Raw genomic sequence first — 72,089 nt, forward strand, 5'->3', positions numbered from 1 at the left:
CTTGGCATGCTCCCCACCAGTCTTTCACATTGCTGTTGGGTGACTTTATGCCACCTCCTGGCACAAAAATTCAAGCAGCTCGACGTTGTTTGATGGCTTGTGACCATCCATCTTCCTCTTGATCACATTCTAGAGGTTTTCAATGGGGTTCAGGTCTGGAGATTGGGCTGGCCATGACAGGGTCTTGATCTGATGGTCCTCCATCCACACCTTGATTGACCTGGCTGTGTGGCATGGAGCATTGTCCTGCTGGTAAAACCAATCCTCAGATTTGGGGAACATTGTCAGAGCAGAAGGAAGCAAGTGTTCTTCCAGGACAACCTTGTACGTGGCTTGATTCATGAGTCCTTCACAAATACAAATCTGCCCGATTCCAGCCTTGCTGAAGCATCCTCAGATCACCACCGATCCTCCACCAAATTTCACAGTGGGTGTGAGACACTGGTTTGTAGGCCTCTCCAGGTCTCCATCTAACCATTAGACGACCAGGTGTTGGGCAAAGCTGAAAATTGGACTCATCAGAGAAGATGACCTTACTCCAGTCCTCTACGGTCCAATCCTTATGGTCTTTTGCAAACCTCAGCCTGGCTCTTCTTTGCTTCTCATTGATGAAGGGCTTTTTTCTAGCTTTCCACGACTTCAGCCCTGCCCCACGGAGCCTGTTTCGAACCGTCCTCACCGTGCACTTCACCCCAGCAGCCGTTCGCCATTCTTTTTGTAGGTCACTTGATGTCATCGTACGGTTGTTGTGACATTCAAATGAGTTGGCGGTCATCCCGGTCAGTGGAATGTCGTTTTCACCCTCTGCCAGTCTGTAGCTTTGTTGTCCACAATGTCTGCTGCTTGACCTTGTTCCTATGAACCGCCATCTTTGAAATTTTAAGGATGGAAGCAACGTGACACTCACTGTATCCCTCTGCCAGTAAAGCCAGAATTGAACCCTTCTTTTCCTCACTCAAAACTTTTCTTTTCAACTCTTTTGGCATGGTCAATAGTTATTTTTTTGATTCCAATTACTTTTGAGGTACTACTAGCACTGTTTTTGTCATCCAGCTGGTCTAATTGCAAGAGGATAGTGATGACCACAGCAGTGGTTTTTATTCTTTTCCTTGTTAAATAATATTCGGTTCAGGTGATCACCTAATCAGTACCTCACTAAGTAGAATGAGGTGTGCCTGTGTTGGAATTCAACAGACACTGGAATGGAATGGCTGCCATACATGAAGAGATGCAGATTTAAATTGCTCTGGAGTGGTCTCTTATTTTTTTCCAGAGGTGTATATATAAATAAATTAATTACACATACATGCACACAAATATAAAACCTCCGTTTTTGATCTCTTTCAGCTGGCATAAAAAGGAAAAGCCTCCTTTTTATATCGTATTTTTTACCATGACCTTCTGCTCGTCATACAGCAATTTGAGAAGTGTCTGACTGTGTTCCTAAAGCACCAGACAGAATGAATTGAAAACTGCTGATTGCACTGCAGCATGGACATGGAGATTTTAGATCACAAAAAAATAAAATAAAATAAATCAAGTCCTTGGGGTTCAGGGTGGACAATTTCTCCATGTAAATGTATCAGACAGCACCACCTAGTGGAAGCCAGAAAGCCATCGGTGTCGAAGTAGAGAATCAATCCATTGGACAATTGGGGGGGGAGGAATTTTAACATGTTTTTTTCCCTCCCACCCCATCTGCTCCCCCCCCCCCCCATTGACAAAAAGGCAATGAGACAATATGCAACAGAATGGCTGAAGGGGAAAGAGGAGGGAAGGAAACTGCAACCTGCATGTCAGAGTGTTGCATGAGGAAGACTTTATGGGAGGTAAAGATAGGAAATTGTGCACCAACTCCTTGAAGTTCTGGATGTTACAATGGGATAGAGTAGCCTTCAGAAGGTGGTTCCAGACAAGTTAAGTGAGGAACAAGAGTTGATGTAGTTTGAAAGTTTAACTCGGAGGGGTTTGTTAGAAAAACAACATACATCCTGGAGTTCAGGAGGTTTGGAGTGCTGAGACAGAAGAGAGCGAAACCAGTGGAGAGAAGGTAAAACCAGAGCATGGACCTGCCTGTAATATGAAAGCAACAGATCATTGTAGTTTGGCTCCATCATGGGAGTTTCCAATTCCATAAAATCCAGGAGACGGATACAATGAGACGAGGGCTTCAGCATTGTCGTCAGGTTTGCATTTATAGAAAACTAAATCACACTCTTGAAGCTTCATCTTGTACCATGTTCTACATCGAGCAGCAATTCTGCCGAAACGCTTTCTTGGCGAGGGAATCCAGGGCGGGTCGCCACTCCAACAGGAAACTGGAAACTGACAGGCGATAGCTCACCTCTTCTTCACAAAGGACGCCATGGTATCTCAACTGATGCCAGCAGAGGGGACACCCGGTTTAATGTCCATACATTGAATCATCCCATCTGTGAAACACCAGGATGAGAGCTTATTAGCTGGGTCAGCATGCACAGCTTTGAGGTGAGCGTGCGTACGTCTTGGTTGTTGTTGTGCCAGCTCGAGCAGCCTCAGCACAATTACTTTTGGAAGCTGCTAAAGCATTTCAAACGTACAAAAGCTGAAATTAAGCTTCACAAACATCATTCCCTTCCAGTCATGAAAACATTCTGCTTCCCAATAACTTGCAGTCAGCCATTTGCAAGGCAGTCAGCACTGCATTTCACAAAGGTCAATAATCCAATGTAGTAAGAGCTAGGGAACAGGTTCTAGGATGTGAAGTGGATGGGAGTTGCAAGAACAGTGTGGCATGGAATCATGCCGATTGGTCAGGTTTGCAACTTCGAACTCGCCACTTGAAAATTACAAAACATTGCCTTTGTTCAAAGAGTCCAAATTAGTATTCCATACAATTTTATTCCATCAAACATTGGCAGGTCAGACATCTGCTGTTATAAAGCTCAGGTGTGCAGCATTATGAGAATAGGCTATGATCAATAAGTGTAGAACTCCAGCACATTCGTTTTCGAACAGTTGACATTTCACGCATCGTCGCCAAACAAGAAAAGTCTTATAATTTAGCGGAAGGAATCTAAATTTACTTCCAACTTGTATTCCGTTCAGCCCAGTCAACAGAAACTTTGTCAAGTGCTCGTCCAACCGGACATCACGACATTGCAGACGGTGGTGCCAACTGTCACCGAAATGTTATCGTTCTCAGGCCCTCCCATCCTATCACATGCCAAGCCATCCCATCAGCCATTCTAAATCAGATGTATCCACAAGTACTTCAAATAAATTGATAATATTGGGAGGAGGAGAGGAGGAGAAATTTTTTTTCCTCTGCCTTTTATTTCAGCTTGCACAGACGTTACACATTAGCAAAAAAAACAACAACAACAACAAAAAAAAACAGTAACGACTTCATAAACTTCGTTGCAGTTACAACTTCCCATCACATCAGAATGGCCATTTAGCTTTCATTCGACTGGCTGGAAAAGAAAGCCAAAAACCATACACCTTTCACCTGGGGGAGGGGGGGGGGCAACGCTTTCCTGCTCTGCTGCAAAAGGTAGCGATTTCACAATTGAAGGACATGATCCGTGCAGCAACCTCAGCTGTGTTCAAAGTAAAAACGGTCAAAGGTTATTGATGAAAATGCATGCACATTATGGCAATTTAAAATAAGAGGGAAACAAACCACGATACTGCCTCAAAACACAAAAACCATGCATTGTGATCAATGTAAACAGGCCTGGCAAACTAAAGTGCATAATCATTGCAAGACGGTACATGTTTTGCTTCTCTACAATGAGCAGGCCTCGAAAGCAGCGAGAAAGTGCCCTCACTGAAAACAAAGGAAATCACTTGTTCATATTCGGCTCATTTTACAATTACAAGGTGTCGTTTGTAGTTTTAATTTAATTTTGTATTCCCCAACGCTACACCCACACACGCAGCACACGCACACAAGGGAGAAGTTCTCAGGATGTTCGGCACTGCACCCCAGGGTGATTGTGTTCGTCGTCGTCGTCGTCATCATAGGCCTCTCCGTTGTAATTCTGGGTCCGGGAAGGCTCCAAGTCAACAAGGGACACCTCCTCCACATCGTCACAAATAGCAGGCTCTGGAGCACTCGGCAGAAGGGCCCGAAGTTCATTTATTTTATTCTCTGGGAGCCACCTCGGCTCTGGGAACACCACCTGGTTGGAAAGGGTCGAGACATGACTGTGCAACGGTACATCCTCTTTTTCTCACAAATTCAATCTTTTCAACGAAGCGCCGTCGAAGGATCAAATAGACTTCGAGCCAAACACTGGTAACAGAGGCCAAGAGGAAAATAAATCTGCACAAGAAAATCTAAACAGGTTAAGACCTCCATTTAAATATCTACCTTTTCTTATATTACAGATATGCTTAAAAATAGTTGTAGATACTTGCAAATAGCTCTACGATAGAATATTTGACGAAAGCCTAACAATTTTTTTTTTTAATGCGATGGTTAGTTTTGATTTTCTTGTTATTCTTTTGCTAGTCAACAAGGAAGCCATTGGAGTTCAACGCAGGAAAAGAAGAGGTGAAACAGGTTCCCGAGATTGGGCCACACATCCGCATCAAATGAAGAGAATGATGCTAAAGTGGAATGATGCCATGTTGGTTGTTTTGCAAGACGCCATGGTCGGCGGTTTACTCATTACCAAGATGTTGAATATTTCACTGGTTACCAAAAACATCGAGAAACAGGGTTTTGTCATCGCTCAATTTTGCCAATTTGGACCGCTTGGCCTTCCAACATGTTTATGCATCATAATAGCGTACCTGCACTGAAGATGTGCACCTGATATTAGATTCGTGTCCTTGACCTAATTAACAAAAAACACCTTTTTGGTCATAACTGGAATAATTTTCCTCTGATTTTCACAACGTTGAGTTAGGGACACGTTTTCATAATTTACAATCTATCCCAAAACAATGAAGATCAAGGTCATATGGTGGTCTGAAAAACATACGGACATTATTGCATGGTGGGCCCCCTTACCTTTTGTGATCACAGATACGTGGTTTCCTTTGAAACCGTGACGTGAATCCATCTCGACGATATTGGAAATCTTCCACCACCCCCCCACTTCCGTGTTACACGACAGTCACGTAAAAAAAAAAAAAAAAAAAAAAAAAAGATTTGAAGTACTTACGTAATCAACACCCCCAGCCTGGTGTTGGCTGAACGGTGAAGGTGGCTGGGTTAAAGGGGAACCCAAATGCATTTTTTTTTTCCTGAAAAAAATAACAACAGGTAGGTTGACCCAGCCTGTCATCCTTCCGATGTCTAGAACGAGTACCAGCTTTCTGGGGTGATAAGCCATTTGAGTATCCTGCGTCGGCGTGGCGAGCCGTCCAGGACTGTACTCCTTAGCCAAATGAAACTGCCTCGGCAGCCCAAAGCACCTCATCGCACGAAAGGAATGGTTGTTATTATGATTATCATTAACACCCCGGGTGTTAAAAAAAAATTCCGTCTTTTGAACGGCCCCGAACCAGTAAACTGAGTACAAAGACATGTGATAAAAGGCCCACTGGCCACTTCAAGAAAAAATATACAATCAGAGATGGGGAATCCCCCGCCATTGAATGAAAAAGGTCATACATATTCCAGATAATGAGGGAGGTGAATTGGAAACAAGACACCATTTGGTCATCATCTCAAAAAAGTTCCCCAGGGGTGAGGAACGTAGTAACCAAAAATAATTGAAATCAAGATAAGCAGTTTTCAATTTATTACAAAAAACATTTTTTTCACCAGTTGGCCATCTTGGATCCGGCCACACCCAAAATCAAGAGGGTTCTTCCGTTTCAGGTGGTACATGTGTGACCCGAATTTCAAATCTATATGGCGAACAGTTTATGAGTTATCGCACTCACAGCTATAAATGTTGACGCCCGGACGGACGGACAGCCGGACGACCTGGGTGACAACAATATCCCCCTTCCACCACGCGGCGGGGGATAAACCCCCCCCCCCAAAAAAAAAAACACTTCAAACATCCAGAAAATAGACGATGTACGGAATGAAATGTTTCGTGCTTCATTGTTTGTTTTTAACAAATTATTTGTAATATTTGCCCATTTCTTTTTCACAGCATGGGAAATTCTGGGGGTCCTATTGATCATCCCCACACCAACCCCCCCCCCTCCCCAGCCAAAAAAGTGTGGAGGGAAGGATTTACGCCCTTAATATCCTCTCCATCCCATCGGAATTTACACTCGTACGATTTGAAGCATCAGACTTGGTAGATTTTAGAATGATCATAAACTCCCTAGTGTTCTTTGTTTGTACATTTCATACATTATTACTCACAAGGGTTCGTGCCGTTTTCACAAGGAATAAACTCGGTGTCTTGTTTTATAACCAGCAAATACCACCCGTCGCTTCACTGATGGGAATACCGATAGGGAAAGAGCGAGAGGTGGGAGGAGAGTGCTGATATGCCACTGACGCAGTGTCTCGATTACCAGTACACTGGTACTCATTTCACCGACCTTGGAAGGATGACAGGCCGAGTCAACCCCCTGGTGTTAATTCAGCGGCCAACGGGACTTGAACTTTGGACCCTAGGATCCCAAGCCACCACCCTAACTGCAAAGCCAACACTAGCTAATATTAGAACAGATTAGAATAGCACTGGGCAACACTGGGAACCCCTGCAAATTGTTTGATAAAACCAAGTACAAAGATGATCGTCACTCCACTCATCCTTGGGGTGGGAGTAGGAATCTGGTCAGGATGCTGGTGATGTAACTCACATACTCTTAGCAATAGACAGTGGAATCTTTATTGTCCAACATCGACCAGTAGTGGTAGAAGGGCCCTGTGGCTTAACACCCATCTCAAGGACATCATACACAATGTCTTGCCCTGCCTGCAAAACCTCAGGTCAAGATTCAAACCCAATCTCGTGTGCATACCTCTCAGCTATCCAGCCAAAACCCAGGCACTTCAGTCTCGCTCCCAAATGACGACCAAAGAGGCTACAAGTCCCCATAGCGGTTCCAAGCCTCACTCTCAACAGCACGGTCGTTTTCAGAGGCAGATTGGGGGTGGGGGGAGGACAGAAGGGCACTCTTCGACATCACAACATTGCCAGATATGTCTCCACCAACATTATTGCATCATTATACAAACTTATATGAAGTTTGATTTAAATCACAAAACGCAGATTCAAAATATTAAATAATTCTGGCGACCAGACCATGCATCCAATCAGGTTGAAATTTAAAACATGTATTCCCCCTCAATACCGGATGATAATTGTCAAGTTTCGCATCAATTGATGAAGCAGTTAAATAGAAAATGTATGTTTTTAAAAAAAAAAAGATTTTCATTCAATCCAATATGGCTACCAGACCATGGGATCTATTAATTATTCGTGAATACCCTGGTATCCACAAGGCTTGGGGAACATTTGTTTGAAGTTTCCCCTTGATCTGTCCAGCCATTCTGAAGAAGATGATTTTTTTTATAGGTTTTAGGGTAAATCCAATATGGCTGTCAAACCATGTGACCGATGATGTCACATGTGAGAAGTTTGTTCCTCATGGATTGGCGGTCATACATGTAAAGTTTTGGCTCGATCTGTTCAGCAGTTTCAGAGATGATTTTTGAACTTTTTTTATTATTATTATTTTTAAAGCAATCGGGCTGCCGAACCAAGTGACCGATGAAATCATCAATTCTTTTTCGGTGGATCAATTTATCCCTAGATGCCCCTCATTCTCATATTGTTCGGATTTAGCGTTCTATGTATGCAATTATGACGTCATAATGAAGGCACCTATGACACCATTTTTTAAAAAAAAATAAAAAAAACGTTCCCGATGAGTACTTGTCATGTGTCAAGTTTAATTTTTTTCCATGATGCGGTTTCAGAGATACAGGTCCAAAGTATTTCTTTTTTCCAACATAGCTGCCACACCACGTGACCTATATATCATATTCATCATTAAAACATTCTACACGAGTTGTCGCTCATGTGGTGAAAATTTCTTCTCATTTCGACAAGCGATTGAAGAAAAAACATACAAGCTGACTAACATATCTTACAAAAACTTCGTTTTGGCAAGATAAAAAACACTCATGTTCTGTGTGGACAAACAAACGTACCCAAACGCAATACCCTCTCCTCTGGCGAGGGTAATTCGCATGGACGGACGGACAACCCAAAAACATAATACCTCCGGTGACTTCGTCAATGGAGGCATAAAAACGTGGAGAAAGCTCAAATAACAAAATATCTGTGATCACAAAGGATAAGCGACCCTCCCCCCAGTGCCAGCGATCCAATGATGGTACGTTATTTTTAGACCGCCATATGACCTTGACCTTCAACATTTAGGGATAGTGTGTAAATAAACAAATTGTGTTCCCATGTACAATATATCCATAAAACTCAACCATGGAAATTGGAGGAAAATTATTCAAGTTATGATCAAAAAGGCGCAACAATGAAAGTGAGGTCACAATCCCCCAAAAATAAGTCAAGAACACAAATCAAACCAGTTGTACAGCTTCAGTGCAGTTACACCATTATGATGCAAGAACACCTGGGAAGGACAAGCGGTCTGAGATTCCACATTGGCAAAATTGAGCAATGACAAAAAACAACACTCCTTTTTATTTTATTTTATCAGAAAGCATCGACTTGAAACTGAAATCCACCCCGGGGTTGGGGAGAGGGGGAGGGTGAATAAAATGTAACTTTATGCCGAGCCATTTGATTGTTCACAAACAAAAGGTTGCCAATTCTCACACTCAAGCCGATCAATAATAATATTATTCGACAAGTTCGACAAAAACAAAAACACTCATACCTTGAAGTGGATGATCATCAAACCTTTTTCAAATGGGTTGCGGTAGAGGGGCATACCCTCATTCAACACACATTTTGTATCACCGTATTTGATCACATCTCCTAAAAGAACATGAAATGCAAAATACCATATTGTCATTGTTTAAATAAATAAATAAATAAATTCCAGATAAGCACCAATTTTAACATGGTCCATTTTATGAGACAAAAGCAGAAATCTACCAGCAGATCCAAATTCAGTTCACAGCTCACCCACAATCACCATCCTCTGGCAATGTTTCCAACCATATTTGCTGGTTAAGATTTTCCACATTTTTTTTTTTTTAAACATGATGGAGGCTCATGGAAGAGCGAGAGCAGAATGGAAGGGAACAACATGGAAAGGGGGGGGGGAGACACCAACAGCAGAGTCTAGGTAAGACTGAGAGTGAGATCAAGGGGAGAGAGAGAGGACACATCAGGGTGGTGAACAAGCAGCACACAAGCCGAATGGGACAGTGAAGATGAATGGGACAGTGAAGATTAAACAGAAAAGAAACAAACTAAAAAAAGACAAAATGACACAGCCATCGTTTTAGTAATTTTGCTGTAGGAGTTAAAGGGCGAGCCCATATTTATTAACAACTGAAATGGCTGACAGTCTACCAGTCGGCCGTCTTTGACCACATTGTAAAATAAAGTGAGGGGTACGTGTATGCCATCATGTACTGTACTTGTGCCAAGTTTGAATAAAATCGGACCGTGCATGTCTGGGAAATGGTTGGGGACACATTTTATAACAAAATAGACGCCAGTCGGCCATCTTGGATCTGATCTCAACAAAAAAATGACGTGCATATGTAAACCATCATTCATTATGTGCGTGTCAAGTTCGAACAACATTGGTAAATGCATGTCTGAGAAATGGAGGACGTGTTCAACATCGGGTTTTTTTTTACAACTAAAATTATACGTCGTGGGGGGGGACCCAATGATCGAGACGGCCTTCCTTTCCACGACATCAAGAAGGGCAGGGTGTGAGGCAGGTGTGCAAACCTAAAGGGGAGAGCAGTACTTCAGAAAGCTGTGAATGAAGGCCTTGGTAGGTTGAATGAAAACTTCAGAAAGGCCAAGGAAAGACCTTGCACGACAAAGGATGCCCAGTCAGTGGCTGGCTTTGGAGGCAACCCAATAAATATTGTCTGCCCAAGGAATATGATGGTTGATGGTGAGGCCCAAACATTTGAGTGACTCAAACTCTTCAAGTGGTTTGTTCAGAAAGTAGATGGGAGAATGAAGGTGAGATTTGTCAGGGATGAAAGGCATATTCCAAGTTTTGGACCAGCTGATTATATCATAGTCTGCCTCAAGAGAGAAGAGGCGACTGCCCGTCTGTCTGACAGATGAGAAATGATACGGCAGATACGGTAGCATAATCAGTTAAGAAAAATGCAGGATTTTCCAGGGAATCGGAAAAACCATTGTTGAAGATATGGAACAAGACCAGGCCCAATGTAGGGCACTCAGGCCTCGAAAGGGAGAAGAGGTGAGAGTATCCTGTTTGGAGCTACACGCTGACGACAGGAGTGGAGGAAGTGGTCTTGAATGCCACAAGCAGAAAGTTTGGAGATCAAGGAAGGGTGCCAGAATGTATCAAATGCTTAAGATAAGTCCAGAGAGACAGTCCTGACATTATATCCGACGGTGAGGGCCTCCATCCATTGTTGAGAGAGTAGAGGCAGGATGTCAAATGTCAAATGATGGGGTCCAACAGCAAACTCATGAACTAAGGTCAGGTTGTTGGAGAAAAAGAAAGGATTGGATGTCATCTCTCATGATATTTTTCCACATTACAATGTGGATCATTGTTGCCAATGGAATTCATCCGTTTCATGTACCCTTCTGGGAGCCATTGCAACAATATACAGTACGAGCAGGGTGTGCTTACAAATTGTGAAAGCATACAAACCATGTTTCCCCAATGTCTTGGGTCACTCACCTGCATGTTTCTCATTTTTTTCCCCCCATATATTTATATTTTCATTTATGGATGTAATCTGACAATTCTGTGATTTTTTTCCCGGTGTACTACTGATGAAGCCGGTGAAACGTTGCCCCGAGACTGGGTCTGCTCTCGCTTTTTTGCTCAAATTAGCCGAGTAGATCTCATTTTTATTTTTGGTTGGAAGTGCCTTCTTCTTTAAAAACGTTTCATGCAAAACGCCCCAATCCTGCACGCACGCACGCACAGTGTCCACAGGGTTAGCCCCGACCTGGACGGAGAGCCCCGACCTCCCTTGGAGGCTTCGAGCCAAGATTCTCAGGAGATTGTGGCGCGTGCGGGAACGGGAGGGTGGCGAGGACGGAGGCACACGGAAGCACAGCACAAGGGTATATTACTCGAAAACACAAGCAACTTAAATATATACGGGGTTTGATGAAAACAAATCAAATATTTACAATGGTAAAAATTCAAAGTGTAATCATTAAAAACGGAACATGCGGTAAACTAAATCTAATTCTGAGGTGCCTCCACACAGACAAGGGGACATATAATAAAATAAAAATCCCTCCTTTATCCAGACACTTTGCTGTGTGCCCAGGGATGAGATTCTGAAACTTGAAAGTCACCAAACCGCGTCGTCACTGCATGGGAAAATGATTCGAAAATGGCGCCGAGCCACTCTCTGGGCAGGAAACGCACAGGAGGCAATTGGGGTGGCGAAACTCAGCGTGCGCGCGCACGCAAACACACACGCACGCACACCCAAAAGTATGTGGGCACCCCTTCTAATTAGTGGATTCGGCTATTTCAGCCAAACTCATTGCTGACAGGTGCATAAAATCAAGCACACAGCCAAACAATCTCCATAGACACACATTGGCGGGAGAATGGGCCAGACTGAAGAGCTCAGTGACTTTCAACGTGGCACCGTCATAGGATGCCACCTCACCAACAAATCAGTTCATCAAATTTCTGCCCTGCTGGAGCTGCCCCGGTCAACTGCAAGTGCTGTTATTGTGAAGTGGAAACGTCTAGGAGAAACAACAGCTCAGCCATGACGTGGTAGGCCATACAAGCTCACAGAACAGAACTGCCGAGTGCTGAAATGTGTTGTGTGGAAAAATCGTCTGCCATCGGTTGCAACACTCACTACCGAGTTCCAAACTGACTCTGGAAGCAACGAAAGCACAAAAACTGTTCGTCAAGAGCTTCATGAAATGGGATTTCATGGCCGAGCAGCCGCACACAAGCCTAAGATCACCATGTGCAATGCCAAGCGTCGGCTGGAGTGGTGTAAACCTCACCACCATTGGACTCTGGAGCAATGGAAACACGTCCTCTGGAGTGACAAAACACGCTTCGCCATCTGGCAGTCCGATGGATGAATCTGGGTTTGGCGGATGCCAGGAGAACGCGACCTGCCCGAATGCATAGTGTGAATTGTAAAGTTTGGTGGAGGAGGAATAATGGTCCGGGCTCGGCCTCTTAGTTCAAGTGAAGGGAAATCTTAGTGATACAGCATACAATGACATTCTAGAATCTGGATGATTCTGTGCTTCCAACTTTGTGGCAACAGTTTGGGGAAGGCCCTTTCCTGTTTCAGAATAACAATGCCCCCATTCACAATGTGAGGTCCATAAAGGAATTGTTTGGCGAGATCTGTTTGGAAGAACTTGATTGGCCTGTACAGAGCCCTGACCTCAACCCCAAACACCTTTGGGATTAATTGGAATGCCGACTGCGAGCCAGATATTATCGTCAACATCAACGCCCGACCTCACTCATGCTCTTGTGGCTGAATGGAAGCAAATCCCCACAGCAATGTTCCAACATCTCGTAGAAATCCTTCCCAGAAGAGTGGGGGCTGTTACAGCAGTAAAGGGGGGACCAACTCCATATTAATACCCATGATTTTGGAATGAGATGTTGGACGAGCAGGTGACCACAGACTTTTGGCCATGAATATATTACACGAATAAAAGGCAGTGTGTGTGTGTGTGTGTGTGTGTGTGTGTGTGTGTGTGTGTGTGTGTGTGTGTGTGTGTGTGTGTGTGTGTGTACGTGTGTGTGTGTCCTCAATAACTCCAAAACCATGAAACCTAGCAGCCTGAATCTTTACATGCATACTAAGAAAACTCCAAGGAAGTGAAAGAGTGAAGATTGGGTGTCTGGGTTAATTAAAACACCCCTTTTGAAGATAATTAACAGCATTATTTAATCATATCATTTATCAGGCGATCCTCAGCTGCCTCACTCACTGGGGTCTTAAGGCGTTTCCTGGGTAACTTCGCTGGGGTCTGAAGCCATCATGATTTTTGGCCTGCTCAATCATGCCTTGACATGTAACAGGGCCACAACGATTTCTTAACGATAAGGTTTTTGTTTTTTTTTCCACTTTCCTCACTCATATGATCGAATGCCTGTTAATCATAGCTTTGAATCGCTGGATATATTGCAATGTTTATAAATGGCTGGAGACGCCAGTATTCGTGGCTATGAAAAAGCGAGAGAATCTCTTAAACCAAGGATTATAACAAAATGTAATCTCCAGATTTGAAAATATCAGCAGTTAAGACTAAAAAAAAAAAAAAAAAAGTGTTGATTTGTCCAATTTGGATATTGCACGGATGTTTCCGGGTGCATAGTTGTATCGACGGTAATTGGTAATCGCTTGCCAAGCCAGGTGCTCCGTTGGAGCGCTCAAGTGCTAAAGCCACTTTCCAAGCTGTGCAGTACAGCTCGTGTCCTGATTGGGATGTGCAGTCGACAGTTACTTCAAGGTAGAGGTACGTTTACAGCACACATGGACGTGGTACATACAGTATGGGTAGATTTGGATCTGTACGGACTCTCCGCGGGTGTGTGGACATGCCATGCCCGTTACAGGTTGTGGTGGCAAAGTTTCATCCCGTATCTTATGGAGGTTCTGTGACGTTTTCTGCTCTCAAAGTTTTGTGCCGATGGCTCTCTTCACGATCGCCACTGAGCCTCGGACAGCTTCCAACTGTAGTTTGTTTGTCATAATATTCCCAGGGATGGTTTTTAGTAGGTCTGGGGAACTTGTAAAGTTCTTGTACACTTGTAAAGTAGGTCCGGGGAACTTATGGGATGACGCGTCGTCCATCCACAAATACTTGAAACTTCTCAAAAAACAAAAAAAAGAAACGGGGTCTAAAGACGTCTGCAGAGGGAGTTTACCGGGGGGGGTGGATTCCCTCCCCAAAGATGTATGTGCTTTCTTCTCCTACGATAAACACAATTCCGTTGAAACTTCACGACAACCTTAATCACCCATGACATGCCAAAGTTTGTTCACTTCGTGAGAAAAATCTGGCTTGCGGGGGCTTTAATGGGGGTTACCCCCAAAAATATGTATTTGCTTTCTTCTCCAAAGCTACACAAACAATTCCGATTAAACTTCACCACCATCTTCACCTCCCATGATGTACTAAAGTTTGTTCACGACATTACACAAAAAAAAAAAATGTAGTCGAAGTGGTTCTATTGGGGAGAGGGGGAGGGGGGGAGGGGGTTGCCCACCAAAATATGTATTTGCTTTCTTTTCTGAAGCCACACACACAATTTCGATGAAACTTGACCGCAACCTTTATCACCTGTGATGTACCAAAACACCTGTGATTGTTTTTTTATGGCATGAACAAACCTAACAAAATCCATCGGTATTTCCATTCTTCTCCATTATACATTTGTGGGTCATCCATGCCTTCCAGTGGTTGCCTGGTTATCTTATCCAGCCACTACCAGATGAGCACCAAGGGGTATTGCCCCTGTGTTTAATATCTCTGCGAGATTCTTCGTCATCATTCGTGTAGGTCCAGCTCTCACTGTTACAACTTTGGCATTCTTCAGCTTCCAGGATCTTCTCACTTCATTCTGAAGGTCTTGGTGTTTGGTCATTTTGTTGATTTCTGCATCGTTTAGTCCAAAATAACTGGTATTAACATCTTGATCAGCAATTCCTTCTTCTCTCGTTTTGTACCGAAGTATGATATCTGGTCAGAACACTTTGTTTTCGATGTTCATGCTTGATGGGATCATTACGTCATACGTGAGCGTTGGTACTTCTTTGTTTTCAGTGATTACTTTTGGTTTATGTTCCCACAAATTTTCTGGAACTGGGATATCAATGTTTTTGCAGATGTGCCAGCGGATTACTTTACAAACTGTTGTGTTGTTGTGTGTACAGCTGTTCTGACATGAGTTTGTTTTTGTGTGTGTGTTCTGTCATTAAGCATAACATATCATTCTCTTTACTAATCCCACCTCCACCCCTCACCTTTCTCTCTTTCTTTTTTCATACTTGTCTCTGTCTGTCACCCTCCTCGCATCCCTCCTTCCCACGGAAAAGCAACGTTTGGTGAGGTATAGCTCTCCCCACCTCACGCCACCCCCCACCCTTTCCTCACTCCCCCTTTCATCTCCTCTCTTCCTCTCTCTCCCTCCCCCTCCTTTTTTAACCACCCTCCTTAATACCCCCCTCTCCTCTCTTCCTATTTCTCCCTCCCCAATACCCCTCCCCCCCCAGGTCAGCAAAGTGACAGGTTGTTTGATATGTACATATATTTATATATTATTATTTTTATGATTGACTCCTCCCACACTCCTCGAGCCAAAGTAGTTGCAGAAAGCAACCCAAGAAGACTTACACAAGGTAAGTGTTCATGCCATTTCGAAAACTTCCCAGAGTTCTTCAACAACTATAAAGACGTTCACACACAGTATAGACGAGAATCCCAATGCTATACACCCCCTCAGCTTCCAGACCAGTTTCAGTTTCATCGCTTATTGCCAAATCATCATGAGGTGAGAGCTGTGGGTGGGTCTTTCTATATTTATACATTGACTGCTTTTGGCGTTTGCATGTTGTGCATGCTTGACAGCCTCATTGGTATGCATTGCTGTCTACGCTATCACTCATGATTTGCCAATAAGCGATGAAACTGGTCTGGTGCAGCTTTATGCAGCTTCTTCGGCTGGAAGAGCATGGGAGGAGTCGATTTTTATACATGTCGTATATATATATATATATATATATATATATATACATACATATACATATACATATACATATATATATATATATATATATATATATATATACATATATATATATATATATATATATATATATACATACATATACATATACATATACATATACACACACATACATAGTGTATGCAGAACTAACCAGGGGAAGATGTCAGAAGAATGGTCCGATCGTCTAACGTTTTGATGGGACGTTGAAAACCACACAGGGCCTCTGTCAGGCTGATGTCCATTTCCATGAGCAGATCTTGGCCCCTCCTGTGAAAAATAAATAAATAAATAAATTTAAACTGGTATTGCAATGCAACATTCTCACCACAGTTATACTTTCATCTCAACTCTTTCCTTGACAAAACATCTTTCTTCCTCTTTCCTTTACAAGGGGTGAGGCTGCATGGTACCAGGCTTCTGTCATGCCGCCTCGTCCCTCTGTCCTCAGCCAACAAACTTGACTCTCCAACCACTCACACCTTAACACCTCTCACACAATCTTCCCATCTCAACCGTTGTCCATTTCTTTTCCTCCTTCCTTGCTCCCTCAACCCATCCACTTTCTTTGCCATTCTCTCTTGCTCAATCTGCACTCAATGCGCTGCCCACATTTTACCAATCTCCCCATAAAGCTCATCTGCACACCAATCTCGTACTTCCGTCCACACACTTCAATCCTGCAATCCTCCTTATCCAGTTCTCAAAGATCTGCAGCCTCTGTTGTTGTTTTTTTGTAAATGCCAGTTTGCAGACCGTAAAGGTAGGCCGGCGTTACACAAGACACCAGAACTTTCCCTTTCAATTTCCTTGATATTTTTCAGTCATCAATCCTTCTAACCTCATCCAAAATGTGCACCCACCTGAATCCTCCTCGGCACCTCTGCCTCCGAGCATCCCTGGTCCCTTCCCCAAGATACTCTGACATATCCTCCCATTCAACATCTTCCCCAGATGTTTACCCTCCTGCTTACAAGCTCCATCAACATGATAAACACGAGTGAGCTGAGAGAGCCGAGAGAGCTTCTCTGCCTCCAACCGATGTTTACACTGAACTCCTCTGACATGTTTGAACCAAACAACACTCTTCCCTTCGTTTCCTCACACATACCTTCCACCAACCTAGCTTCTGCTTCCAGCACTCTCACCCACCTCAGTGTCACCATCACCAGCTCTCTTGGGACAGAGTCATCGGCCTTCTCAAGACCCACAAATCCTAATGCCATTTCATCTTGCATATCAAATCACTTCTGCACCACCTTTCACAGCATGAGCATCACATCCGTTGCCCCCATACCTTTTCTAACCACCCGTTCTTCACCTATCTCCCTCTCCACGCTCTTCACCCCTTTCTGGCTGTTTGTTTGTCTGATTGTTTGTGTCCAGGATATCTCAAAAAGTTGTGGACGGATCCGGATAAAATTTTGTGGACAGGCTGGGTGTCTGACAAGGACGAACTGATTAGATTTTGGTGAAGATCTGGATCCGGATCTGACTACTAGAATTTTTTTTAAGTGATTCTTCACCATTGAGAGATAGCGCCAAAACCGATATGTAGCACGATATCTCAAAAACTTGGACGGATTCGGATGAAACTTGGTGGACATGTTCGGTGTGTGGAAAGGACAAATTGACTCAATTTTGGTGAAAATCCGGATCCGGATCCGAGAATAATTTAATTTTTAAAGCGATTCTTCACCATTGAGAGATACAAGCAATATAGTACTGTGTAGCATGATATTTCAAAAAATGTAATGGGCTGCCCGATAAGTTCTCGTGGATCAGGCACTGTGGTGGCGGAGGTATGCGCACTACCGAGTGCCATTCGAGGAGATTTGTATTTTCATAGCAAGAGAGTGATTTTGTTGTGCATGACAATTTCTGCCACCACCAAGTTTTGCCTCAACAAGCGCATCAGCATTTTCCTTAAACGAGAAGCAACAGCTCCCACCAACAGGAGCAGCCAGGGGGGTTGTGTTATTATCCTTATTCAAATGTGTAATTCTAAACACCTCACTGCACTGGAAAATGTGGGGACAGGACGACTGTACTGTAAAGGGGAGGGACTGGTGATACCCTCTCCCACCTGGAGCGGTGTTACACGATACACATTTACATCGAGAATTTGCATCTTCTCAGATCCTTGATCCAAGGTGCATCATTGAGGAAGTACAAGGTGTTTCAAAAATGTTGATAGAACTTTGACTTCCTTGAATTTCTTTGTTTTTTGACCGATACAGTTTTCCTTTTCAGGGTTTGGTGGTGTTATCGTGGTATTTTTTTTTTTCCCCTGGGATTTCTAGTTCTATAGTTCAACTATGCTATTGACAGTGAAGCAGAACACAAAAGTGGTGGCTCTGAGGTATGAGACTAAATCATGTGTAAACACCTGCTGGAGGTTCTACCGGGAATACGACCTCAGAACACGTGGACCCACAAATTGTGCCATTCAACGTATTGTGAAACATTTTGAACACAAAGGTACAGTGCACAACCAGAGCAAGGATAACAGTGGCAGGCGAGCATCAGTAACCAAGAGCCAAGCCAACAGATGCCGTGTGGGATTCTTCGGTGGACAGTCTCAAGAAGTGCCACCGTAGGCGTTTCTGAGAACTAGGCATCAAACCAACATCAGTCAGGTGTCCTCACTATCGAACTGAAGCTTCTTCCATACATCATCTCGATTAAGCATAAACTGAGTCAAGATGACATGAGGAGACTTGATATGTGCAATTGGTTCAATGACAGGATGGAGCGGTACCCAAACTGGATCAACCTGATCTGGTTCAGTGATGAAGCCCATTTCCACTTGAACGGTGCAATCAACAACCACCACATTTTCTGGCAGGTGTCTACATATGATTTAGTCTCACACCACAGAGCCACCACTTTTGTCTTCTGCTTCACTGTCAATGGCAAAGTTGAGCTTCGGAGATAGAAATCCCAGGGAACAAATACCACGAAACCCTGAAAAGGAAAGCACGGTACAGGTCAAAAACAAAGAAATGGCAGGATATCAAAGTTGTATCGATCTTTTTGAAACACCCTGAAAATAACCACCAAGAAGAGGCTGTTATCTTCATGGACTTCAAGAAAGCCTTCGACTCCAATGACAGGACTAAACTTTTCCAAATGCTAAACGCATATGGCATCCCTGAGTCGATTGTGAGGGTCATACAAATTATGTATGAAGATACCTCTGCAGTGGTAGTAACTCCTGAAGGAGAGACTGCCACTTTTAAAATTGTCAATGGAGTTCTTCAAGGTGACCTGCTCACCATTGCCTTGGACTATGCCAAAAGAACTGTGATGGTTGAACTCTCTCCCGGCGTTGTCGCCGCAGACATCCAGCCCAGCACATTTGACCTTGACTTTGCTGATAACATAGCACTCTTTCAGACAAGTAAAGTGAAGCTGAACTTCTACTTCACAAGGTTGAAACTGTTGCCAGGTCTATTGGGCTTGTACTCAACGCTGAAAAGATGAAGCAAATGCACATTAATCCTTCTGCTGAGTGTTTTCTACTTACTGTTGCCTGAAGTCCGAGTGTGTGTGAATGACTTCAAACGACTCAGATCTTATAATCAACACACAGAGCGACTTAGAATGCAGAAAAGCTCAGCCTTTGGCGGCAGTTCACGTCCTACATAAAGTTTGGAGATCTTTTGTTCGCAGACAGAGTAAGCCGATATGAGGGTCTTCAAAACGAGTCGAGTCGATCCTTCTCTCCGGGTGCGAATCCTGGACCTTGACCCAAACATTGGAGAAATCACTGGATGGTACTTCCACCCGATTGCTTCAAAAAGTTCTCAACGTTTCTTCGCAAGACCATATCACCAATCGGGATCTGTATGGTTCTCTGCCCTACACCTTCGCTCTTGAGAAGGGGATGCCGCCTTTGCCTTGCTGATCATGAGATGCGACATGAAGAACTTGCAAGTAAAGTTCTACTCTGGAGGCCCAAGGAAACCCAGAGAAGGGGTTGTCCACTCACAATACTTCGATATACGAGAGGGCACCAGCCTTAAGGCCCAGTCACACCTTGACGTTTTAGCCAGCTTATGCCGATTTTTGAAAAATTTGTCTAAAACGCTGGCACACGTCGAATACATTATGGGTAAGTTTTGGAAACATTGAGAGCACGCTGAAAAACACTGCCATACATCGTAGTACGCTGGCTTTCATCGTTGTACTTTGCGGTTGTCATCAAATTTTAGCATGCTTGAAATTTTACGACTTATGCCAGCGTATGACTCACACGTTCCGCTACGCTGGCCATAAGTTGTAGGCACGTTATGCGATCGTTGACACACGTTACTTGAAAGTTAATCATAAGTCGAAACACGTCGAGGTAATGTTTAGCGTACCTGAAACTTATTTCTAACCTCTGAGTAACGTGTTGTAGGCACATTATGCGATCGTTGACACACGTCCACACACGTTACTCATAAGTCGAAACACGTCAAGGTAATGGTTGGAGTCAGTGTTCCAGACTCCCTGTTTTTTTTTTTTTTTCTTCGGTATGACTGTGATGTTGACACTTCGATTTCTAGTGCGGTTATGATTTAAATCGTTGAGCGGCAGCCTATTAATTATATTATATTATAACCGCACTAGAAATCGAAGTGTCAACATCACCGTCATGCCGAAGATAAAAAATAAAAAAACCAAGGAGTCTGGAACACTGACGCTAACCATTACCTCGACGTGTTTCGACTTACGAGTAACTTACAAGTAACTTTTGTTGACGCAACGATCGCATATCGTTAGTACAACTTATTCCCATTGCATGAGGAACGTGTGAGGCATACGGCAAGTACGTTGTAAAATTTTAACACGTTTAAAATTTCAAGACGTACTCCACTTACTACGACGTATGATAGCGTACTTTAGCGTTCTATTCACGTATACCAAACTTACCCATACCGTATTCGACGTGCGCCAGCGTTTGACGCATTTTTCAGAGGTCGGCATACGCTGGCAAGATCGCCAAGGTGTGACTGCGATGTTGACGCTTCCATTTCTCTGGCGGTTATTATTTGAACCATTGTGCGGCAGCCTTTTAATAGGCTACGTCACGTGATCGTCGGCGATACGTGCAGCACGCTATGCATAAGTTAGACTATCGTTGGGCATAGGTTGTGAACGCCGACAACAGGCTAAGCATTCGTTGGTATAAGTTATCTATAAGACAACGAAACGTTCTGTGTCCGTTACCAATATGTTATGCATACGACCAACTCGTTATGAATACGTCCGAATCTTTAAAAATAATCAAAAGTTCAGCGTAAGCCAGCGTTTTACATTCATTTGGATACGTTGCCATTGCTGGCTAAAACGTCAAGGTGTGACGGGTCCTTTAGTGGCAGCGATTTAGTCAATGGTATGTCTCATTGAGAATCATGGAGGGTTAAAAAAAAACAAAAAAAAAAACAATCTCATCATGTCACTACGATAAGTGGATGCCAAAAATCAAACAAATTATACTTATAATTATGCATGGCCGCTCTTCTCATTGTATCCCCAGCAAGGGACTCAAGGGCAAAGCACGTGAAATAAACCAAGACACAAGTTGTACGTTTATCCCCACGGATAAGTGGAAAGGGGGAACAATGTAATGGGGAGGGAGAAAGAGAAACCTTGACAGTTTTCAGTGCGCACCAACACCTGCATAATGTGTTGAACCATCAACAGGAGGAGGAGGATGATGTGATTGGGACAATACTCTGTGCAGAGCGTTGGTGCTGCCTAAGCAGTCTCCTTGGCTGTTGGGCACAATCCTGGACGGGTCGCCACTCCGACACAGGATACCAGCATGCTGGCACTCATTTGGCCGACCTCGGAAGGATGACAGGGCAAGTTAACCCCACCTGGTATTAATTCAACAGCTGAGCGGGATTTGAACTCAGGACCCGAGGATCCAAAGCCCACCACGCTAACCATTACACCAACACCAGGCATATCAACAAGAACAAACCCATAAGTACACAAGTTGTACTTATTGCCATCGAAAATAAATTATAAATCTGAAAATCACATCCACGTGACAATGTGGAAGAAAAGTTTGACAAAATTATCTTACATATTTGAACTCGAAGAAAAATTTTATTTTATGAGGAATGGAATTCAGAAAAGCACAATTCCCCCCCCCCCTCCTCTTCCCCTTTCTCCCCCCACTTACATTTGACATTACCAAGTGCATTACCCTCCTGGAATATTTAACACCAACTGCAACAGCATGCGTATGTGGAAAACAAAGCCTAATTTAATCTGACCTGTGAAACAGCTGGTGCTTCTTCGTATCCAAAACAACGATGACATCACCTGGTTCCAGATCAGGTTCTTGGTCTCCTTCTCCAGAAAAGGTAATCTTTTGTCCATCTTGCATGCCTGACAAAAATATATAAAAAAACCAAAACAAACTCATCATTACAAGAATGCAAGATTGTAAATAAAAAAATTTAGACATATAAACAGGGAAAACATTTGCATATTCCATGAAAAAAAAAATTGAAATTGGAAAGTTTCACCAACAATGGGAGATACACCCATCCTTAAGGGTAATAAATTTTGGGTTAATAATAATCATAACGATAAAACAAAAATCTTTCTTTATGTTTCTCATACAATCCAAACTCCTTTATTAGTCAAAACAATTGAGAGAAGTAAATAAATCTAATATTCTACCAGACCACAACATTTGCGGTCCCGCGATGAACGGGTGATAAAGTGACGCGATTCCACTTTCACGCTTCGCGTGCTTGCAGTTACATTTCATTTTTTTTTTTTAACACTTCAGGACTGGTTTCCTAAATCCACCTGGGAAACTGGAAATCAGCCAACATCACATCATCACATAAGAAAGGCACAAAAACGGATCCCCTTAACTACAGCCCAATTAGCTTACTGTACTTCCAATCAGCAAGGTCATGGAATCACAGTTGACATAAAATCATTCCTCTTCTCCAACAACCTCATCTCAGATCATCAATTCAGATTCAGACCTGGTCACTCTAGCTTATGCCTGGTGTTGGCTTAATGGTTAGGGTAGTGGGCTTGGAATCCTCGAGTCCTGAATTCAAATCCTGCTCAGCCATTGAATTAATACCAGGTGGGGTGGACTCAGCCTGTCATCCTTCTGAGGTCGGCTATGTGAGTACCAGCTTGCTGGTATGATTGAACCATCCGATTTGGCTGATCTTGGTATCAAAATGCTCGTAAAAGCGAGATCTTTCGAATCACGTAAAGTAAAATCACTCCGAAACAGTAATTCAAAAAGTGATAGTTTGGGGTGCCCTTTGACCTTGAGCCCCCGCTCCCCAGCCAAACCGATGGTCCCGATTTTTTCGTGTGAGAATACCCCTTCATATACTCCAACACCTCAGCATAAATGAAAATGGGATCTCAATGGGTTCAAGTGTGATGATGGTTTTATTGTTTGGGGACTCGGGTGCTGGACACACAATACATAGGACAATATTTAAACACAACATTTCCAATACACTATATCAGTATATTGTACATAAATTTTCCACATGCACCTGCAGGAACTGGAAGCGATACGAGTACGAGTAAGAGTTTTTCCTACCATGTTGTTGCGAATTCGTGCCCGCCGCCGTGCGATCAGCCGCTCGACTCGAATGGTGGCCTCCTTGCCCACCGGAACGGATAATTCTGTTGTGACCCTCTCGGAACAACGCCGGGAGCTAGTCACGGGTGGGGGTTTAACCCCACCACGACCGTGCCAATTGCCCACCCGTGCAGGATAGGGTTGCTCGCCAAATTCGATCTACCTAAGTACCTGCGCGGATGGTCGATCGGGCGATCGTACCACGCCACAGGCCGACTCCGGACACGAACCACTTAAGCGGTCCGTTCCGTGCTACAGTGATAACCGAGCGGTGTTATCGTCGACCTCGACGGTTCCGATTAATTACCGGGCATATTAAGCCCACTACGAACCCTTTACGTGAAGCAGGATGGAGGGTCAATAAAGAAAAGACGAAGCGAAACGGGAAAACAGTTCACACAAAGCACATTTATTACGCGACACACGGAAAGCACACATATACAGCCAAACAGTCAAAATGCACATACAGCAATTAAAACAAAAGCAACAACGACGCAGAGTTACTACCGACTACGCGCACACACGGCAACACTTATACAGTTCTACTTTACAGATGGCGCCACCCACAGACATTTACACAGAACCCAAAAGAGATAGAAGTGGTCACTTCCCCGTGCGCGCACCGAGTCCTTCTCCGTGCCCTCAGCTCCCCGCTCCTCCGGCGTGGTCGGCGAGCTCGTGCTTCGCGCCGGCACGTGTGGCCGTTCGACGCCACGGACAGGTTTTGGGGAATGAATGGATTTTTCAGCACGCTCTCGGTGCGGACGGGGGGGGGGGGGAAGAAATCGTCGACACTCGGGGTCGAGAGAGAGAGGAAATGGCGGATGCTCCGTCCCACCAACAGGGTCTCCGGACCACACCGACTAGGGCGAACCCTCGGACAAGAACCCTCTAACAGGAGCGCGCGCTCTCGCGCTCTTTTCACACCGTCGTTTGTCCAAAATGTCCAAGGCTCATCAGGATCAAGGGCTCCGCAGGGATCAACAGGCCGGCAGGAACAGGCTTGCAGGATCAAAAGGCTCGGCAGGAACAACAACAACCACCCCTCTTCGCAGATCCACCCTTTTATAGCGCGGGGCTCCGCCCCGTTCTTTGCTCCACCCCCCTTCGAGGCGCTTCGAGAAAGGCCTCGAAGAGGGGGTTCTTCCTCCCTGGCCACGTCACACCGCGCATCCACCAATCGGGCGCCAGCTGCCCCACCCTGCTTCTGTCACACTCCTCGGAGAAACAGGTGGGAAAAATCCACGCGCCATCGTTGTGCCTTCTTCTTTCCCTCCTTGCGTTCGACGGTTTCCAACGCGGAAACCGTCGTTGTGTGGACCGTGGAGGATGGCGTTCGTTAGCGGGGGTAGTGGCGAAGATGGTGGTGGTTGTTGTGAGGGCAATTGTAGCGCGGTTGGCGTTGTGGCGTAGTTGGTGGCGGTTGTTGTTTGCCGTTTAAAATAACAATAGAAAAAGAAAAACGGCTATCTCAAAGGATCGCAGCCCGAATGAATCACATAAATTCCCTCGAGACAACGGATTTGGGTTAACTACACATGTACTTAAGAGATATCTCACCTACGGGATCTGAATGGTGGTTTGCGAATTTCCACAGCCGTAACAATATTATAGTCAACATTTTTTGCCAACCAATGTTTTATTTGACAGCTGTGTTTCTTTTTTACCAATTGTGTAGGTTCTACCTGGAGCAGTTTTTGGTTCGACGGAAAGAAGTATATCAGAAATGTCTAGCCTCTTGGGTCCCCTAACCCAACTTCATTTCATTCAAACCATTTTCAGCAAAGGCGAAAAGATCTTTTGGAGAAATAATTTGACTGTCGTAAGGTCTACGCAGGCTCTCACGTGTTGCTTCTCGTTTGACTGTACATCCCACGCCATCTGAAGGGCCCTTGCCATGACTTGTGGCAAAAAATGCCATTCTGCGTCAATACCATACTCTGATTTGTGACGACATAGGTTTATGAAGGCTTTGAAATTCTTATATTGGCCAGCGCAACCGTCTGAGGAATAGTAAAGTTTCTTTACATTTTCCAAAGCTAGATCTCAAGTGTTCAATGAGCATTCTTTGGAAGAGGTGGACTGAGACAACGTCGTGAGTATTGCATTCTGATATAATCGTGAACAAATCGTGGTTTAATTTGCCATCGTCCGATTTGAAATAGTAAACCCAGGGGTGAATTGTCCCTTCAGAGCAGTTCCAATGGAATCCTTGGGCTGCATCCTGTACGACAAACGAATAGTTCTTGAGAAGTCTCCAATAATGACAAATTCTCCTTCACCGATTTCGTCTTGCTTATTTTTCAGAAACTGAGATTGGGCCTTAGCAATGAAGTCGTGTCTCACTAATTTCACCACGCGTTCACAGAATTGATTAATGAATTCTTCCAAAGGCAGGACCATGGAGCTCAGTTCAGATCTGTCTGTGGATGTCCACCATTTAAACTGAATTTCATAAGCACTCAGTATCTCGGTTTTGAAGTCTTCAATTGATGGGCAATTTTCACAAGTTCTGAAATAACATGCCGGTTGAGCTGGGTTACAGACTATGTGTGCTATCACATGATGATAGCTCGGAAGTTCCGCTATCTGTGGCATTTTGGAACCAAACATCATGAGTTTCACATTTTGATGTATCGTACATACACATACACTGTGTGTACCGCCTGAACCGGCCAGGACACACTCCGAGGGACGGAGCATGGCGAACTTCGCGAATCCAACTTTCAAGCTAGGGTTCTTCGCTTTGAATTTCTGAAACAGTTCCTTGAGATTGTTTAGTACCAGGTGCTTTTGAATTTTGTCTTTTCCATGTTCATTCCTGACCACCACACAGTCCTTTTTTCCTGGCATTATTCGGCTGACTTCATCACTTTGGTAAAATTCGGTTACCGCAGATTTCACTTCGTCAGGCAATATTTTACCATGTTTGGGATTTGGAGACAATCGCATACCATTTTCTTTCTCTAAATTTTTGGCTTGCACAGCTATTCTTTGGGAGCAACTGAATTCACTCATCATCCATGTGATGCTCATATTCCGAGCAAATATTGTCAGAATACGTATTTGCCCTGAACGGCTCGAAACAACGTATTTTTCTTTCAGGCTTTTAATCACCTCTGGCATGCAGTTTTCATCACATTTTGACGCTGTATTTTGTGTTTTCTCCGCAGTGCTTGGTCCAGCAACTAGTTCTAATTTCTTTCACACAGAATCTTCCACTTTACTTCGCTTTTCAGGAACGTACCCTGGGTTCCTTTCCGCCTTTCGTTTGTCGAATGGGCTTTCACCTATCATCGATAACGACTGGTTTAATAGGTCAACTTCTGCTTCTCGCTCAAAAACCTCTTTGTCCTCATCTGTCGAAATAGATTCTGCAATGCCTTCGATAGTACCTTCTGATGATTTCGAACTGGTCGAAGATGATTCTTCAATACGCTCTGGTGACAACTGAGAATGTTTTCTTTCTGCATGACGTACAAAGTCTGTCATCTTTTTTCACCTTTGAAGAAAATTTCATCAACATATCATTTGACACATTGCGAAGATCTTTTCGTTGTTTCGTTTTATGGCAGCTGAACGGATCGCAACAGTATTTTCGGAACTCCTTTCAATCTTCAGTCGCCATGCTTACTGCAAAATATGCAAAAACTGAGATTAGCCCATTTATAACTTAATTCGATGATGGTTGGACAAAAAAATGTACACTTAAAAATCAAGACACAACAGGCAGAATAATTTTTCGCAAATGATGCAATATATACTTCTTCTGCCTCTTTCGGCTTGCTCCCGTTAGGGGTCGCCACAGCGGACCAACCGTCTCCATTTCGCTCTATCCTCCACATCTTCCATTGACACTCCAACCACCCGCATGTCCGCCCTCACCGCATCCATGAACCTCTTCTTTGGCCTTCCTCTTCTCCTCCTGCCTGGCGGCTCCATCTTCAACATCCTTCTCCCGATATACTCCGTTTCCCTCCTGTGCACATGTCCAAACCATCTCAATCTCGCCTCTCTCACTTTGTCTCCAAACCGTCCTACCTGCGCTGTCCCTCTAATATACTCATTTCTTATCCGATCCATTCTCGTCACTCCCAACGAGAATCGCAGCATCTTTAACTCTGCCACCTCCAGCTCTGCTTCCTGTCTTTTTGTTAGCGCCACCGCCTCCAAACCATACAACATAGCTGGTCTCACTACCATCTTGTATACTTTCCCCTTCACTCTTGCAGCTACCCTTCTGTCACAAATCACTCCTGCAACTCTTCTCCACCCACTCCATCCTGCCTGCACTCTCTTTTTCACTTCTCTCCCACACTCTCCGTTACTTTGAACAGTTGATCCCAAGTATTTAAACCAATCCACCTTCCCCACCTCAACTCCTTGCAACCGCACCATACCACCACCCTCCCTCCTATTTACGCACATGTACTCCGTCTTACTCCGACTGACTAACATTCCCCTTCTCTCCAGTGCGTACCTCCACCTCTCAAGGCTCGATTCAGCCTGCTCCCTACTCTCCCTACAGATCATGATGTCATCCGCGAACATCATAGTCCATGGAGACTCCAGTCTGATCTCGTCCGTCAACCTGTCCATCACCATTGCAAACAGGAAAGGGCTCAGAGTCGATCCTTGGTGCAATCCCACTTTAACCTTAAACCGGTCTGTCATTCCTACCGCACACCTCACCGCTGTCACACTGTCCTCATACATATCCTGCACGATCCTCACATACTTCTCCACCACTCCCGACTTCCTCATACAATACCACAACTCCTCTCTTGGCACCCTATCATAAGCTTTCTCTAAATCCACAAACACACAATGTAACTCTTTCTGGCCTTCCCTATACTTCTCCATCAACATTCTCAAAGCAAACATCGCATCAGTGGTGCTCTTTCCTGGCATAAACCCATATTGCTGCTCACAGATCGTCACCTCTCCTCTCAACCTAGCTTCCACTACTCTTTCCCACAACTTCATGGTGTGGCTTAACAACTTTATCCCTCTGTAATTTCCACAGCTCTGCACATCACCCTTATTCTTGAAAATCGGAACCAGTACACTTAATCTCCACTCCTCCAGCATCCTCTCACTTTCCAAGACTTTATTAAACAATCTGGTTAACAACCCCACTGCCATCTCTCCTAAGCACTTCCATGCCTCCACTGGTATACCATCTGGGCCAACCGCCTTTCCACTTTTCATCTTCTTCATAGCAGTCCTCACTTCATCCTTACTGATCCACCCCACTTCCAGATTCACTATCTCCACCTCTTCCAACCTTCTCTCTCTCATTTTCTTCATTCATCAGCTCCTCAAAGTACTCCATCCACCTTCTCAACACACTCTCCTCGCTCGTCAGCACATTCCCATTTGCGTCCTTTATCACCCTAACCTGCAGCACATCCTTCCCAGCTCGGTCCCTCTGTCTTGCCAATCGGTATAAATCCTTTTCCCCTTCTTTTGTATCCAACTTCTCATACAGCTCGTCATATGCCTTTTCCTTGGCCTTTGCCACCTCTCTTTTTGCTTTTCGACGCCACTCCTTGTACTCCTGCCAACTTTCTTCATCTCTCTGACTATCCCACTTCTTTTTTGCCAACCCCTTCTTCCTTATACTTTCCTGTACTTCCTCATTCCACCACCAAGTATCCTTATCTTCCTTCCTCTGTCCAGATGTCACACCAAGTACCTTCCTAGCTATCTTCCTCACAACTTCTGCTGTCGTTGCCCAATCATCCCACCCATTTTTACCACCATCCAACGCCTGTCTTACCTCCTCCCTAAATTTCACGCAACGGTCTTCCTCCTTCAGCTTCCACCATCTGGTCCTTGGTTCAGCCCTCACTCTCTTCCTCAACCTCACCTCTAAAGTCATCCTACAGACCACCAATCGATGCTGTCGAGCTACACTCTCCCCTGCCACAACCTTACAGTCACTAATCTCTTTCAAGTTGCATCTCCTACTTAAGATGTAAACCACCTGTGTGCACTTTCCTCCACTCTTGTATGTCACCCTGTGTTCCTCCTTCTTCTTGAAATATGTCTTTACCACTGCCATTTCCATTCTTTTTGCAAACTCTACCACCATTTGCCCTTCCACATTTCTCTTGTTGAGACCGTACCTCCCCATCACCTCCTCATCCTCTTTATTCCCTTCCCCAACATGTCCATTGAAATCTGCTCCAATCACCACTCTTTCATCCTTGGATACACTCTCCACCACTTCATCTAACTCACTCCAGAAATCTTCTTTAAATTCCATCTCACACCCCATATGTGGGGCATATGCACTGATGACATTCATCATCACCCCTTCAATTTCCAACTTCACACTCATCACTCGGTCAGACACCCTCCTCACCTCCAATACCCTCTTGACATGATCTTCCTTCAGGATTATCCCGACACCATTTCTCCTCCCATCCACACCATGGTAGAACAGTTTGAAACCACCTCCAATGCTCCTCGCCTTACTCCCCATCCACTTGGTCTCTTGTACACACAGTATGTCCACCTTTCTTCTCTCCATCATATCAGCCAACTCTCGCCCTTTGCCAGTCATCGTCCCAACATTCAGAGTTCCAACTCTCACCTCCACACTTCTACCCTTCCCCCTCTCCCACTGCCTCCGGACTCGCCTTCCCCGTCTCCTCCTCCTTCGCCCAGCAGTAGCACAATTTCCACTGGTACCCTGCTGACCACCGGTACCGGTGGTGGTCGTTGGTAACCCGGGCCTCGACCGATCCGGTATGGAAATTCGTTTTGTTGTCCGCATAATGATTTGGCATAGGTTTTTACGCCGGATGCCCTTCCTGACGCAACCCTGGTCGCCTCTTACGACACACAGGGATATGGTTCACCTATTTTAACCGGGGCATACACTTATTATTCCAGGCTGACGTTATTGACCGGCTAATTCTGCTGCTCCTGATGAATGATGCAATATATACAATAGTCCAGAGATGATGATTGTCAATTTCAGACATAAAGTCGCCTGACAGCAGGTGACGTCATTGGAACAATGACGGCAAATGTTGCCCAATGTCGAATTAAGAATTAGTGATATGTGGACCCCGAACAATAAAACCATCATCACACTTGAACCCATTGAGATCCCATTTTCATTTATGCTGAGGTGTTGGAGTAGATGAAGGGGTATTCTCACACAAAAAATTGGGACCATCGGTTTGGCTGGGGAGCGGGGGCCCAAGGTCAAAGGGCGCCCCAAACTATAACTTTTTGAATTCGTTTTGGAGCGATTTTACTTTACGCGATTTGAAAGATCTCGCTTTTACGAGCATTTTGATACCAAGATCATCCAAATCAGACCACTACAACCTGTGATATGGCCACTGGAAGATTGTGGGTCAACCAGGGGCGCCCAAATTGGGGGGGGGGCTAAAATGGGCCCCGATGGGCCCCCATGTCTGAAAATTGACACAATGTTTTACCATGGATACAAACACTTGCACAAAAAAAAAAAAGAGTGAAATCTGAGACTGTCAAAATTTCGCTGAAAAATGTGTACACTTGACATGGAACGCCCCAACATCGTTTCAACTTCAGCACAGCATGTAACTGAATCTAGAATTATGGGTAAATTAATCCTCAACTCAAAGCATTTCTATTTTGTAATTAAATAAAACATTCCATGTGTAAGCATCTTTTTTTAATTTGCTGCAATTAGCTCGAATGCTGAAAGTGAAAAAGAAGCAAAAGATGTTTCGAAAATGGAAGAGTGCAACTGAGAAGAAAAGTTTACACGTCAACATTAATAAAATGGAGGTTATTGTGAGTGGCAAAGGAGGGGAAAGGATATAAAGTGGACGATGGCCTCGTTCAATACACGGAAACGGAGTTGGACAGAATTCAGTTCAATGGAGGCGGAAGTGGTGTGGAATCACTGGAAATCATTGGTTTAAAAAAATAAAAAAATAAAATAAAAAGAAGCTGGGACTTTCATTTCAAGAAAAAAAAAAAAAGATGGAGAATAAAAACAAATGTTCCCGAGGTCAGAATTTAATTTAGAGAAGGTTAAAAGTTCATGTTACCTTGGAGACATGAGAGAGAGACATCAGGAGCAGCAGAATTAGCCGGTCAATAACGTCAGCCTGGAATAAGTAGTATCATGAAGAACAGAAACATTCCCTCGTGTGTAAAAGTTAGGGTCTCTCAAACCTATAATCAGACCCGTGTTGATGTATGGAAGCGGAATGTGAACAGTGCAGATCGAATATGTAAAGAGAAGGGAAAGGACGGTGATGAGAATGAAACGATGAATGAATGAAGAGTCTAAATGAAAATTCCGAGCTCAGAAATCAGGAAGACAATAAACGTCAACACTAATGAAGAAGAACTTTGGAAGAGAAGAATTGATCGCTTTGGTTATGTGCAACGTGAAGGTTAGAAGATGAAACTGAAGAAAACAATAAAGCTCGTAGTAGAAGGATGAAAGCTGAAAGGACATCCTAAAATACGGATTTAAAATGTCAAGATAAATATGGAATGTTTGAGTTTGCAACAAAACTAATACAATGGATAGACCTGGATGGAAGAATGCAATTATTGAATCAACCCCTGAAAAAGGGGGAATTGGTCCAAAGACATTTGTTATTCCACATGAAAGCACCACAGTGAGCTTGGGCGACCATATGTAACCATCGAAAACACCGATACAACATGAACACAAGTTGAAAACATTTTCCATGATCACATCATCAGCAAACAAAACTAAGACTAGAAGGGCACTCTGTCGAGCGCATACCTCCGCCACATAATGCCTGATCCACGAGAACATATCGGGTCCAATACATTTTGGTAATATCATGCAATAGAGCGCACTATCGTTTTTGGTCACATCTCTCAATGGTGAAGAATCGCTTTAAAAATAAAATAATTATCGTATCCAGATCCGGGTTCGGATCTTCACCAAAACCGAATCATTTCTTCCTTGTCACACACCCAACGTGTCCAAGTTTCGTTCGAATCCGTCCACAACTTTTGGAGATATCTTGCTATACATCATTTTTGGGCCCATCTCTGAATGGTGAAGAATCACTTGAAGAATTCTCGTATCTGGATTCGAATCTTTACCAAAATCTAATCAGTTCATCCTTGTCACACTCCCAACTTGTCCACCAAATCAGTCCACAAACCTTTTGAGATATCCTGGTCACAGACAGACAGGGAGTCAAAACATAACCTCCTTCACCTTCGGTGGTGGAGGTAACAAGGTAGTTTTACTTGATGGGGGAGGGGGTGGGCGAAAGGAACGCCTGAGGTCTGGGTTCGAATCTTGATTCAGCTATAAACCGCTGATGACACAGCTTTAGACTGTCAGCTACAAACTGTTTCACAGGCTGGGCGATTCATCAATGTGTGTTGCGACCCTCGGATGGACGTTAAACAGGGCGTCTGCCGGCATTAGTTGGTGGACGTTAAAGATCCCACGGTGTCCTTCGTAAAGAGTAGGTGAGCTATCACCGGCACCATCAACGAATTACAAATTACTGCCCTAACCAATTACTGTGGACAGGGAAATAAAATATAACAAGCTCAAATGAGCTAAGATCCTCGTCCTCTTAATGATGTCATAAAAACGAATATGACGTCATTGTGATGTATCAGGTTTGCAATAAATTATCTGTGCTAATGCCCGGCTTGATTCCCGCAAACAAAATTCAAACAGCTTCCCTAGTTTCTGAGATAATGGTATAGGCGATTTCCATTAGCGGCGATATTATGGCGTCAACTTTTTTCTCGGAAGAATTTCCAAAATCGGAGATGGTTACTGCCTGCGCGTGGGATTTCTGCATATACATGGCAAGTTTCACGAAGATCCGATGAAAACTCTGGGTTGTGAAACAAAAAATAGGAATGATGTCATAAAAATTGATACGACGTCATAGTGATGTATCATATGTGCGGTAATTCATTTCTGCTCATGCCCTGTTTGATTCCCGCAAACATAATTCAAAAAGCTTGCCTATACTAGTTTCGGAGATAATTTTTTAGGCGATTTCCATTAGCGGAGATATTTTGACGTCATAACTTTTTTTCTAAGAGGAATTTTCAAAATCGGAGATGGTTACTGTCTGTGCAGGGAATTTTTACATATATATGCCAAGTTTCAAGAAGTTTCGATGAAAACTGTAGGCTGTGAAACAAAAAAGTCCACAAGAACAACAACGTGAGTAAGACATAGAGATCCTCCACGAGGATCTAAAAACTTTAAAATTATTGAAAACCAAATGGCATCATGCCAACGACATGTTGCACACATTCTGATGCTTAAAGGACCACAAACTGTTGCACAACACAAACCTTTGTCCACATGAACCTCAAGGATCTTCTTCTGTTTCAATATCTTCTGGCCTTGACACTGACGACAGCGGTCCTTCGCACGGATGTGCTCACCAGAACCCTGACACTCTGAGCACTCCTGTTGGATCTGCTGCACAAACCCTGGGGCTATCTGTCGTACACGAAACTGCACGCCACAACCACGGCACTCGGAGCAGCGCTCAACGGCACCTTTTTTACCACCACGACCTGAAAAAATAAAAATACAGCAAACAGGAATTAAAATTGCCAAGATCCTGCGAGAGTTGCACAAAATAATGTGCAGAAATAATAATAATAATAATAAAAATAAAAGATCACTCAACACAAGGGAAGGCTGAAATCATATTGAATTTTAAAAAGTGCTGAAATGTTGGAGGATTACAAAAAATAATAATAATACATACATTTTTGGAGAACCTCTGCAGAGAATTCCCAAAGTTAAATATATATATGTAAATAATATATCTTTTTTTTTTATATAATGATTATTATTACATGTTTCCTCAGAGCACCAACACGAGTGCACCAAATACCTGGAGGGGTAACAGCAGAAAATCTTCGCAGACAATAATGTCCCATCTATTGTTTTGTTCAACAGATGAAACCAGAGATTGAAACAAAACAGAAGGATATTTAATAAGCAATTTATTAATCCCGACTGTCCACATATCAAATAACATCCCATCACAATGATTTTAAAAGAAACGCTCAATGATTTTTAAACTCCCCAAAGTTACACGCACGAAAGGTTTCAATGCAGCTTTGAATGAACTCACAACTTTCAAGTCGGCAGCTTAACTCATGTACCCAGTTCTAAATAAACCCCAGCAGGATACGAATTTATGTTGAAGTCGAAGTCTGACGTGGTCACGTTTGAAGCAGGCTTGCCCTGTTGCGTGCGCCCAGCTTGAAGTCCGACCGGCCAGTCACATTGTAAGTCGCCAGAGGGTGACGTTCGTATCACCAAAGCGAGCGGATGAATGCGACTCCACGACTCGCCTTTAAGGACCACACAGCAGACCGACGGTGCTGTGGAGTGAGGAAGGAGAACTCGGGCCCTTTGCCTTTTTCGATTTGACCATAAAATAAGTCTGCTTGGATATCGCCTCCAAGACATCAGCAGGACTGTCGGTTTGTCGAGAACCCAACTGGCCAGCAAATAAGATGGACCAGCATCCGCAGAGATGCAAGCTGGTTCTTTCGTCAAGGCTTCGGAGTGGCTGAACCAGTTGTGATTAGCATGCAACACTCAACACCTTCTTTGCCGTTTGAGCGCCGTTTTCAAAATGAACTCGACTGCAAGACGTGCCGCAGATGCTCACATCGTATTCTCCTCCTGATTTTTGACACTGTTGTCTATTTTATGGTGTGGGACAAGGTCATTCACAGGCCTGGCGTCGTGGTGTCTGCATGCACCGTCTCTGTGGATGTGCTTGTACGTGGCCTGGATCAGCATGTCCCATAATAATCCTTTCCCCCAGTCCGTTTTTCTTTCATGTGGGAGTATAGTAGTCACGTTATTAAGACACCTGAGTGAGACACTGCGTTGCTCAAAGTAATTTGTCAAGCCACTTGGACATTAGCCCCCACCGATTTTCCATATCAGCAACCCTGACATTCCTTTAACTCTGCCAAAATAAGTGATAACAACAAATATCTTTGAGGGTTTTGGAGAGAGCATGCCAGCGTGCAGGAGATGGTCTCTCAGACCGGCCACTTGACCTCCGAACCTAAAGTCGACAACTCGAGGATAATTCCGCGGCCCGTGTTGCTAATCAACCGTAGATGCCGGTTGGGGCAACCAAGTCTAACAGGGTCCTGACAACCAATGTCACGTTACTTACTGAGGACCACGTTCTCCACGCCCCCTCAATTACTTATTACGTATAGCCGAGAGAAACCGTGGGGTACAAAGTCCCATCTATTTAATACGTACACACTATGCCAAATAAATGAAGGAAATGGACAGCCAGCTAGGTTTGAAAAGTTTACCAAAATAAAGGGCACACATTTCCAGGTCACTTATGTACAAAAGCAAATAATAATCACAAGCATGTATTTACAAAGCAATCAAAGACACAGAAGGAAAGTAATTAGCCCTTTGCACGCATGCACCTTCCACAAGGTTACTTGTTGACAAAACATCAGATCGGCCCGCCATCACTCATCTGGGAAAGTAAATAAAGAATGAGAAGATAGAGGAACAACGCAGCGAGATTTCGACTTCCGACTCTCAACACACTCAGACAGGCGGGCCTGCGTCGGTCGCAATGGAAGGGTAGGGGATATAGGGTGCGTCGGAAATGCGGAGCACAGGTTGTTGGAACCGCAGAGTTCAAAAGGTGAGAAAAATTGGTCATAACCTCAAGGTAAGAAAAGAAGAAAATTGGTCATGTTTTAGAAATTGCCTTAACAGATAAATCCAAATAATTTACAGCCAACAATCCATTTCATAAATGTCAACTTGGTGAATGAAAAATGAATAATAAAAAATAAAAAAGTTAGCTTTTGCTCTACCCCGGGTGGCGGTTTACTCCGACTTTGAGACCAGTTTTTGAGGTCTAGCCACGACACTAAACAGGCTGACCGAGGATGCACCTGATAAAGGATATAATCAAATAATGCCGTTAATTATCTTCAAAAGGGGTGTTTTAATTAACCCAAACACCCAATTTTCACTCTTGCAATTCCTTGGAGTTCCCTGAGCATTCATGCAAAGTTTCAGGCTGATAGGTTTCATGGTTTTGGAGTTATGGAGGAGACCCACACACCACAGGTTATGTATTTATTACACATACACACGTGTATTTATCGATCGTCCTGTCCTTCCTTATCCCCCACACTATTTTTATTACTAAGCCTTTATTTGCCAGCAAAAGTTTTCCCACACATGAGCACCCACCAGTCGGGGGATTGTAAATCGGTAAAAAAGAACGGAGTAAATGCTTCCATAGTTTCAGTCATTCAAATCCAGGAACGCACCGGTTATGGTTACGCATTTTGAAATCATCACCATTTAATTTAAAATGCTGAAAATGTTTAAAAAAAAGACTATTTGAATCACAGATTTCATGCAAGCAATGGCAGGTTAAAAGTGCTCGGTGAGCCGAATCGAGTCAGTGCAAACACAAACACACAAAAAGGCCTCATTTAGCATTCTTACATCATTTTGGAAGTCCCAGATTGACAATAAAAATAAGCAATTTCTAATTTAGAATGAATCACAATGTCAAAATGTTATTTTTACAAAAATGGCCAAATAAACATTTTGTAAGTTTTCATTTTCCTTGGACATACGTTGTAACATCTCCTTCACCCAATTTGAACTCAACTGCGCTATCGCGACATCAACGGCTGCATTTTTAACGTCCTTTGATAATTTCACATCAAATACCAATAAATGCAAAAAATTGAAAAACTAAAACCATTACCTGCACATTTATCACACACAACATTCTTTTGCAAAGAAAGCTTTCGCGTCGAACCGTTGTACAAATCTTCGAGCGTCACCGACAACTGGTGGACAACATTCTTCCCTGGAAAGAAAAAGAACAGCACACAAAACACAAAACAAAAAATTATGTTAACAAAGGTGCAGCAGTGCCGTGTGCGCGATTTATCGGACAGCACAAGCAAGAAGTATTCAGCATTCATTGCAGTCTCTACAAAACCATCAACTTGTGTTTATCTTTAATAACCTTCATGTTATTCAAGTTAATGATTCATGTTATACAATTGAGGAAAAAAACAAACAAACAAACAACTCGGGGTTTTCAAAAGATACGTCCTTCACCGAATGGAGTTTTCGTCTATCTGTGAGCAGGACGTCTCAAAAACGTGTGGATGGATTCAATGTGTGGACAAGGAATAATTGATGAGATTTTGGTGAAGATCCAGATCCGAAAATATTTTACTTTATAAAATTGATTCTTCACCATTGAGACAAAGGCCCAAAGGAAATAATTTCTTATAAACACAAAAAGCCTTTCGATAGCAGCGTACGGTGATGGATATCAAGAGCTTGTGAAGGAAATCAGTAAGTTCATGACAAACGACACTCAGTGGAGAGCATACAATCACCAGGCTGAACAATTTATGTTTTGTATCCCACAGATGGACCGGATCTGCATCTACATTCGTGCTCGTCACACACCAAAATCGAATCCGCCTGTTCATGTCACCGAACCAGCTCATCCACCAAGTTTCGTCACAACTCGTCCACAACTTTTTGAAATATCGTGCTCACAGACGAGCAAGAAGACAGACGAGAAAACATGACCTCCATCAACCTTTGATGGCAGAGGTAAAAAAAAAGGGGTACACAACAACTTGACGAGAATTTTTAAAGCAGCATGATACTACGAGTCGGATTATACCCCTGGTGCTACAAGAAAAACCGTGCACTGCATACCCTTCCTCTCCCGCTGCATGCCGGCACCCCCTCCAAAGAACATGTTGAAGATGTCCATGGGGGAGCTGAAGTTCCCTGCCCCCTGTCCCCCTTCTTTGAGGGCTTGCTCTCCCCCACGATCATACAGCTCCCGTTTTTTCTCATTTGAGAGGACTTCGTATACCTGGGAGATCTGCTTGAACTGCAGACACAGGAGAGAAATTCGCACAACATTCATTCGATTTTAATCCATCTTTAATTAGCGCAATCAGTACGAGCCGTTAACGATCACCTGATTAAACTGGCACACAATATGGAAGCCCATACTTTTATCGGGTTTACGCTCGTGTGTCAGTTTCAGATAGATTCATAATCATCGGACCAGAATGGAAGTGCTCAACATGGATGGACATTGGAGCAGGTCTCAATATAAAGGGTCAATATAAAAGGGGGGGGGGGTACAATCCCCAATTCCAAGGAAGCACAACATTTAACAACATAATATTTGAAAGTTAAAACAATTATTAAAATATCATGTTTGTAACCGATACCTTTTTTGCACAAACATTTGATTATTGAAGGGAGAAATGAATGCACACCTTGTTTCCCTCTTTGGGGTTTTTGTCTGGGTGGTACTTCAACGCAAGTTTGCGGTAAGCTTTCTTAAGTTCGTCAGGTGAAGCATTTGGCTTCACACCAAGGGTGTCGTAGTAAGCAGTTTCCTTCACCATGATGCCTGCTTGACAGAAAGAAACAAAATGGGGTGAAAATGAATACAAACGAGGAAACCATTTGTGAAGCCTTACAAGGGTGCACAATGAAGGGCAGCCATTGCCAGAAGGTGCAGGTGCGGGGGGAGTGGACGATGGGATGGGATGATCGATGAGGGAAGGCAGCAGAAGGCGTACGATGGGATGGAAAGGGGTACGGGGTAGGGAGCTTTCTTAAGGGGTATGGGGAGAATCAGTGACAGGGATAGACTTGAAAATGTTGGGGAATGGTCTGCGGTTGAGTGGACTTGCCAATGGGATGGAGTGGTTGAAAGGAGAGTAGAATTGCAAGTGGGTGGTGGGTGAGGGTGGGGTCGATGGGGGTGGCAGTGTGGTTGATGGGGGAAGGCACATGAAGAGATGAACTATGGGAGGGGATAGAGCATGCAAGGTGTGGTCAGAGTGCGGGGGAGGAAGGCCATGGATAACGGGGAACAGTTTAAGGGAGAGGGAGGGGAACGTCCGAGGCTTAGAGCACAGTCGAAGGGGGGAAGGGATGTGGGCGTTGCACAATGGGGCCGCACGGCGCTCTTCCTCAACAAAGGATGAATCAACAGAGCGTTGGTCCATCTGGTGTACATCGGACGGTGGCGATGAGGTTTCCAATCAGGAAGCCAACGAAGCAATTCACTCTGAATACGTGATCCAAATCCCGTGAGGTACATCTGAGCTTCATGGTACGAGAAGAGATAATTCATAAAAAGTGACAAGTTCGGCGGGATAATTGTCTTCAGGGACGATGTTATGGTGTCCACACTATCGTCGGGACTAGCGGTCGATTTTGATGGACCATACCCTTTGAAGAGCGTTGGTGCTGCCGAAGCAGTTTGTCAGCAAAGGTCATACTGGGTGGTTTGACATTGTCTGCCCAATGTTGTTCGTCCACGCTCTCTCCTTTCAAATGATGAGCATCAAGCAAGGACGGAGCACGTGCCATCTTTAAAGCCTTTGGTACGTCGCGGACGGGGTTTGTACAACCGACCTGCCAGACCCCTGGGGTGGATGCTCCAAACCTTACCCCACTGAGTCTGGTTGGGACTCATGCCAAGTGGGTAAAATGAGCCACAAGGATCAGGTGACCTTTCGAAGGAGATCGAGACTTGGACATCGCACATTCAAATACCGTCTGAATGGAATGAGACGGATTCCATGGGATTGTGGGGAAAATGTAAAGTACCTGAAAACTAAACCATGACATAACCCAATATCCATCGTACGTCATACAAAGGGCAAAACTAATGTGGTCCATCAGTAAAGTTGGGACAACCATGAACAATAAAAAGACCTACTTTGCAAACTGGATTACTAACTCCCTTATCTGTGTAACACCATCATTGATTTGTAAAGGAGAGTGGTGGAAAGATGGAAGATCCCTGAAAATCTAGAGGCAATTTGGGGAGGGGGGAGGAGGGGGGGGTTCCTGTGAGTCACTCATCTTGAGGACACAGCTCATGAGTCTAATTGAGGTGGAGAGGTGGTCGCACACAGGAGGAGACAGAAGAGTCCAAAAATTATTTTTAAAAGGATAAATTCCCTCCACCCCCACATTAGTGTAGAATCAAGTGGATAGGGGAGGGGCATGGATCACCCCCCCTCCTTTCAGCTTCGACAAAGGGTTAAGTATCAATGGATGGATGGATGGATGGATGGATGGATGGTGGTGGTGGCCACAATGCCATCAACATTCTGTGCATTTCCCTCATTTGTACACGTGTCCCCCCCCTCTCCTCCTCCTTGCCCCTACCCTCTCCTCCCCCCCTTTCCCTCTCCTCTCCTCCTCCTCCTCCTCCTCCTCCTCCCTCCCCCTCCCCTCCTCCCCCTCCTCCTCCTCCTCTTCCCCCTCCTTGCCCCTACCCTCTCCCCCCTTCCCTCACTTTCCCTTCCCTCTCCTCCCCCTTCCCTCACTTTCCCTTCCCTCTCCTCCCCCTTCCCTCACTTTCCCTTCCCTCTCCTCCCCCTCCTCCTCCCCTTTCCCTCTCCTCCCCCTTTCCCCTTCCCTCTCCTGCCCCTCCTCCTTTCCCCTTCCCGTTTCCCCTTTCCCTTCCCTCTCCACCTCCCCCTTTCCCTTTCCCCTTCCCTCTCCTCCTCCCCCTTCCCTTTTCCCCTTCCCTCTCCTCCTCCTCCCCGTTTCCCTTTCCCCTTCCCTCTCCTCCTCCTCCTCCCCCTTTCCCTTTCCTTCTCTCTCCCTTCCTTCCCCTTCCTCCTCCCCTTCCCTTTCCTTCCTTCCCTCTCCTCCTCCTCCCTTTTCCTTTCCCCTTCCCTCTCCTCCTCCTCCCCCTTTCCCTTTCCCCTTCCCTCTCCTCCTCCTCCCCCTTTCCCTTTCCCCTTCCCTCTCCTCCTCCTCCCCTTTCCCTTTCCCCTTCCCTCTCCTCCTCCTCCCCTTTCCCTTTCCCCTTCCCTCTCCTCCTCCTCCTCCTCCCCTTTTCCCTTTCCCCTTCCCTCTCCTCCTCCTCCTCCTCCTCCCTTTTCCCTTTCCCCCCTTCCCTCCTCCTCCTCCTCCCTCCCTTTCCCTTTCCCCTTCCTCCTCCTCCTCCTCCTCCTCCCCTTTCCCTTTCCCCTTCCCTCTCCTCCTCCTCCTCCTCCCTTTTCCTTTCCCTTTCCTTCTCCTTCCTCCTCCTCCTCCTCCCCTTTCCCCTCTCTCTTCCCCTTTCCCTCCTCCTTCCTCCTCCTCCTCCTCCTCCTCCTCCCCTCCTTTCCCTCTTCCCTCTCTCCTCCTCCCCTTTCCCTTTCCCCTTCCTCTCTCCTCCTCCCCTCCCCTTTCCTTCCTCTCCTCCTCTCCCCTCCCCCTTTCCCTTTCCTTCCCTCTCCTCCTCCCCCTCCTCTCTTTCCCTTTCCCTTCCCTCTCCTCCTCCCTTTCCTTTCCCCTTCCCTCTCCTCCTCCCCTTTCCCTTTCCTTCCCTCTCCTCCTCCCCCTTTCTCCCTTCCCTCTCTCTCCTCCTCCCCCTTTCCCTTTTCCTTCCCTCTCCCTCCTCCTTTTCCTTTCCCCCTTCCCTCCTCCTCCCCCTTTCCTTTCTCTTCCCTCTCCTCCTCCCCCTTTTCCCTTTCCCCTTCCCCTCTCTCTCCTCCTCCCCCTTTCCTTCCTCCCTCTCCTCCTCCCCTCTTTCCCTTTCCCCTTCCCCTCTCCTCCTCCTCCCCCCTTTCCCTTTCCTTTCCCTCTCCTCCTCCCCCTTTCCCTTTCCCCTTCCTCTCCCTCCTCTCCCTTTCCCTTTCCCCTTCCCTCTCCTCCTCTCCCTTTCCCTTTCCCCTTCCCTCTCCTCCTCTCCCTTTCCCTTTCCCCTTCCCTCTCCTCCTCCCCCTTTCCCTTTCCCCTTCCCTCTCCTCCTCCCCCTTTCCCTTTCCCCTTCCCTCTCCTCCTCCCCCTTTCCCTTTCCCTTCCCTCTCCTCCTCCCCTTTCCCTTTCCCCTTCCCTCTCCCTCCTCCTCCCCTTTCCCTTTCCCCTTCCCTCTCCTCCCTCCTCCCTTTCCCTTTCCCCTTCCCTCTCCTCCTCTCCCCTTCCTTTCCTCCCTCTCCTCCTCCCCTTTTCCCTTTCCCCTCTCTCTCCTCCTCCCTTTCCCTTTTCCCTTTCCCTTCCCTCTCCTCCTCTTTCCTTTTCCCCTTCCCTCTCCTCCTCTCTTTCCTTTCCTTCCCTCTCCTCCTCCTCTTTCCCTTTCTTTTCCTTCCTCTCTCCTCCCCTTTCCTTTCCCTTTCCCCTTCCCTCTCCTCCTCCTCTTTCCTTTTCCCTTTCCTCTCCTCCTCCTTTCCTTTTCCTTTCCCTCTCCTCTCTTTTCCCTTTTCCTTCCTTCCCTCTCCTCCTCCCCTTTCCTTTCCCTTCTCTCCTCCTCCCCTTTCTTTCCTTCTCTCTCCTCCTCTTTCCCTTTCTTCTCTCTTCCTCTTCCCTCCTCCCCTCTCCTCTCCTCTCTCCCCTTTCCCTCTCTCCTCCTCCTCTTTCCTCTCTCCTCCTCCTTTCCCTCCTCTCTCCTCCTCTTCTCTTCTCTCCCTCTCCTCTCCTCCTCCTTTCCTCTCTCCTCCTCCTTTCCTCCCCTCTCCTCTCCCCTTTCCTCCCTCTCCTCCTCCCCCTTTCCCCTCCCCTCTCCTCCTCCTCCCCTTTCCCCTCTCTCCTCCTCTCTTCCCCTCTCTCTCTCCTCCTCCCCTCTTTCCTTCCTCTCTCCTCTCTCCCCCTTTTCCTTCCCTCTCCTCCTCCCCTTCCCCTTCCTCTCCTCCTCCCCCTTTCCCCTTCTCCCTCTCCTCCTCCCCTTTCTCTCTTTCCCTTCTCCTCCTCCTCTCTTTTCCTTCCCTCTCCTCCTCCCCCTTTCCCCTTCCCTCTCCTCCTCCCCTCTCTTTCCTTTCCCTCTCCTCCTCCTCCCCCTTTCCCCTTCCCTCTCCTCCTCCTCCTTTCCCCTTCCCTCTCTCCTCCTCCTCCCCCTTTCCCCTTCCCTCTCCTCCTCCCCTTTCCCCTCCCCTCTCCTCCTCCCCCTTTCCCTCTCCTCCTCCCCCTTTCCTCCCTCTCTCCTCCTCCCTTCTCCTCTCCTCCTCCCCTCTCCCCTTTCCTCCCTCTCCTCCTCCCCCTTTCCCCTCTCTCCTCCTCCCCCCTTTCCTTCCCTCTCCTCCTCCCCCTTTCCCCTTCCCTCTCCTCCTCCCCCTTTCCCCTTCCCTCTCCTCCTCCCCTTTCCCTTCCCTCTCCTCCTCCTCCCTTTCCCCTTCCCCTCTCCTCCTCCCCCTTTCCCCTTCCCTCTCCTCCTCCCCTTTCCTTCCCCTCTCCTCCTCCCCTTTCCTTCCCTCTCCTCCTCCCCTTTCCCCTTCCCTCTCTCCTCCTCCCCCTTTCCCTTCCTCTCTCCTCCTCCCCCTTTCCCTTCCCCTCTCCTCCTCCCCCTTTCCCCTTCCCTCTCCTCCTCCCCTTTTCCTCTTCCTCTCCTCCTCCTCTCTTTTCCTCTCTTCCCTCTCCTCCTCCCCCTTTCCCTTCCCTCTCCTCCTCCCCTCCTCCTTTCCTCTCCTCCTCCCCCTTTTCCCCTTCCCTCTCCTCCTCCCCCTTTTCCCCTTCCCTCTCCTCCTCCCCTCCTCCCCTTTCCCCTTCTCTCCTCTCCTCCTCCTCCTCCCCTTCCCTCTCCTCCTCCCCTTTCCTCTCCTCTCCTCCTCCTCCCCTTTCCTCTCCTCCTCCCCCTTTCCCCTTCCTCTCCTCCTCCTCCTCCCCTTTCTCTCCTCCTCCTCCTCCTCCTCCTCCCCCTTTCCTTCCTCTCTCTCCTCCCCCTCCTCCCCTTCCCTCTCCTCCTCCCCCTTTCCCCTTCCCTCTCCTCCTCCCTCCTCCCCTTTCCCCTCCCCTCTCCTCCTCCCCCTTTCCCCTCCTCCTCCTCCTCCCCCTTTCCTTCCCTCCTCCTCCCTTTCCCCTTCCCTCTCCTCCTCCCCCTTTCCCTTCCCTCTCCTCCTCCCCCTTTCCCCTTCCCTCTCCTCCTCCCCCTTTCCCCTCTCTCTCCTCCTCCCCCTTTCCCCTTCCCTCTCCTCCTCCTCCCCTTTCCCCTCCCCTCTCCTCCTCCTCCCCTTTCCCCTCCCTCTCCTCCTCCCCCTTTCCCCTCCCTCTCCTCCTCCCCTTTCCCCTCCCCTCTCCTCCTCCCCCTTTTCCTCCCCTCTCCTCCTCCCCCTTTCCCCTTCCCCTCTCCTCCTCCCCCCTTTCCCCTTCCCTCTCCTCCTCCCCCTTTCCTTTCCCCTTCCCTCTCCTCCTCCCCCTTTCCCCTTCCCTCTCCTCCTCCCCCCTTTCCCTTTCCCCTTCCCTCTCCTCCTCCCCCTTTCCTCTTCCCCTTCCCTCCTCCTCCCCCTTTCCCTTTCCCCCTTCTCCTCCTCCCCCTTTTCCCTTCCCTCTCCTCCTCCCCCTTCCTCCCCTTCCCTCTCCTCCTCCCCCTTTCCCTTCCCTCTCCTCCTCCCCTTTCCCTTCCTCTCCTCCTTCCTCTCCCCTTCCCTCTTTCCCTTTCCCTTCCCTCTCCTCCTCCCCCTCCCCTTCCCTTTCCTCCTCTCTTCCTCCTCCCTTCTTTCCCCTTCCCTCTCCTCTCCTCCTCCCTTTCCCTTCCCTCTCCTCCTCCCCCTTTCCCTTTCTCTCTTCCCTCTCCTCCTCCCCCTTTCCTTTCCCTTCCCTCTCCTCCTCCCCCTTTCCCTCTCCCTCTCCTCCTCCCCCTTTCCCCTCTCTCTCCTCTCCTCCTCCCCCTTCCCTCTCCCTTCCCTCTCCTCCTCCTCCCCCTTTCCCTTCCCTCTCCTCCTCCCCTTTCCCCTTCCCTCTCCTCCTCCCCCTTTCCCCTTCCCTCTCCTCCTCCTCCTCTCTCTTTCCCCTTCCCTCCTTCCTCCTCCCCTTTCCCTTCCCTCTCCTCCTCCCCCTTTCCCCTTCCCTCTCCTCCTCCCCCTTTCCCCTTCCCTCTCCTCCTCCCCCTTTCCCCTTCCCTCTCCTCCTCCCTCTCTTTCCTTTCTCTCTCTCTCCTCCTCCCCTTTTCTCCCTCTCCCTTTCTCCTCCTCCCCTTTCCCCTTCCCTCTCCTCCTCCCTCTCTTTCCTTCCCTCTCCTCCTCCCCCTTTCCCCTTCCCTCTCCTCCTCCCCCTTTCCCCTTCCCTCTCCTCCTCCCCCTCTTTCCCTTCCCTCTCCTCCTCCCCCTTTCCCCTTCCCTCTCCTCCTCCCCTTTCCCCTTCCCTCTCTCCTCCTCCCCCTTTCCCCTTCCCTCTCCTCCTCCCCCTTTTCCCCTTCCCTCTCCTCCTCCTCCCCTTTTCCCCTTCCCTCTCCTCCTCCCCCTTTCCCCTTCCCTCCTCCTCCCCCTTTCCTTCCCTCTCTCCTCCTCCCCCTTTCCCCTTCCCTCTCCTCCTCCCCCTTTCCCTTCCCTCTCCTCCTCCCCCCTTTCCCCTTCCCTCTCCTCCTCCCCCTCTTTCCCCTTCCCTCTCCTCCTCCCCCCTTTCCCCTTCCCTCTCCTCCTCCCCCTTTCCCCTTCCCTCTCCTCCTCCTTTCCTTTTCCCTCTCCTCCTCCTCTCTCTTCCCTCTCCTCCCCCTTTCCTCTTCCCCTCTCCTCCTCCTCCCCTTTCCCCTTCCCTCTCCTCCTCCCCCTTTCCCCTTCCCTCTCCTCCTCCCCTTTTCCCCTTCCCCTCTCCTCCTCCCCCTTTCCCCTTCCCTCTCCTCCTCCCCCTTTCCCCTTCCCTCTCCTCCTCCCCCTTTCCCTTCCCCTCTCCTCCTCCCCCTTTTCCTTCCCTCTCCTCCTCCCCCTTTCCCCTTCCCTCTCCTCCTCCCCCTTTCCCTTCCCTCTCCTCCTCCCCCTTTCCTTCCCTCTCCTCCTCCCCCTTTTCCCCTTCCCTCTCCTCCTCCCCCTTTCCCCTTCCCTCTCCTCCTCCCCCTTTCCCCTTCCCTCTCCTCCTCCCCCTTTCCCTTCCCTCTCCTCCTCCCCCTTTCCCCTTCCCTCTCCTCCTCCCCCTTTCCCCTTCCCTCTCCTCCTCCCCCTTTCCCCTTCCCTCTCCTCCTCCCCCTTTCCTCTCCTCCTCCCTTTCCCCTTCCCTCTCCTCCTCCCCCTTTCCCCTTCCCTCTCCTCCTCCTCCCCTTTCCCCTCCATCCTCTCCTCTCCTCCCCTTTCCCCTCCATCCTCTCCTCTCCTCCCCCTTTCCCCTCCATCCTCTCCTCTCCTCCCCCTTTTCCCCTCCATCCTCTCCTCTCCTCTCCTCCCCCCTTCCATCCTCTCCTCTCCTCCCCCCTTCCCATGAGCCTCCATCGTGGATATATAAACTCATTTGTTCCGCCAACGTACAACAGGCCTCAGGGATCTACATTCGTTTTCCGTTCCACGTTCATCATAATCTGAGTTGTTTGTGACGACACAGGCCAAGGTCAGTCACCTGGAACTACACGTGGCGGACAGAGACAGACAGACAAACAGACAATAGACCATATGAAACCCTCACAAAGCCGTCCCATAGGGCCCACGTATCACGTGATGCGATCACATTTCATTCTCTCAGACACCGGACTCGGACCACCATTATAAACATATAAAATACAATTATCCACACACGGGTTAAAAACGTACGATGAGGAGAATGTATAAAACTCATTAAACAAGGAAACGGACGAGCGAACCCACTCACACCTTCTTCACTCAATCAAAAGACCGGAAAGCACGTCCACGACGCGATGACGCGGAATGAGCCGGCAACTCCTCGAGGACAGAAATGAAAGGATGACTACTTCCGGTTACTCTTCTTCTTCCACTTCTACTTCCACTACTAAACGTAAACTTATTTCGAAATTATCAGCAAATTTCCACTCTCATCACATTGAAATGTTACTACAAGTGCGACGATCGATCCAAAAATATAAACATATAATAAATATGTATAAATACTCGGTCAAAACGCGATGAATTACACACGCGTATTACTCCACCTGTACTGCAGCGTGCATAAAACAAAATTTAAACAAACGAACAAAAGCTGTTTATAAAAATAAATGTAACAATTACATGGACGCACGCACGAACGGACGCACGCACGCGGTATGTTCGCCTCGTGGTTTTGCGTGAAACTTTCCAATCTTAGACTTGCATCAAAATGCTTCACCTCTTCAGGATGCCCAACATGCTGACCTGGAGGCTGCTGTGATTGTGCATTGATCCTCAACCCAAGCCGGTGTCTGCTTCGTAGTCTCAGCTGACCTGGAGGCTGCTGTGATTGTAAATTGATCTTCAACCGAAGCTGGTGTCTGCTCCGTAGTCTATGCTGACCTGGAGGCTGCTGTGATTGTGCATTGATCCTCACCCCAAGCCGGTGTCTGGTCCATAGTCTCAGCTGACGTGGAGGCTGCTCATCTTGCATGTTTTTTTATACATATATATATATATATATATATATATATATATATATATATATATATATATATATATATATATATATATACATACAATGTGAAGACTAGTATAAGAGCAAACACAAAGAACATATAACAAGGGTAGCATTAGACAAGAGGGGTGGGAGAGGGAAGGACAAAACAGTGGGGAACAGAGACATTAGGAGATCTGTGGAAGGGAGAGGGATGGGGCGGGGAACATGGGGAATACAAGGTGGACACTATCGGGACTTTCAGGAAGTAAAGCAGGGAATATGAAGGAGGTGGGATTGGGGTGGATTAACGGGGGTAGAAAAGATTGAGGTTTTGGATGGGGGAAGATATGAGATAGTGGTGAACAGCTGTTTTGAATACCTGGAGGGAAGAATGGGATTGAAGAGAGTGTGGGAATGAAAGAGAGAAGGTGAGCAGTGATTCTTGATTTTGGGAGTTTAACCAGAAGGGGGTTGCTGGTGGACCTTCAGCGCCCTGCGGAAATATGGGCGGGACAGATATCAGAAAGAGCAGGGGGAGGCCAGAGAGGAGACAGTGGAAGACAGAAAGACTACCGACGTTCCTGAGGTGAGAGAGTGACAGACACAAAGACTCAGCCTTATCGCGGGAGATAGCAATGATTCTCAATGCCTTGGTTTCCACGACGTTAAGCCGAGAAAGGTGAGAGGCAGGAGCACCAGCCCAGAGGGGAGAGCAGTACTCCACGAGTCTGTGGATGAAAGCTTTGTACGTGGTCAAGAGTTCAGGTGTGCCGAGGAAGGACTTTGCATGATGGAGGATGCCCAACCGGTGACTGGCTTTGGAGGCCAGCTCGGGATCAGGATGTTGATCCTCAAACCGAGCCTGTGTCTGCTCTTGAGTCTCACGAGACCTGGAGATTGCCATCCTCTTTGCATCTGATTTGCTTCTGCCCATCAGTGGTCTTGTGTTTTTTCGTGGTATGTGGCAGTATTTATAGTGCAAGTGGTGTGGGTTACGATATTTTTTTAACAGAAGTGGTCCCTTGGAAGTTCCAGAAGTGCTCCAGTGGGCATCTCACTGTGTCGATCTTCGTGATGCGGTCAATTAAAGTTTAAAAAAATTACAGACAGATCGAACAGAGATGGGGAGGATTCGAGGTAAGGGAGAAACGTACCGAGGGAACACACAGTTGTCCGTTATTAGCTTGTATCGAAAATACCAGCAGAGTACCCGCCCTCCGGGCGATCTTGTTCCTGGGTTAAAAAAAAAGCATGCAACACGTTCTTCTGATGCATACCTTTATTTGGGCGGTGTATAGGCAACTGACAGCTCTGCAGAGGCAAAAAAAACACCAACCCGGCTTTAGTGCATGAAGCAAAAATATACCGACTGCTTATCATCCAAAACACCTCACTGCACTGGAAAATGTGGGGACAGGAACACTGCACTGTAAATGGTGGACACTTGTAATACCCTCCCCCACCTGGAGGTGGTGCAACATGGTACAAATTTACATGGAGTCAGACTGCAAAACATTCCAAAAGCAGAAAAAAAAAATCTGAAAACCCACTCCGTGGGAGGACCTCCTGTGACGCTTCCCTTCACAGGGCAAAGCCTTCGGGAACCCCAATCTTTGATAGGAGGGAAACCACGGGGTAACATCCCTGGGTCAGATTGCGGGAGAGTGTGTCGGAGTGGTGCTGAGGTGTCATCCACCAGACGGCGGTCTCCTTGGGTTAACCTGAGGCGGTCCCTTCGGGTGGGTGCCTGGAATGTCCTATCCCTAAGAGAGGATGATCACCTGTCTCTGTTATCATCTGAGCTCAAGCGTTTGGACATCGGGATTGCAGCTCTCTGAGGTTCAGAGACCGGATTGCGGTGAGATAATGGTGGGTGGTTACACCTACTATTGGTCTGGTCGCTCTGATGGTTACCATACCCAAGGAGTTGCTGTAGCTGTGTCCAAGAAGCTGACCCCAATGATAATTGAGGTAACACCGGTCAACGAGCGTATTATGAGATTAAGGATTCGTCACTCCTTCGGTGTCATTTCCCTGGTCTCTGTTTCTGCTCCGACAGGCGAGTGATCTCACTGTGAAGGATGCATTCTACGCCACGCTCGAGTCTATGGTTGATCAGTGCCCCAGACGAGATACACTTCTAGTCTTGGGAGATTTCAATGCATCGACTGTAACTGATAGGGATGGTTATGAGACGTGTGTGTTGGTCCCCATGGGTCAGGAACTATGAACCAGAATAGCACTAAGTTCTTTGACTTTGCAAGAAGTCATGGACTTAGGGTGGCCAGTTCATGGTTTCAGCGCCCACAAGCTCATCGCTGGACTTGGTATTCCAATGCTGGCGGTGCGGCAAAGGAGATTGACCATATGGTCATTGATGGTCACTGGAGGATGATCCAGAACTGCAGGGTCTATCGAAGTGCGCAATACCGACCACGGGCTTGTTGGAGCAACTCTTAAGTTGCACCTTAAATCCAGGAGAATGTTACCATTCCAGCCTCGGCTGGATGTTGGCAAGCTCAAAAATGAGAAGGTAGCTGAGGAGTTTGTGAACAGGCTGAATGGAGATTTGGGGGGTCTGGGTACTTTGTGGGATCCTGAAGAGTTGTGGAGCGCCTTCACGACCACCGTCCTTGATGTTGCTGGAAGATGTCTTGGAACTCACCGCAGGGCAAAGAAGAATTTTGTCCCTCAAGGGACACTGGATACCATTGATCAGAGTCGTTGGGCCAGGCTGAATGGCAGAGCTGAGCTGTTCAGGGAGCTGAGGCGTGAAACTGTACGGGTGCCAACGGTGGACAAGGAGGCCTATGTGTGAGGAATCTGTGAGGGGGTGGAGCATCACCTGTGGTTAAGTGATTCTCGTCCTGCTTACAGGGGAATTCGCGCATTGCGTTCATCCAAGCCCATCCCTCGGTGTACTGCAGTTAGAGCAGAGGGTGGTGGGCTCTTGACAGAGGAGTCCGAAGTGAAGGCCCGCTGGGCCAGTTACTTTGAGCGATTGTACCAGGCTGATCCACCAGCCTTCGAGTTGGACATCAGGGTTCTTACCATCCTTATTGCTGACCCTTCAATCAACTGTGGTCCACCTTCATTCGTGGAAATACGGGCTAAGATGAATCGGTTGAAATGGGGTAAAGCTCCAGGGATCTGTGGCATCCATGCTGAACTTCTCAAGGCTGGTGGAAATGCTGCACTCGTGTCGTTGCATGCAGTTTTGTGCTCTGCCTGGAACACAAGTATCATCCCCAACTGACTGGAAGAGGGGCCTTGTTGTCCCTCTCTGGAAAGGGAAGGGTGATCACCAACACTGCAACAACTACCGTGGGGTGACGCTGCTCTCACTGCCGGGCAAGGTCTTTGCTCGGATAATTATTGGTAGGGTTCGCCACCAACGACTTGAGCACCAGCGTCCAGGCAGTCGGGCTTTACACCAAAGAGGTCAACGATTGACCGTATCCTTGCTCTTCGGGTCCTCACCGAACGCAGACGAGAGTTTCAGCAGGGGCTGCTTGCAGCCTATGTTGATCTCTGAAAAGCATTCGATTCAGTGAATCGAGATGCCCTCTGGACGATTCTTGGTCTTCGTGGGGTGCCACCAAAACTGATCAATTTGATGTCTGAACTACACTCCAGTCCTGAGAGTGCTGTGAGATGTGGTGATGCCATCTCTGACTTATTTCCAATTGTTACTGGAGTTCATCGGGGGTGTGTTCTCACCCCCACACTATTCAGCACTTGTATGGACTGCATTCTGGGGAGGATGTCGGACAGATCAAGCTGTGGTGCATCTTTTGGGAATGTCAAGATCTCGGACCTTGATTTCGCAGATGATGCAGTCATCTTTGTGCAGACTTTAGATATCCTTTTGGGGGCCCTCGAGGTGCTGAATGAGGAGTCGGAGCCGCTGGGATTTTGGTTTTCCTGGGTTAAAACTAAGATCCAGGCTTTCAATGACATCTTGGATGCTGCTTTCCTGTCTGTGCCTGTTTGTGGTGAGGATGTTGAAGTCACCGAGAGATTCACTTACCTTGGCAGTGACCTTCATGTCTTTGCTGGCTGTGAGCCATAGGTCAATAGATGTCTGGGTCAGGCCTGCGGAGTCATGGATTCACTGGATAATGGGGTGTGGTGCTGCCAGTACCTGTGCGGGAGGACAAAAGTCCAAGTCTTCAGTTCCCTGGTGCTTCCAGTCTTGCTCTGTGGATGTGAGACTTGGACTCTGAGATGGAGACTTAATTCCTTTGGTACCAGGTCTCTTTAGAGAATCCTTGGCTCTCGCTGGTCGGACTTTGTGTCCAACGAGTGGTTGCTGAGAGAGACTCAAAAGATATTTGTTACCTGCATAGTGCGTGAGCATCAGCTGTGGCTGTATAGACATGTGGCTCGTTTTGCTGACGCTGATCCTGCTCACCAGATTCTCTCAACGAAGAGCCTCGTGAGTGGAGGAGGCCAATAGGCTGAGCACGTGCCTCGTGGTTGCAGCAGATTGATCAGCATCTCAAGGAGATGGGGATGGGCCAGGCATCTGCCTGGGGGATGGCCAGATGGAGGTCCTTGCAGTCCCGGCGGAAAGTGGACGCAACGACATGCTGCTCCGGCGCATGCTCCCATACCTGACCTGACTCATGCATTGTAGACACCCCAGTTTTCTCCCTTCTCCCCCTTTCCAAAGCAATTGGATTGCATAGTTTCATCGACCGCGCCAGGTACAACGAGGTCGCCTCAACTTCTTCTCTTCTTTCTGGGCTCCCTCTAATTTCCTCAGGCGTGCGTGCGTGCGTGCGTGCGTGCGTGCGTGCGTGCGTGTGTGTGTGATGGTGTTTATATTGTTGTGGGCTGGGGTTCGGTGGCGATAAACGAACACAAAGTGGAGCAGTAGAGTCATCTCACAGTAGAGTCGGGTTATGGCCGAGCCGGGAAAACCCGGCCTCCTCTACGCGTGTCTGTACCCCTCTTGCTAGAGAAATAACTATTTTGCCTCGTGGTGTTGGAATGCAGACCAATTCGAGGAAGTCGAATCAAACACGCGAGAACCTCGCCTCGTATGCTATGGCCGCGAGGTGAGGTCGCAAGCGCTGAAAGATACTGTGGCCGCAAGTGGAGGGGATCTGGAGATTTAAATAACCTAACTATAAAATAACTCACCGTGCACACACGAAATTCCTATTAGACATAGGGGATGGATTCAAACTGTACGCATACTTATCAAAATAACTGAACTATGGGACTCTGTCTGTTTGTGTGCATAAGGCTTCCAAATCCGTAACAGTATCATAAGTAAGACTGTTGAAGTTAATTTGGGTAACTCTGCACTGTCTCTTTTTTTATAAATAACTGTGTTTTCCTGCACTTTGTCTCTTTTTTTTTTATAAATAACTGTTTTCTTTTGCCGCACACACAAATTCCTTGTTTACTGCTGTCCATTTTATGAATAAACCCATTAAATGTGCCATATAAATTTTCCTCACCTTGCTGTAATAAATTGCTTGTTATAAATGTACCCAGCTCTGTTTCGTTTTTTTGTCCTCCATTTGTTCAACATGGTCCACACCAGTGGTCCCCAACCTTTTGATCCCACGGGCCGCATTCACTACTCCCAAGGATGTTGGGAGCCAGAAAAAAATCGAAGAAAAAATTGAGAAATCGATACAACGTTTGGGGTTTATTGGAGTATTGTTTTTATAATTGATAAATTTTATATGTATTCGATCGATCGATTGTTCACGCACTGTAATTCTGAACAAATTTCCGTTCGGGGTGTAATTAATTTTAAATACTGCCGCAAGATGCCGGAAGGTAAAATCAAATTGATTTGATTCCTCCCGGCGGTAAGCGGCAGTGGCCGGCAGCGGCATTGTGTAAGGCTTTTCAGGTCACGGCGCCGGCCGGCAGTGGCATTGTGTAAACCTCTTTAAAATTGCTACATGGAAATGTGTTTTGATTGGAGAGTCCTCGCGGGCCGCAGTATAGGACTCCACGGGCTGCAGGTTGGGGACCAATGGTCCACACGGTAGCTTAACTGGGAAGTTCTACCCCAACAATCTCTTTTGTTAGCCGGTGCATACTAGGCAGCTCTGCTCGGCTGTACCTGATGGAATAAGTTAAACGCAAGTACGCATTGAGGGCACGTAACCCGAATTGACCGGTCGTCCACAAGTGAGGTATCACGTGAAGTCGTGTCACCCTGCCCTGATTGGCCATGCTAATCGGAGTTCATGGTTGCTTCGCAACCTGCTGGTGTGCGGAGTTATCTGTGCCCGGCGGCCTCAGGACCCGTCGTTCGAGAGGGACCTGAGCGCTTCCCGTCGTGGCAAGCCTCGAACCCCGACTCCGCACCACTATATATCCCTTGATAAAAGCACATACTTTAATAGTTCTTTGTTAGAGGATTGTGACTGATTTGGTGGTTACTCCACCATCTGCTCATATATTCTACCACGCTATAGCTGTAGAGGCATTTCCTGACGTCCAGCTGAGCACGGTGTTTTTTTAATTTCAGTGAATGACCACTCGTACCCACACATACTCCGTTCTTTCACCAAGCAACTCTTCATTTGTGGTGTTTACCTGGTGGAAGGTGCGGTAAGTTCGGAGCAGTTTCCCGTGTTTTCTTCGTTTCTAACAGTCAGGTTAAATCTCTTACGTCATTCAGTAATTTTCTGGTACCTTTTTACCTGTCCATAGATGGGGACTCCAAATTTACACACAATAGTCAAGGTGTGGATGAATGAAGGGTTAAAACAGGTGCATCACTATTTTTTTAGTTCTGTGTTCAAAGTTTCTTCACATCATACCAAAGACTCTTTTGGAGGTAAACTTCTGGAATTCATTTTTAATGACCTTTATTTTATTTCGATTTAACTATATTGTTGCGGATTCGCGCCCGCCGGCGTGCGAACGGCCACGTAACTCGAATCGCGGCACGTCGCCCACCGGACGGACAATCCAGTCGTGACCCTCTCGGACTAACGCCGGGAACCAGTCACGGGTGGACCTTTCGGCCTCACCACGATCGTGCCAATCGGCCCCCCGCGTGGGATAGGGTTGCTCGCCAAATTCGACCTACCTAAGTACCCACACGGAGGGTAGACCGGGCGATCGCACCTCGCCGCAGGTCGACTTCGGACACGGGCCACTTTAAGCGACCTGTTCCGTACTATCGGGATAACCGAGCGGTGTTATCATTGGCCTCGACGGTTCGATTAATTATCGGGCGTATTCAGCCCACTACCAACCCTTTACGTGAAGTAAGATGAAGATTCAATGAAACAAAAGACGAAGCGAAACGGGAAAACAGTTCAACATAATTCACATTTATTTCGCGATGGCACACGGAAAGCACACATATACAATTACACCAAAAGCAAATGTAAAAGGAGAAGAAACACACAATATTACACAAAAAGCAAATATAAAAGAAGAAGACAATGCAGAGCTATCCGACTACCGAGCACACGGCAACACTTATGCAATTTTACTTCACAGACGGCGCCGACAACACATATACCCAAAGCAAAAGAAAAGGACCACCCTCAAGGATGAGGCGGGCCTGGGGCCGAGACCGCGTCAGGCCTACCCGTCTGATGATGAGACGCAAAGTGGCGGTGGCGCCCCAACTCCGCGGGCCTCGCGGACAGTGTCTGGTAGGGGGTGGGAAAGGGGCCCCCTTGTCGCACTATCTCAGCGCGGGGGGAAACAGGAGGGGGTTGTAGATGCTCGGGGGAAAGGAGGATATCTCCCTGTCTCGGGTCCCGCGACGAGCGTCTCCACCACAGCCTCGGTCGCGCCGCCGGCCTCTCCCTCCGCAGCTCCCCGACTCCGACGCGAGCACCCCCTCGACCGCCTTCGCCGCCGCCACCTCTCCACAGCTCCGTCCAATCGCCCTCTCCGTCTCCTCTCTTGACTCGTCCCAACTCTTCACTGGCTCCACGAACTCCCAACCGCGAACTGCTTTGACTGACGAACGCAGCCGTTTATATCCCCCGTGGCCTCGCTCCTTCACCTTAGTAGGGTAAGAATACTGATTCTGGCTCACTTTTCCCCATGTAAATGAATGGGGGATTTTCAGCGATTCATATTTTTTTTCCCTAAAAATAAACCCCCCTTTTTATCCCAAGGTATATTTATTTGTCTCCCCTTTTAACTTGGAGGTTGAACCTCATTGAATTGAACACCTGGGGGTTGAACAGCTCACTCATTGAACCTATAAAGATTTGTTCATTCTCAAATTCCTTCAATAGTTTAATTTTCTTTGCACAATAATCCCCATCTAAAATATTGACAAACAAAACATTTGAATCTTTATATTTTTTAAGATACCCCATTTGTGCCATTACGAAATGATAAACTTCTCTTAATGCTCTTGTTTGACCACCTCCTGAGCCACAGGTTATTTTTTGTTAAGCCCCGCCCACTTTTCTTTAAGCCCCGCCCACTTTTGCTAAGCTCCGCCCACTTTTCATAAGGTATTTTTTCTAAGCCACGCCCACTTTTGCTAAGCTCCGCCCACTTTTCATAAGGTATTTTTTCTAAGCCACGCCCACTTTTCCTAAGCCCCGCCCACTTCTGCTAAGCTCCGCCCACTTTTCATAAGGTATTTTTTCTAAGCCACGCCCACTTTTCCTAAGCTCCGCCTACTTTTGCTAAGCCCCGCCCACTCTTACATCATTTCCAGTTCATCTCTGACTCACAAAGAAATCACTAGAAAATTACAGGATGTTATGGTTTTGAAAAATTTCCCAATGAAGGCTTGCCTAGGCTTGCCCAGGGAATTTCCAGAGGAAACCACACCCACCAGTCTTTCTCTATAAAAGCTTCAAACCCAGGCTCCATTTTAAACATTTGTTTTTGCTGGCAATGGTGTTCTGTGTGCTTGTCTCGAACTGTCTGTCTTCTATGGAACTAAACCTTCAAGTTGATGAACTGGATTCAAACCTCTTATCTATTGAGGTAAGATTTTTTATTTTCCTATTTTCAAACTTTGATTGAAGCATACTCATTTAATAATTAAATAACTTAATTAATACATTATTATTTTCTCTCACAGGAAATTGTGTCTGAAATACGAAATGAAAATACTGCTTTTGCTACAACTTGGGGGAAATTGTTGGCTTGGTTGAAGACCTTGAGTGGGATGACTTTGGTGTTCCTTGGAACTCTCTGTCTTGTATGGAACTAAACCTTCAAGTTGATGAACTGGATTCAAACCTCTTATCTATTGAGGTAAGATTTTTTATTTTCCTATTTTCAAACTTTGATTGAAGCATACTCATTTAATAATTAAATAACTTAATTAATACATTATTATTTTCTCTCACAGGAAATTGTGTCTGAAATACGAAATGAAAATACTGCTTTTGCTACAACTTGGGGCGAAATTGTTGGCTTGGTTGAAGACCTTATGAGCGACCAAGACCCACAGAACGAGTTCGTCCTTGATGACCCAACCAAAGAGTTATACCTTGGAGACCAGCAAAATCCTGAAAAAGAGTTTTACAGCAATAGTACTCATTGTGAGTTATCAAGACAATACCCACTGAACAAGTTATACCTTGATGAGCCAGAATACAAGTTTTACCTTGGAGACTCACAAATTTTGAAAAAATCAAGAAATGAGTTCTGCCTTGATGGTTTAAATAACTACCTTGGAGACTCAGGAAAAGGGTTCTGCCAAGATGGTTCTAAATATGGGGCCTACCTTGGAGACTCACAAATTTTGAAAAATCAGTAAATGAGTTCTGCCTTGATGGTTTAAATAACTACCTTGGAGACTCAGGAAAAGGGTTCTGCCAAGATGGTTCTAAATATGGGGCCTACCTTGAGACTCACAAATTTTGAAAAAATTAGTAAATGAGTTATCCTTAAGAGACTTTGTAAGTTGGTTTTACTTTGAATACTTGAAATGTGGGTTCTGGATTGATAACTCACAATGTGATACATATCTTGGAAACTCAACGGGAATGTGGTTATACCTTGAAGACTTGGAAAGTTGGGTTTATGTTGGACACTTGAAACTTTTTTGGGGGCTTTTATTTATTTATTTATTTATTTATTATTATTATTATTTTATTTATTTATATTTTGGAGACTTTTGGAGTTGCTATCACTCTTTGGGATCTAAACCTATCAAGAAAGTTCTTACTCCCTCTTTCTATGTCATCAAACCTGAAAGCCTTAAAAGACAGAATTGGAAGAAAAAAAAAACGTAAAATATATATATATATATATATATATATATATATATATATATATATATATATATATATATATATATATATATATATATATATATATATATATATATATATATATATATATATATATATATAGGTGGAAAAAGACTGTGTTGGGTGAGGATTGAGTTGGGGTTGAGATTTTGAATGTGAGGGTTGGGGTTGAGATTTTGAATGTGAGGGTTGGGACACACACACACATACACACCAACAAACAAAGTTAAGCCTTGACTATTCAGTTGAGGATTCTGTGTTTGGGGTTCACAGATCTAAGAACGTCCCCCTTGACACACATTATATACTGTTATACACCTCGGACTTGGCCCTCGAGTGTCCACAACGGTGTATAGTAGGAGGGAGTGAAGCGCCAACCTATTGCTCCCATTGCACACACACACACACACACACAAACAAAAGTTAAGCCTTGACTATTCAGTTGAGGATTCTGTGTTTGGGGTTCACAGATGTAAGAACGTCCACCCCTTGACACACATTATATACTGTAATACACCTCGGACTTGTCCCTCTAGTGTCCACAAAGGTGTATTATCTGCTTAGTTTTGTCTTTTGTAATTCCTGTGAATAAAATGAACCTAAAATCTCTTTCCCTTCCAAATCATATATTTTATAAGTCCAAGGAACTGTATCTATTACATCAACAATTTTAAAAAGTTCTTTCGTCCATCGTTCAGTAAAACCCTTTTCAAAATGAGATTTCCACCTATATATTCTTACGATATCACCAACTTTGAACTTAGGTTTTCTGACATTAATCTCTTTTTCATATTTTAATTTTGTAAATGTTTCTGATGGCTTCATATTCGTTGACGTGTGAATCGTGTCATTATACTTATCCACAATATCCTGAATAAAAGATGACCATTGTTGTGAACCGAGTTGTGTGAATTTTTTATATAGTCTCTCTTTTAAGGTACGATTAAAACGTTAAACAACAACTGCCTTCCCTTCATTAAAGGTACTGTATAATGTAATACTGTTATTTTTTAGAAAATTCATAAATGTCTTGTTATAAAACTCTCTACCCTCATCAGTCCACAATTTCTTAGGTTTTCTCTTACTTTTATTAAATATCTGTTGAAAAGCTAACATAAGAGTATTACCTGTTTTGTTTTTTAAAGGGACAACCCACGCATATCTACTCCTCAAATCAATAACGGTTAAAGCATACTTGTACCCCTTATCATTATTGAGTTCAATCAAATCAGCAGACCAGATATAATCAACTTCCTTGGAATAAACTTTCCTTCTCTGAAACTTTGTGAATATTGGTTTATGTAATTCATCAGCTAATTGCTCTTCAGTCTTAATGGCATCATTAGAGCCTATAAGTTTTTTGAATTTCCAAGTCCAAGTTTCAATTTAGCACTAATCATCTTCTTCACGATGAACCTATCAACTTTTTCTCTCAAGGTTGGATTTTGTATCAGAGACAAATTATACAACATTTCTCTATCGGCTTCATGCTTTTCTTCCAACATTGTGGTATTCCCATAATCAATATCGTGTCTCATGCACACTTCATCAACTCTATTGATTGGTTTACTCCAGGATTTAGGATTGTCTGCCTCATCTAATCTTTTATCCAAGTTTGTGCCTGGACCACAGAAAGAATAACCTGGAAGATGTAATTCCGGTGGTATTCCAGTAGTTGTAAATTTACTTCCTGATAAAAACTTTTGTATATCTCCTCCGAGTTTGTGTTTGGAGATAAATTGATTTTTTTTTGAACCACACACCGAACATATACCTTTTTGTATAACCCTGTTATTTTTACTTTTAATATATGAAATATTTTTAGTATTAGTTTTCTTTTTACATTTGAGACAATAACTCATTTATTTATGAGAAAAATTCCTGCAGAGTGCAAAAACCTTTTTAGTTTCCAACATGCACATTTGAATCTTAATTTTTAAAACATAAAGAATCCTTAGAAATGTCTTCACTCTCTCCTCCATTTATTTAAGAAAAAACTTGAATTAAAATGAATAGCTTGACGATGCTAATAGTTTTGTTGAAAGTATTGCAAATAGACTTGTTAATTCTTTGTATTCCTTCCTGGTGAGATGAGTTAATTTCTTTAATACCTCTATTCTTTTTTGAATCTCACTGGTTTCCATATTTTGATATTTATTTATTCTCTCTCTTTCCTCCCTCTCTCTCTTCTCTCTTTCCTCCCTCTCTCTATTCTCTCTTTCCTCCTTCTCTCTCTTCTCCTTTTCCTCCTTCTCTTTCTTCTCCCTCTCTCTCTTCTCTCTCTCCTCCTTCTCCTTTTCCTCCTCTTCCCTCTCTTCTTCAACTCCTTCCTCATCCCTTACTATACTTGAATCGTTTACACCCCATAGAATATTATACATATATTCATCAGGATTTCTTGTTATTCCTGTATCCAAAATAATTTTTTTTACAACAGGAAACCAATAAAATTTCTTTTGAATTTCTAAAAGAGCCTTACCTTTTCTTAACCTTATAATTTTTTCATTATTTAACATTCTAATTAAATCTAAAGTTGTCAGTTTATCAACATCAGCATAATGCCAATCTTTTATTGAAAATACCTCATTCTTATGTTGTAGAACATATTTATTAAAATACCGAATACCCTTTTCTTGAAGGTATGCTTGGACAAAGAAATGATAATTTTCTTGAAGCCTTCTTGCTGTCATTTATGTATTAGAAATATATGTTAGAATAATATTATGGCACGAAACACCTCCCCATCTTCCCATAGTTAAATCATTTTGTATTTCCTTACTTATTATATATAATCCTGTTTTTTCTGTTTTCATGAGATAAACAAGGGAAAAACCATTATTATATTTACCCTTATTAAATTCTTTTATTTGTTGTTTACTAATCGTGGCTCCACAAAACTCATTCTCGATACCAAGTGGATAATATTCTTCCTTACGAGACTGATTTAATTGTTCCAGGTCTTCGAGGTTAATTTTAAATGACCAATTATACCCTAAATCATTCATATCATACCCCCATTGTTCTATTCTCATACAAACGATACGCCCTTCTTTATAAAAATTTATTTTAATTCGAACTGTGAATTCTGTATGACCTGGAGATAATATCAACACTTCTGTATCTTTAGAATACACAGCCGTTTTATTTAAGTATATATATATTGTGATAAATCGCTTAATCTCACCAAGTCATTCGCGTCAGTCGGGCTTGGATAATTTTTTAATTTATAAGCATTTTTCATGTTAATATTTTTGTTTATATTATATTTATATCGTTCAGCCTGTGCCTTTGTATAATAATTTGATAAATCAATATCCAGTTCTTGAGATACACCAAAGATAGAACCATCTTTACCAACATAAGTCATTTATATTAGATTAAAAATAATATCATAAAATTTTTTATTTTTGTTGAGTTGAAATAACACATATAGACATAATTGACCACAACACTTGGAATTTAATTCTTGGACTTGAAATGTTTGATAAACACCATTCTGTAAGAATTTTATGACTTCAACAGGTGGTGGAAGACCAAAACTATCAAAATAATATTTGTCTTGACTATTAAAAATACAAACCCAATGAGAACCGTTCCCATCATTATCTTCTAAGTTCATAATAATATTCTTTGTATGTTTCGACACATTTGTTAATTCATCTCTCATACAAATAACCACATTATGAATTTTTAATTTCTTACAATATTTGGCAAGTTGTAAATTTGATGTTGTATTCTTTCCAAATTCTTTCAACCACTCATCAATGCTCATTTATTTATTAGAAAGATATAATCCATTACCTCTTTTCGTTAATTTTACACCTGCTTGTGCTATAGAAGAAAGCATATCTCCAACTAACAATCTCGCTTTATCAGGCAGACCTTCAAGTTTTTCAGCAAAATCTACAATTACACCACTTCCACTAATTTGTTTCTCCAACTCTTTGTTATGTCTTTCCAATTCTTTTTGAGCCTGGAGTTGAGCCTTCCTTTCGTTGGCAGTTTTGACCGCTGTTGAAATACCACCCGTCAATGCTCCAACCGCACTTAAACCAGCAAATAAAGGAATTAGAAATGGGAGAAATCCTCCACTCGTCTCTCTTATTGAATATTTTTTCAACATTGGTTTTGTCATTTTAATTTTAAGTGAGCCAGTGTCATTCAAGATTTTAACCTGTTCTCTTGTGAGCAAAACATCAATTCTTACTGCTCGTTTTCTCTGAATTGTATTAACGTTAATCGTACAAGGCTTTTGATTTTGAACACAAGATGATAGTTTATGAAGATTGATTTGATTAACATATACCCCAGTTGGTACTTTGCCACTCATTTATTTAACAAAAAATTATGTGAGACTAATCATCACACCATTATCTGTATTAATCTGCAATTCTGTTTCTTCCAAAAGCAAACAATATGTATCAACTTCTTCACTCTCTCCTCTTTCAATGTATAGGGAAGTATCCACTCGATTAGACTTTATAGTTTCTTTTTGAGCGCTCAGGTCAAACGTATAGATTGTATACAAACTTTTAAATGCTGTCATATCTAAAATAGGTTCTTTATTTCCATTACTTTCACACACCTTTTGGTAAGACTTGTATGCTTCAGCAAAATCATTTTTTCCCAATTAATTTCCAATCTATCTCGTGGATAAAATGTTCCATCTAGAGAAACGCGAAGTTGTTTCACCTTAGCATTATCACTCAATGCATTATTCTTATCAGTCGCAGTATCACCATCTGGCTTTTTAAAAATCATCCACAGATATCGTGGCTTTCCTTCCAGAACACCCAAATTCCACGTGTAAGTAGTTTGATTGAGTTTAACGTGTTGACATCTTCTTTTGAGGTATGATACACTGAGTGGTTTCTTTGAGTTAAGTCTTCGATTCAACATCTCTTCTGTTTTAAGATTAGGAGTATATTCACTGATATACCAACTCATCTCCTCAATTACAAATTTATTCTGATCACCAAAAGCATTACCAACACCAAAAAGCAATCTATTTTCATTATCATTCCTTTGTAGTTGGAATCTAATTTTAAGACCATACAGAACTTTATCATAATCACAAAATCCAAATATACCTTTAAGAGGAACTGCCACAGTAAAACTATTTTCTGCTTTTGTATCATCATTATACATTCCTTTCCTTTGAATATATCCAGGGTCTGTGTTTGTTCCCGTTGACATATCAGGAATAAAACCTTCGACAGACCCCTTTCCCATTCTATCACTGAATGTATAGAGTGTAAATTTCATCATTTCAGATACAGCAGAGACATAATCAACCGCTTCAACTTCTTGTGTTCCAATATACAATCGCACACTATCAAACATTTTCCAGAAGAAATCATTTACAAGTGTAGCGTTTGTGTTATTCCCAGCCTTAGTGAATTTAAATTTACACAACAAGAAACTTTCGGAGAGATTCAAATAGGTTTGTTGATTATTTATTTCAAAACTTTTTGTACCATTTGTATTCCAGTCTGTTCCAGTTATTGCATTTACCTTGAAGTAATCTTCTTTTTTAGTGGAGTTTGAGATAATAATAGTATCATCCAAATCATAGATACTATCAATTGCTTCCATACTTGTATTTATTTAGGAAAAAGATGTTAAAACTTTTGAAACCCTGATCCAAGTATTTGAATTATTTTCTGTCGTTCTTGGGGGACAACTGAGTTTTACCTTTCTTAATTTCTTTTATTGCTTGTAATTTATGAGATTCTTTCTGAGCATCTTTTATACTCTTTACAGCACCTGCTACATTTCCCACAGCAGAAGCAGTTGAACCAATTAGGTCTTTATGTTTAAGAATAGTTGAACCAATACCCATGAGAGTATCAATTATCCCATCTCCTCTAAATTGATGTCCAACACCCCTTTGTCTCTTAGGTTTATAGTATCCTCTACCAAGATACATACCTTCACCCTTGTAGTACGGAGAAAGGAACATCCCATCCCCTGTAATTATTTTATATTTTCCCAACTCGTGCTTCCTCACAATAACCATCGTATTTATTTATTGAAAAACTTCACGTAGGTGAATTCTGATGGATATAACTTCTCCATTAAAAGAGATCACATGATTATCTTGGTCGGTTATCCTAAAATTTACTCTGTGTATGGTTTTTCCTGACACAGGTAGATAAACCAAATTTTTAGGCTCCATATTGAATTTATAACCAATTGGGGTTGAGTATGCGCTGAATGAAAATATTGTATTTGTTTTTAATCCATCATTATAAGCACCATCAATCAAATCACAGTGAATTAACACCGAATTTATTCCTGAGGATATTTGAATGACATTATCACTGTAAAACGTCCCATTAGTTTCAATCTTTTTTGAGGAGAAACCTAATAACTCTCTAAATGAATTATCAATTGTGAAATCAACCTTGTAGTTATTTTTAACTTTAATCATTGATTTTGAAGTATGTTTTTGAATGTTTATAATAATATTTTTTGGTTCATCACCCTGTTCTTTCATAAGACGAGCAATTTCGGAAGATATTTGAGAAATCTCGTATGCTCCGGGTGAGACTGTTATCGTTTTGTATCCACTTCCCGGATTATAACTGAACTTGTCATTTTTCTCGGTTATATTAAATAAGGTATTATAAGTCTCCATGGACAATAAAGATGCCTCATATTCTTTTGTTGTGTCAAGTTGTAGTGGGTATGGGAATGAAGATGTGTGGTCGCTTGTTGTGAAATTAAAACTCAGGATTGTGCTTCTCATCTTATTTAATATGAGATAAAATGTCTTTATATTGAGATTTATTAATTATTTTCATGTTCATCAACTGGTCTAAAATGGCTGATGCTTCATTAAAACAATTGTTATTTCCAGCCTTCTTACTGCCGAACAACAATAACAGTCTATTAACTAATTGCGATGGGTCATTTGGAAGAAAACTAATACCTGAACCAAGGATACTTAAAGCCTGAATAATGTGTTTCTCCTTCTCATTCTTCCTACTTTTACCAGAAAGAATAACCTTATAATTTAGAGTGTTCAGCAAATCAATATATACTCTATCATCATTATTTTCCATATCCAATGGTTTATCAATATACTTTGATTCATCCCTCACAGTTGAACCTTGTCTTCCATCTTTTGTGAGAAGAAACATTAATCTCGGAGTTAGTTTAACAGAGGGTTGAGCAGAACTTAAGAACCTTAATTCATCATTAAATATCAATACCTTTTCTTGAACAAGATGAAATATTGCTGGTTGTTCTGTTGGAATGAGTCCTGCTTTGGTTTTTGAATCCGCTGAATATTCATTGTTTTGAACAGCATTCACAATATAATCAGGGGTTTGATTAATCTCTTTCAGTTGTTGAAATAAACCTTCATCATCATATTCTAATTCTCCTAAATGCTCTAATTCTTCCTCCGTCATTTGACTGAAATCTTTTAACATTTGAAGCTTTCTAGGAGTATATTCTACTGTGGGAACTGTGGAAACATCTTTCATTTTTTCTTGGGAAGTTTTTAAAAGTGGTTTAAAAAATTTCTCTTGTTTTTTTCAAATGCTTCTTCGCCCGTTAGTTTCTGTCTGCGTTTCTTCTTTATGTCTTCCTGTTGTTTTACAACTTTTGAAACCAACTCTTGATGTTCCTTAAATCTTCTTGCTCTTTCTTTTGTATCCATTTATTTATTGTAAAATATCATTTAATGAATTGTAAAGATCAACAGGGAAATTTTCCTTTTCTTCATCATTCAAGTAGATGTGTTCAAATAAATCCTTTTCTTTAAATATTTCATCAAATTCTTTATTAACATTAATGCGAGTTGTAATTTCTTCTTCACTAATCCTTGCATCTCTGCTTTTCATACGTTTGTGTTGAGTTTCTTCATCAACATCAAAACCGAATGATAAAATCTTCACTCCGCTCAGATATTTAATAATTTGTCTCGTTCCTTCTGGATTAGTTTCTAATATCCCAACACCACCAGATTTTAGTTTCTTTAACTCACTCTTACAATGTGAATATTTTGTTGTACCAAGAGAAACCTCCTCAAATATTTGTCCTTCATTCCTCAATCGCATATGTTCCTCCACTGAAATATAGTGATAATCTTCACCTTTTACTTCTCCAGGTCTTATTGCTCTAGTTGTTGTTGATACAATGTGTATCACGGGGTGTTTTTTAAGTAAATTTACAATATTCTCATTTGTACTACACAAGAACCTTGATTTATGAAAGTTTTTTCCAGAAGCAGATTTACCCACAAGATTTATAATAATAGTTGTCATTTATATATGTAATTGTTTATAAAACAAAAAATATATCCCTTAATATCTCATCTTGTTTCACAACAATATATTTATATTTTTCAGTCGTGTGCTTCATATAATCCTCAAATTTCTTTTTACTACATAATGTAGAACAATTATCTCTCCAAAAATTATTGATATCTATTGAATTTAACTTGAATAAAATAAAAGTATTAGCATTGTTTCTGATGGAACGACGAGGAAGTTGAAAGTACGATTGACTAAGATAAATACAATTACAAGAAGAATGTCTCCCTCTTGTGTAGTAGCTGTCCATTACCGTTTGGTTTCTCTCATTAACACAATCATCAAAGATAACGAGGTTCTTTTTTGATTTATCCAAATCTTGGGGAGACGGTATATCATCCGTATTATCACTAAGAATACAAGTTATAAGATTTGATTTCTTTTTACATCTCTGTGTATCACAAAATAGTTGAATTATATCTTCAATGTTATAATCATTTAGGTTTTTTTGACGTTTAAATAAACCGATTATATTTTCTTTTTGAAGACCAGCATTAAAACCTTGTGAGAGTAGTTGATACTCTGGTTGAAAACTCGACTTTGTGAAAATTATTAAATTATCATAATCTAAAAAGTTGGGAGTGAGGAGCATTTTTAAAAGTAAGCAGGTTTTTCCACATCCACTTGAACCAACTATGAGACATCTTAATGAATTTGGGAGATTTTTATGGTTGTTAAATTTTATCTTATTTTCCCAAATAGGTAAAAAATCATTCATTTATATATTTGAAAAACAGGTTATTTAATTTATTATTGGCTTTTTTAGAAACTCTATATTTTATCCTAAGTTCAGGTTTAATTTCAAGATAATCCATTATTTTATTTATACAATATCTTGTGTTGATATTTCCCTGAAAATTACATCCATGAATAATATACAACAACAATCCTTTGAACATTTCTCTTATACGTTCAGTTTCTTCCCTTGTAAGGAAAGGTGTGTTATCATCCTCATACTTTACATTCATTTCTCTAATCAATCTTGTAAAGTAATTCATTTTTGGTGTAAATCTAAAAGAATTATTTTCCTTTTTATATTTTTTATTATCATTAATTAGAAGATAATCACAGAATATACATTGTTTATAGGCTTTTGACTCTGTGTTTAATCCCCGTCTTTCACACGCAGGACAATTCTCAAATTTGTCATATGGAGAATCAGGAAAGTCTAGCATATTTATAAAGTAAAACTTTACTTAAACTGAAATTCATCTATACTTTCAGTTGTATATTACCATCGATATCGATATACTTTTTTCATTATCAGATTCAACGACAACATTTTTTATATTAAAGGTAATTTTAAAATTATCGTTAACTACTATTGAACGAAATGTCATTTCACCTGATATATTAACATCCTTTATTTCATCAGGATTTACATCTTTAAGGTTGTTGAAAAAAATACAAATTTCTCCTTGCATATTACAGATGGTCTTATCTTTTCTTTCTAAAGCTTCATCCATAAGGTTTTTGTTCTTTGATACTTTTTCTTGTTTCATTGCTTTTTCTAGTTTTGAATATATTACTAGAAGGAGAGGAGAAACTTTTGTTAGAGATACTTTAATTGATGTTCTACCAGGTATACTAAAAGCCCTTCCACTGAAGGAAATTGAAGAACTCATATTATTTACCATAATAGTTTTTATCCAATAGTTGTTATATTTATCTTTGTTCAATTTTACATCCTTGACATATTTCTCAGTATCTTTAACAGATGAAGAGATTGATTGAAACTTGTCTTTTGTGTCTTGAAACATTGTATTTATTAAGTGAAAAAGTTGGAGGATAAAATGTTTTTAAGCACAGATTCACCTATAAATTAAACGAAATTTTCATCAAGAAAATTTTAGTTTAAGCAAAGTTTTATTCTATAAATATGGTGAATACAACGTACTGCGATGTTTGTAATCACGAATATAAACATTATAGAAAACACCTCCGAACCAACAAACACACATTTAATCTATTTCATCAAATATCTCCTCTTGAGTTGGAAAGAAAACATTGTGATATCTGTTCAAAGGATGTTTTGAAGAGTAGTTATAATCAACATCTTCAATCACAAAAACACAAGAAAAATGAGTTTAAAGTAAAGGGAGACTATTATATTAAAAACACTGATGAGGCATTTAAAGGGCATATAAAAATAAGGATTTTTCAATTTGGAGAACCCGGTCCATCATCAATAGCTGAATCAATTGAAATAGTGAAACCCGATGTTGAAAAATTTATTAAAAAGACATTAAAAGAAATGAAAACTTTAAAGTTTTATATGGGAGTGAAAATGAATATGAAAAGACAAGATGAAGAACAAACTCCTTATATGAGAACAGATCTTCATTTTATAACATCATTTCAAGATTTTTTGAATAGTGGGGTTTATGAAGAACTATCAAGACAAGAGGAGGATGTTGATAATACAGTGGTAGAAAGTGGATTCAATATTAAAAAAATCATCTTTTTAGATATACACATTCTAAAATCAAACCCTCTTAAAGCTTCTTCTTATATTGAATTACCAAAAGAAATAAAACTAAAGAAGGCAGTTGTTAATATTAAGAACAATGATAATAAATGTTTTCTCTGGTCTGTTCTTGCTCACTTACATCCACCAAAATGTAATTCAGAAAGAGTAAAACAATATATGAAATATGAGAATACCTTGGACATTAAAGATTTTAAATTCCCAATGCCATTAACAGATATTCCTAAATTTGAGAAAAAGAATAATCTTTCTATTAATGTATATGGATTAACGGATACAAACAAAGTTCAAATATTAAAAATTTCAAACAACTATAAAAATGAAGAAACACACATTGACCTTTTATATTTTAGTGTTGGAAAGAATTCACATTACACATACATCAATAATTTATCAAGATTAATCTCTTCTCAGGTATTCAGAACAGCAAACAAAATATATCCTTGTAAGCGATGTCTTAATTCATTTCATACAAAAGAACGATTAGAACAACATTCAAAATATTGTAGTAATCATAAATCAGCTGTAATTACAATGCCTAAACCTGGTGAAAAGATTTATTTTGAAGATTATAATAAATCTATCATGCACCCATTTGTGATATACGCTGATTTTGAATGTATCCTTAAAAAGATAAATACTGCTTCTCCTAATCCAAAAGAACCATATACAAATAAATATCAAAAACATATTCCTTGTGGTTTTTGTTATTATATCAAATCATCTGTTGGAGAAAAGTATAACAAACTTGAACATTATCGTGGAAAAAATGCTTCACAAGAGTTTGTAAAACGATTAGAAAAGGATTGTATAAGACTCACTAAATTAATGAAAGAAACAAATGAACCGATGAAATTAACCAAAGAAGAAAAATTAGAATTTAGAATGAACAATATCTGTCATATTTGTGAGGGGGAAATTAAGGAGTCTAAAGTTAGAGACCATTGTCATCTTACTGGTAAATATAGAGGTCCCGCTCATTCCTGTTGTAATCTTAATTATAAATTACCTTCTTTTATCCCAGTCTTTCTTCACAACAGCGCCAACTATGATACACATCTATTTATAAATGAACTTTCAAAAACACCAGGGAATATTTCTGCTATAACAAACACAAGTCAAAAGTATATTTCATTTTCAAAAATGATATTCACAAAACCTTTAACTCGTATTAGGTTTTTAGATTCTTACAAGTTTATGGGAACACCACTAGCCTACCTCGCATCAAATCTAAGCTCCATGGACTCTTTTCCAAATCTTAATTCATTCTTTCCAAAAGAGGAAATTCTCACTAAAGAGGAAATTCAGATTAAAGAGAGAATTCAAAGTAAAGAGGAAACTGTAATTAATGAAGAAATTCTAACTGAAGATGAAATTCTAATTATAAAGAAAATTCGAACTAAAGAGGAAATTCTGATTAAAGATGAAATTCTGATTAAAGAAGGAATTCTTACGAGAGAGGAAATTCAAACAAGGAATGAAATTCAAAGTAAAGAGAAAATTCTTACAAGTAAGGGAATTTATCCTTATGATTATATGGATTCATTTATGAGATTTAAAGAAACACAACTTCCATCAAAAGAAAGTTTCTATAATAACCTTTATGAAGAAGAGATAAGTGATAAGGAATATAAACACGCACAAGAAATATGGAAATTATTTAAGATAAAGAACCTTGGAGAATATCATGATTTATATCTAAAAACAGATGTTTTATTGTTAGCTGATGTGTTTGAAGCTTTTAGATCACTCTGTCATAATAAAAATTGTTATGGATTAGACCCTGCCCACTATTTCACAGCTCCTGGTTTAGCTTGGAGTGCAATGTTGAAAATGACAAAACAAGATATAGATTTAATCAGTGATGTTGATATGCTTTTGATGATTGAGAAGTCCAAGAGAGGTGGAATATCACAAGTATGTTCAAAAAGATATGCTAAAGCAAATAATAAATATCTTCCAAATTATAATAGTGAAAAAGATAGTAATTATTTGATGTATTTTGATGCTAATAATTTGTATGGATGGGCAATGTCTCAATCTCTGCCTTATGGTAAATTAGAGTGGGTGGAAGAAAAGGATTATGAAAAGGCTTTGATGAATATTGTTATTTCTTCTCAAGAGGAATTGAATGACGAAGAAGAAGGTTATTATTTTGAAGTTGATTTGAGGTACCCGAGTGATCTTCATAATAAGCATAAAGATCTTCCTTTTGCATGTGAGAAAGAAACTCCAAAGAAAGAATGGTTCAGTGATTATCATAAAAGTTTTAATATTAAAGGTAAATCAACAGAAAAGTTATTAACAACATTCTATGATAAAGAGGGATATGTTTTGCATCAGAGAAGCTTAAAACAGTTTTTGAGAGAAGGATTGAGAGTAGCTAAAATTCATAGAGTTTTAAAATTTAAACAAAGTCCTTGGGTGAAAAAGTATATTCAATTTAATACAGATATGAGAGCAAATACAAAAGTAAAATTTGAAGGGGACTTTTATAAATTAATGAATAATGCTGTATTTGGAAAGACTATGGAAAATGTTAGAAACAGACAAAACATTAGATTCGCAACATCTTGGAAAGAAGCTTCGAGATTGATAAATAAACCAAGTTTTGAGAGAGAAGAGGTTTTTTCAGAGAACTTTTCTGCAATTCATATGAAAAAGGAAAGTATTGTAATGGATAAACCAATTTATATTGGAACAGCAGTTCTTGATTTATCAAAGATATTGATGTATGATTATTTGTATAATGACTTAAAGAAAGAGTATGGTGAAAATGTTTCATTGTTGTATATGGATACTGATAGTTTTATCTTAGATATAAAAACTGATGATGTTTATGAAGATATGAAGAAAAATATTGGAGTATATGATACAAGTAATTTCAGCAAGAAGAGTGAGTTATTTTCCAAAAAGAATGAAAAGGTTATTGGTAAGTTTAAGGATGAGTTGGGTGGAAAAGTAATGAGTGAGTTTATTGGATTGAGAGCAAAGGCATATGCTTATAAGTATGGTGAACAGATTGATAAGAGGTTAAAGGGAATAAAGAAATATGTAATAAAGAAATCAATAACTTTTAGAAATTATTATATTTGTTTGATGAATAAGAAAGAAGAATATAGGAAAATGAATACAATAAGAAGTTATAAACATAACATATATAGTGAAGAAGTAAATAAAAAGGCATTAGGAGCCTTTGATGATAAGAGATTTATTTTAGATAATGGAATAG

At 43.2% G+C, this 72,089-nt stretch overlaps 1 protein-coding gene across 2 annotated transcripts; it reads right to left on the minus strand.

Annotated features, from left to right (window-relative positions):
• Positions 1-2,860: 2,860 nt before the first annotated feature.
• LOC147020836 (dnaJ homolog subfamily A member 1-like) lies at positions 2,861-47,213 on the minus strand. 2 transcript variants are annotated; one of them, XM_085896505.1, is made up of 9 exons: positions 47,087-47,213; positions 38,843-38,979; positions 38,265-38,445; positions 37,285-37,389; positions 33,833-34,060; positions 22,146-22,260; positions 16,025-16,140; positions 8,830-8,930; positions 2,861-4,166 (listed from the first exon to the last, which is right to left on the minus strand). In XM_085896505.1, exons 2-9 carry the CDS (start codon positions 38,972-38,974, stop codon positions 3,948-3,950), a joined length of 1,197 nt encoding a protein of 398 aa, XP_085752631.1. In that variant the 5' UTR covers positions 38,975-38,979; positions 47,087-47,213; the 3' UTR covers positions 2,861-3,947. The 2 variants fall into 2 exon arrangements, with proteins under 2 accessions (XP_085752631.1, XP_085752632.1); XM_085896506.1 differs by having other exon boundaries at positions 38,843-38,982; positions 47,087-47,206.
• Between the last annotated feature and the right edge of the window lie 24,876 nt (positions 47,214-72,089).

Source organism: Eptatretus burgeri, chromosome 9 (assembly GCF_056783735.1).
Source record: "Eptatretus burgeri isolate ZD-2024b chromosome 9, Ebu_testis_v1, whole genome shotgun sequence".
Classification (NCBI taxonomy): domain Eukaryota; kingdom Metazoa; phylum Chordata; class Myxini; order Myxiniformes; family Myxinidae; genus Eptatretus; species Eptatretus burgeri.

Bases quoted from the DNA above. Each gene is read 5' to 3' on its own strand.
- LOC147020836 (XM_085896505.1), bottom strand. From the start codon at position 38,974: ATGGTGAAGGAAACTGCTTACTACGACACCCTTGGTGTGAAGCCAAAT. The intron at 34,061-37,284 runs GTAATGGTTTTA...TTATTTTTTCAG, and splicing joins TGTGTGTGATAAATGTGCAG to GTCGTGGTGGTAAAAAAGGT. The intron at 22,261-33,832 runs GTTTGTGTTGTG...TATTTTTGTCAG, and splicing joins TGAGGTTCATGTGGACAAAG to GCATGCAAGATGGACAAAAG.